This window comes from Oryza sativa, chromosome 6 (assembly GCF_034140825.1).
Source record: "Oryza sativa Japonica Group chromosome 6, ASM3414082v1".
NCBI classification, from domain to species: domain Eukaryota; kingdom Viridiplantae; phylum Streptophyta; class Magnoliopsida; order Poales; family Poaceae; genus Oryza; species Oryza sativa.
In genome coordinates this window covers 18,618,012-18,689,449 of record NC_089040.1, presented here as the reverse complement: position 1 = coordinate 18,689,449, position 71,438 = coordinate 18,618,012, and the positions used below count along the sequence as shown (strand labels likewise).

The window sequence follows — 71,438 nt, the reverse complement described above, 5'->3', positions numbered from 1 at the left end:
ACACTAGATGTGAACAACATGGAAGCAGTACCAATCAGAACGTATGGTAATCATCGTGTATCGAACTAACTTCTTGATAAATGTGGTAGCTTTTGACCACAGGAACAAGATGGCCAAGGCACCAATCATCACATGGGAAAGCAGAGTCAAGAGATGGTAATCAAGCACTTCAAACAAGATCCATATGACAGTTGCACCACCAATCACTACAGCGGATGTCTTCTTGTCTTTCCATAATAGTACATCAGCAGCTGCAAAGAAATGCACCAAAACACATAACAAAATATAGGTTAGAAAGGAACAGCCGCGCATTTATGACACAGAAATTTCTCTTACTCCAGTATCCTCTCTGCCAGTAGGGCTATTGCATGTACAGAAGAAATATTGTCAACCCTGCAGACATGTCAATTGTCCTTTGCAGAATAAGCTAACTAAATGTTTCCAATACAGGAAAACCAACCCTCTTCAGACCTACTAGGAAGTAATTATGTTCATAAGACATAAATTCAGCTTTGAGTTAGCAGATGCTACAGAACCTTACATTCTGCATAGAATGACCAACACTGGCAACAATTTAAGTTCTTCATAAAAGGAAATTTCAGTCACAGAAGAATTTAGAATTAACCATAGGACAGACGAATAAGCAAACCAAAAACAGGACATTGTTTTCTAAAGAGCAATTAGGCCTGCTTCATACACAATAACTGGATTCCTTGTTACTTTGAAGCATGAACATATCATTCCCTCATTTTCAACCTTTAGTTCCGTTCATCCTTTGTACACTAGCGGATACAATCCAGTTGCCTAAGTACAGAGTACAGGATTCACACACTGTACAGTAAGCAAGAACTCTACTAACAAGCTTTACTTTGTATGTACTTTTGTACAAATATTGTTTCTACTTAGGTTTTCCTACTAAAACTTGTGTGGCCAATCCAACCAGTTCGCACGCCCAGAGATAAAACCAACCAACTTCATTACAAAATCTACTATAAAGCAACAATTTGTAAATTTCCAATCTTGTAATAGGGCCTTGCATATCGAACATTATTTGGATCCTACCATGCATTTTAAAACTCATCTGTATTTAAAATGACTGCTTTTCATTGTTCTCTTAGTCTACGCCAGCTGTTCTAAACATTCAGAAGTATTCCTTTCTAATTGCAACAACAACAAACAAAACATGTCAAAACATAAGTGGGTAATAGATCCTTGAACTTTCCAAGTTTAAGAGGCGTACCATTCAACAAGTTCAAGACATGTGCCACACTGCTGACATTGAATGTGTACATTTTAAGTATTATTGTACATCACTTTCCATGATGGTACTGCCTACCCTCATACCTAACCATGAAATCCCTGAACTTGAGAACCACACTTTTTCCATTTCAGAATCAAAGGAACACAGACAAGTGGGATAACACTCTGCTAAATTACAAAGCATTGCTATATATGGCATACAATCACCAAAATTTCTTAGATAAAAGAGAAAAAGGACGCACTTCAGTGTGGAGTAAATAATGTTACGACTCTTCATGAATCTATTTTGAGGTGCAGAAAAAAGGAACCAAACAATTGGAGTGTGGACTCAGTTTTATAAAGGTGGTACTGCCTACAGGATTCATTACAATCTTTCCGGTGGAAATATAACATCCATAGGGACACTGGACAAAAAGATGTCGATTCCAAGAAAGACGGTGGCCTTTCTTTTTCATACTTACCATCATCATTACATCTAATTTGTCAAACATGAAACCATATGTTTATAGCTCGAATTGAATATATATTCATTTTTGGGTAAGAAAGTCCTAGGGAAAAGGCAGCTAGCCACATTATTTTTGTATGACAAAATATTACCAAACTTTCTTAGTATAACTTGAGCATGAAGTCCATTACCCTTAAGACGAATTTCTTTATTAGGAGGTTCCACAGATGATTCCTACCACATGGAAAAAGAATTGACAGAATCTCTCTCATAGTACAGGAACGAATCACTCTATTCACCATGGAAGGTAACAAGCAAATAATCTCCGCTGGTCCATAAATTCAGTATATATGTTGGATGTACAGGTTGCCAATAGTCCAGACAATCCAAGTAAGGAACTCAGAAGCCACTACGAATTTAACAAACTAGAGGTAAGCGCTTTCTTGGGGTAAAAGATGTCTATCAAACTTGCTGTTTCAGCAAACCTAGTACATGTAAACAGACGACGGGGTAAACGTTTTTATCGTTGACGCAATCTGCTGTCACTAATATAAATATGAATGGAAGCAGAAGCATAGCCAGGACAACGAAGAAGCCAAAGCAACTGCAAATACTGGAAGATCTATGTAAATAACAATTTTTTTACTAATCATGTCCTTCACATATATAGTAAGTAAGAAATTAAACAAAGCAAGTAAATTCCTCTTGCTGGGGAAACCTGACGGAAATCACTTTATTACACAAAAACTTTTTTTTCTTTGCCAATCAATCCAGCAAACAATAAACGATATCAGGAATACTAATAAGCTGATGATGAAAAGTATCAGAAAGAAAAAGAAAACTTCCCAAAAGGAGAAAAGATACACTGGAGAGAAGAGGGGAAAAGAAAAAAAAAAGAAGGGGGGGAGTAGAAATTTCCTTACTTTTACCGCCCCCAAGAGCCTTGTGCACGGAGGTGTCCTCCCCGAGCAGCCTGAACCCCCGGCTCCTCACCGCCGGCGCCGGCTCCGGTGGTGGCGACGACACCTTCTCCGGCGAGGCGGCGGCGGTGTCGGCGGGCAGCTCGACCGGCTGCGGCGCGTCCGAGGCACCCTCGGCGGGGTCGACCGCCGGGGTTGGCGGCGGCGCGGGGACGGTCTCCTCGGCGGCCGGATCGGCCATGGGCGGCAGCAAAAGCAGAAGCTGGAGAGCAAGGCGAAGCTACCAGAGAGAAAGGCGAGAGCTTTTTGCTGTGTGTGAGGTGAGCTCGTAAGGCGCGCGCACTATGGGGTGTTGGTGTTGTGTGGGGATTGCGATTTTGACGCCTCGGTTTGGAGAAGATGTGGATGGAGATATCTCTAGAATGCGGCGCGAAAGCGACGGCCGTTAACGGCGCTCATGATGGAGTAGTTGCTACGTGCACCCCGAGCATAGTGGGATTAGTACATGACATGGTTAGATTTAGAGCGCCGTCCTAGCACCTGTTTAACAGTTTTAAATCTGCCTAAAATGAGCTGGGTGTAAACTCTCACAAAATAAAATAAAAAGGTAGAGTTGGGTTTAGACTGTTCCGTAACTTCACTGCAGACCTAACTTCTAGAGCTAAATTTAGGAGTTGGAGCTATACCAAAAACAATCCCTTAGTGCTGAAAAGCATAAGCTAAAGCTAAAATTTGGATTTTCAAATTTAATTTTGAAGTTAAATTTAAAATACTTTTAACATAGTTTTTTTAACATTGGTTTTTAAATTGCTAAGAACACATAAATTACTTTCTTATCACTAATAAGCCATTACGACTTATAATAATTCTTCTGCAACCGATGAAACCCTTATCTCTTTTGCGGATTTTGTGATGCAGAAATATATGTTTGGTTTCCTCAACAATATATTTGATGATGATGATTTGTTTCTAGAGTTTAAGTAGGTTTTAATGGTATTTTTCTCTCTATGTTCTTGGACAATGATTTTGAGTAAGCACCAACGAAAGATTCGTAATTGGAGGAAGACAACATATCAAAGACAATATACAAATGATACATGATTATGGAGAATATATTTCGGTCCCAAACCTACTATAATATAATACTTATGTATCATATATTCCTATAGTCGAGCTAGATTTGTGATATTCATACTGTAACAACCAAATTTCATGCTTTGATCCGTTGCATGCACCCCACGATATCCAGCTGCAGGTTCATTCCTCTCCCTAGTCCCTCCAAGCTTGTTACAATTCATCTTAACTTGGTTACCATGTCTATTTTTATTGGCTTTGGCAATTGATAAGCACCTAGTTGAGACCTAATTATCTTAGTATGTTCTATGTGTGCCGATACTAACTCTATATGGTTTAAAAATGTGTGTGGTCTATTAGGCTCACAACATGGAAGCGAGCCCGGTGGTAGGTCCCTTTTGCTCCTACTTGCCGGTTCCTAGTTCGAACCACATCAGAGAATCCCTCTTTTTCAGGTTTTTTCTTACTTATCCTCCTTGAATTTTTTTCTGTTAATTTCTTTTTCAAACAATCACATTTTGTTTGTAGATTTATTTTATGTTTATTTTTTTGCAAGGGATAATTTTACGTTCAATTTGGAATAAACAAATTTGAAAACATCAATTAAAATGCTAAAATCAATAAATTACTTAGCTAAATTATTACAATTTTGTATTTTTAAACTTGTGTAGTATAATTTAGGTTCTCGAATTTGTTCCTACCAAGTTTAAAAATAAAATAGTTTTAGAAAGCAGATGAGGAAGTTCAAAGACCGTGTGCCACGTCGAATATGACCTCAGTGCCAACTAAATGTTTTAGCTCATGTCGTCAGTGTTGGTGCTAAGGTCACGGTTTTTTTTTCTGAAATTAGTTTTTTTGCACGATTCATTCTTAACTAAAAGTTTTATAAAAGGGTCAATTTGTAAAAAAAAAGTAAGGGCCTATTTGGTTTGGAACCAATTTTTGCCCTACCAAAATTTTGGTAGTGCCAAAACCTTGGCAAGTTTTGGCACTACCAAATTGGATAGTATTGAATTTAAACTATTGTGGACAAAATTTGGTAGCAAACCAAACATACACTTACTAATATTAAAGTTACCAAAATTTTAGTAGGGCGATAAGTTGGTATCAAACCAAACAAGCCCTAAAAATTTTAGCATCAAACCAAACATCTTAGGCATAAATTGGGTTCAATCCAAACAACCATTATATACCCTTTCTCTTATAAAGTCACTTTTATCAATTGGCAGTAGGGTGTTCCCTTCTCTCACATTCCAGTACGCACACACGCGTGCGTACTCGTAGCCACATCGTCCCCGTGAAGTATCAAGGATCAAACGGAGGGAGGGAGAGAGGAATCCCGTCGGCAGACGGAGATGCGTCAGCTATCCTAGTGCTGTGGGCCTGGGCCCTTCGTAATCACCGGGCCCCACACACTGCCGACGTGGCGACCGGCGAGCCCAGACACGCGGACCCCATGGCTCGCTGGAAAGCTCCAGGGGGACACGTGCCACTGCAGCGCGGGCCCCACATACCCCCACGACAATTCCAATTTCGATCCAAACAGCTCGCCGCCGCCGCCGCTTCGGTGTGGAACCTACGTGTGGCCAACCAAACCGACCCAAGAGCACCAGTACTAGACTAGACTAGAACTATGGGAATGTAGCAGGAGTAATCTGGGTTAGTGAATTTAGATAATATTGTTATTGAAAACAAGCCTGAAGTATATGCTTTTGGTCAAGGTAATTAAATTATAGGAGTATTAAACTGGTCTACTCGCTGGTTGGATTGGATAGGATATGCATCACAGTTGAGACCCACCAGAAGATTCATCGCAACCATGAGCCAATGCTTTTTGTTTAACCGGTGGTGTAGTGTAGTACTTTTACTTTTGGGCCTTTGCCTCCAAGAGCTTCATCAGCTGACAGAGTGACAGTTGACACAAGTGATCACCGTAGAGAAAGAAAACGATCATCAAGAGATTGACATGGAAGCGGGGCTACACTGATGTACCACTGTACAGGGTTGAAAGTGACCCACTGCCCACCACTAGTAATATATCTGGCCCAGCTCCAGCTCCAGCTCCAATATCAATGCACACACATCGCTTCATCAGCATGCATATATATGCACTTCTGCAGTACTAATGTACTATCATGTTCTACATACAGGAAACAGATGTGGTCTTTTTTTCCTATCATGATAGGAGTTGAAGTTCTTTTTTTTCCTATCTGAAGTTATGATAGCAGAGGACATAGGAGTATGTGTTTGCTGTTACATTCTTGTACTACATGCGATGTGAATCATATCATGCAGTCTCTCTCACAACTAGTGGCCAATCGATCTCAAGTTGTATTCGCTTTATCTTTTTTTTTTTACTGCAATAAGGATGGACAAAGTCTGGAAGTCCAAAGAGAAGGCCCAAATGACCAATCTCCAAGAAGGCCAACTACACGCAGCCCAACTGGAAGATGGGCCTCTGTTTGGCCCAATGTTTGTAGGTATGAGCTGAGACCCAATAGCCTTCACAGTTCCGCATGTTATTGCTAAGGAATAAGTCTGCTTGCCGTTCCTATCTTTACGTCAAGTTTTATTGACATCCCTAAACCACAATACCAGAAATCTTCACCCTCATCTTGCCAAAACTGTTCAAGACATGTCCTCTACAACTGGTTTCGTTGACATAACATCCTAGTCGGAAAAACATAAAACACATACGGGCCCACATGTAAGTGAGAAGAAAAAAAAATGTGAAGCCCACATATTAGCACCCAGTTCTTTCACTTCTCTTTCTCCCCAACCACGCACGCTAGGTAGATGGAGGAGGTGGCTCAGTGGCGCTGGGTGGAGTGGGCGGGATCCTGCTTTGGTGGAAGCCGGCACCACGGAGAGGTCACCTAGCTCAACAATGAGAGGGTACGCCCACCTCGTCCGTCGCCACGTACTGGAGAACGGAGGTCGGTGACGCGAACAGGTTGAATGAGTTATCGCTGATGCGGTCGTCTTCTGGTTGTGGCTTTGTTGGCGCCAACATCGGAGCACTGGCTAGGGTTGGGGGAGAAGACAAGGGCGAGGCAGTGGTCCCGCTTGTGGTCGTCATGTTCAGGGTGGTGTGCCACTGAGGGCGGAGTTTCATCTGTGACAAGCAAGGACGGGGCTTGGCCTTGGAGGGGGGGTCTAGGAGTCGGAGAGGAAGTTGGTGACGGTGTAGGAACCCCTAATATAGAGCGCAGCATCGTCGTACACCGGTACACGACAACAGCCTCCTCGGCAGTATCAAAGATGCTAAGTCATAGCTTCTTCTAAAGGCTCGGGTCGCCGATCTCCACCGAGAACCTACCTCACAACCACCATGGTACACTGCAGAACCGCTGGCTCACCACTATATCCCTCCCTGCCACCACACGAGCGCCATCATTGGAACCAGCTGCCTCGGATGCTTTTGCACCTGTGACTGCACTTGTGCCAATGACGGCCAGGCGGCCCCGACGTCGATGTCGATGAGCTACCGGACGCTTCGCTGGGAGCGCTCGTCCTCGAAGGAGTCCATGTTCGTGGTGTCGACGTCCACGAAGTAGACTAGGACATGCTTGGGCCAGGGCCACCATTCTGAAGAGCCACGGACTGCTCTCACTCCATCCAGCGCAAGCCAGTTGTCTACTCCGTCGACCTCGCGTGCGTGGTTAGGGAAAAAGGGGCTGTGTTCGGCAGCGCTACATCGCAGCTGCAGCCGCTGCTATGCAGATCCATAATAATTGAATCAACAATAGAAACACGGTTCAAACTGCTGCAATCCAGCCGCAGTATCTAGCCTCCGAACAGAGCCAAGAAAGAAGTGGATGCTGACATGCGGGCCCCTGTATTTCTTCTCACCTACATGTGGGGCCCACATGTTTTTATTTTCTTTTTCCAGCTAGGATGCCACGTCAGCGAAACCAGCTATCGATACTATATTGTGACTTGTCTTAAATGGTTTTGGTAAGAAGAGGGGTGAAGATGTCTGGCATTGCAGTTTAGGATGTCAATTAAACTCGATGTAAAGATGTGGGGGGGGGGGGGGTGATAAGTGGAGTTATTTCCTATTGCCAAAATTAATTAGCCCATTTTGATGTCCGGTGGCCCAACAAGAGTAAAATGGATTGTTGTATGGCTTCTGCAATATGGTGCTGGATTGGTGGAGGCCATAGGCATTTCCTTATTTTGTTTTCGGCCGAACTAATTTGTACTTGCACTGTTGCATTGATCCTCAATCCCCTAATTACTTTGGGCTTCAGATTTTCCATTGCCTTTTAAGTTTCAAGCAGGCTCATAAGAAATTTGTAGACATTCACAAAATAAATACATATTCTTGTATATCTTATTTGGCCAATTTGCATATTAAGGTACTATGCAAACTTTTCAACTTATTTTTCCTTGGCTTGATATTTTAGAATAATCTGCACATGACTTCAAACTTTAGGACTGTGAGCCATACCCAATGGCTTTATTTTTGTTGCAACTAAAATGATCAATGGCCGGCCTCACGAGGCCACGAGTATGACAAGTTTTGTCAAAAGCTTTAGTCAAATGCCAAGTTGCCACAAAGTTTAAAACTAAATAGGCTCTTTCTTGTGACTAAAAAATGCTGCAGCAGGAGCAGTTAAGTAAGGTGCATGGCACATCGATATCACAAGTACACACGGAGCGTACGACGCACACAGCACAGGCCAAATTCCGTAATCACGTGACGTACGTGGAATTCTAATTAAATTAGTTATCATGCACGGTGAGACCGATATGTTGATTATCTCATTAATTAAGCAGCCAATATTTGTAGAGGCATAATTAATTTGTAGTTTATATGGCAATTGGGGATTAACATAGCATTCTACTATGGTGGCTGCTCTTAATTAAATTCTCCAGTGTCCTGATGAGACGACATATATGAATATATGATCGATCACTCGCCAAGACGCCAAATCTAAAGTATGTTCATTATTAAACCAACATACTGTAACAGGCATATTTCAGCAACGATTAGCTATATTTGCCCTTTATTAAGGTTTTCTGCCATCTTAGATTTGCCCGCTCCCATCAATGCCAGTTTCTTAAATATATGATACTTATGAGACGCTTACCAATACTAATTTATTAGAAAATCCAGCACTGATGTTATTAATGTTGGTTCTTTTAAACAACCAGCTCTAATATGTGAGACATCAGTGTTGTGTTATTAAAATAAACCGGCATGTATCAAGCAAGCCAGGTGAATTTCAAGCTGACAACCCTACGTGATATATTTCTTTGCTTTACTTATATAATTATCCTCGATCTCTTCGCTCTAACTTCTACAATTCCCATTCTCTTCTCATTCTCAATCACTCTCTCTTCTATCCCTTGATCTCTTCTACTTCTCTATCTCCATCGAGAAGGCTAGCAGCCAGCGAACAGCACGTAGGCACCGATGCTGGCATCACGGGGACCTACGGCCAGCCTCGCAAGCGCCGGTTGGAGCAAATAGCCTCACGGGCACTGGCAACCAGGCTAGCACATGCCGATGGTAGTGGCCATCCTTGCGAGCACCCGCGGCCAGGCTCGCGGGCACGGGTAGCAACGACTGTCCTTGTCGGCATCGGCGGTAGTAGCCTCTCCCTCAGTGGTGAGGCCCGTGAGCCCATTTGTGATTTCCTTGTCTGTCACGCCCAGAAAATCGGGGTGTTACATTGTCCTTCCTCTCTCCTTCATCATGGGTCACTGGATCTGACTAGCTAGAGGATGGGGGACACCAGATCCAGCTGCCTAGAGGACTAGGGCCTCTGATCTCACCGCCCTGCATTCCTCCACCGTTTGACTCTCTCCTCTATGTCCACCCTCCTCCTTGCGGCTCTTCATGCACGGGTGATAGAGGTGGCCACTAGCCCTGAGGACTACTGCACCAACGGCGCCTTCTCTGAGGATGATCACCGCTACAACCTGCACTTTTGCTTGGAATGGTTAGTAGATTCTTGATTTTTTTTTATATCTAGGATGATCTTGCATGCGATCTGTCGATATTTGTTGATGCATCATGTTGGACTTGATGATTTTTTGATGAACATGTTGATGATCTGTTGGTGATGTGATATATACTGGTGATGTTGATCTTGATCTAGATATGCCCCTTTTTCTATTTGTTTATGTTGACTAAGGTATCTTAGGAAATCTGAGGGTATGGGTGGATGCTTGAAGAATTGGCTCGATGAATCGACTGATTCATCAAACCGACTATTCTTTTGGGTTGTGGGAACAATCCATGCCAGTTCTCAATCCGGCAATAATGACATCCCCTCATTACTGCCGAAAGTTTAGTTCTGTTCCTATTTCTGCCACTGATGAGAGGTTACGAGTCGACACTAAAGTCATTTTCTATAGTAGTGTTATAGCTAGAGCATTATATTAGAGCCACAATACATAATAAGGGTGTATGTTCGATAGTTGAGTCTACCTTCTAAATTACCTACACCATCAAATTAAAGACTATTTCCATACAACCATTAACCCAAAAATTAAATTTGTTCATACTACAATATTTTTATTTAGGGGTCCTGTATAAGGAAAGTCTCATTTAAGGTCTTCTTACATGCGTGCCTATTGCAAGTACAACATTCACAATAGGGAGTGTCCTCATGGTGTTGGTCTCATGAGAAAAATCAGCTTATATCCACACACACACAAAAAAAATCATGCCACACAATGAGAAGTAGCTTCTAGAGGTACCTTCAAGTTTATAGATTAGCCATATACATCCTTTACTTTTATTTTAACACCAGCCATTTATATATATAACTCTGGTCATCATAAGCACTATCCTCCTTTTGACTTTAATCAGCACTTCTCTTTTTTGTCGCTATTGCTCCATGTTTCTCCTTTTCACCCTGCGCCACAATTTCTCCTCATTGCCATGATACCGCATGATGCTGCCATTCGGCTGCCATGGCGGCACCATCGTTTTGCTTGGGCTATTGGCTAAGATCACAAGATCTAGTTAGCAGTATCCAAGGTCACCTGGTCGAGCATAGAGTTTCCTGTCGTTAGCGTCTTGGATCAATTAGGTCAGGCCAATCTCCTTCATTGATCGCTCTCTTCCATTGACATTGCTCCAGGTACGCTTTCTCCTCTTCGCCCCCGCTCCACGACACCCCATGATGCCATCATATGGTAGCCATGGCAACACCGTCGTTTCGTTCAGGCTGTCGACGGCATCCAAGATCACCAGATCAAGCATCGACAGCATCCAATGCCATCGGATCTAAGCTCGACGGCCATGACAATGGTTGACTTCAGCTGGGCATGAGGCTTTTCTATGGTACCCTACGTGATCATCCTTCCCCTTTCCCTTTCTCTCTCAATTGATAGTTCTCTCCCCCAAGTTGCATGTGTTCTCTACATGTCACTCTGACACATGCGAAATCATACTCATTCTCTTTCCTCTCTCCTCCACCCTACATGTTTGAATGCGACGTGCGTGGATCCTTGATGCCACTCAACCCGGTGGAGCATTGTAAATGTCCTTACTTAGAGCTGCATGTGCCTTATTGATAAATTAGTTAAGAGAATCAAAATAAGACCCATTTTGCCAATCAGCATATAGAGAGATGTACAGGATCGGCGTACGACGCTCATCATAAAATAGCATCAATATATTTATATGGTTGACCTGGCATATCGTGCGATTCTAGTGGTATATGCATGGGATCTTATGTTTGATGAACTGTATAATGAAGCTAATTAATTAGCTAGCACCCGTAACTCTGTAAGGGATAATATGGATGCTTGGACGGATGCATGGGCATATGGATGAAGCGGTGTACTATGCAGAATCACAATGATCACTTTATGCATGGCACATGTATGCTATTTTCCCAGCTTTTTAAAACTGTTGATACACATATACATGTAGATAGCTAGCTAGAAAGTAGAAACCCCCCAACTCATCAAAATTGGATCGATCAATGCTTACACGAGGCTTAATTTGGCACCGTGCTCGAGAGCCAGGTCGGCTAGCTGTATGTGTACAAGTCACAAAAAAAGAACACGAAGTTAGAATAAGGAATATGTACATACTACCTGATCACGATCCCGTTTCTGCATGTGCCCACGGACGCATGCATTATCTGCACCTTGCATGATTGTATATCATCATGTACAAGTGTATGTATATACACGCACATCATACTCATCTATCATATATACGTATATGCTGTATATACTCACATTATTATTGCGCATTTTCAGGAAGAAACAAATTAATAATCAAGCAGTAGATACGTACGTTATAAGTTAGCTAGATAAACAGTAGGCACACCTATATATATGCATGAAAAGAAATGGAAAAACACCAAAGCATACGACATGGATGTGGCATACATAATGCATCGATCCTGCTGGCTGCAAACGTTTGCAAACCGATCGATTGATCGATCCAGCGAGAAATTAAGAAGAAATATCTCCTCGATCATCTTGCTGGTCGGCAGCATTGGGCAAGAGGGACAGTCAGTGAGTGTACCACTGAGAGTATACTAGCTGCCACAGCGCACACAGTACGCCCGTGACACTACGCTCCGTACCTGGCACCAGCAACAAGCAAGAGCAAAGCTAGGGACCAAAAGTTTTTTTTTCTTTCTTTTCTTTTAATTTAAAGATCAGGCTAGCAAGGGACCAAAGTACAGAGTGGTCGCTAGGGGCCCTGAACTGCAGCAGAGTTAAACAAAAAGTGAGTGGGGATTTTTATCATCATCGGCACTTCAAGCAAGCAGCTGCTTGCTTTTGATCTGCCTTTCCTTACCATGTCCCGTGACGACGCATGCTTGGAGATTTTTTTGGTTACGCAACACGCTATGCGGTCACAGACACTGCATGCTACCCATGGATCTCTCTATATATACATATATATATTCATTTGATATCGGTGACAACTCTGATGAATGATTATTCCATATTTCTTTCAATCCCAAAATAAATATAATATAAGTACATACTACGATTACATAATGTATGTATATAGTGTCCAGGTTCATAGTTTTAAAATATATGTATTAGGTTACATTTACAGCTATATTGAGATGGAGGAAGTACAGTATATATCTAATGCGGAGTTGCTGACCATGCTGTGAAAAGGAACAAGAGTGACCGATCAGAGCTTAGCTCGGTGGGTGGTTGTCGATGTGTGTGCATGCATATGCATATTTGGACAGATGGATAGATGGGTCAATGGAGGGGGGCCCCCGTCTGGATCTCATCCAGGATTTGTGGCCTGGAGATGCCCTCCCGCTATTTCTGATGGGGATGCCTCCGCCACACATGATTATCATATTCTCCTACTATGTGCTAATCATCCCTACGCCTAGATTCATGAATAACTTTTGGACTCCTATTTGATTAAGGGCTTCTTTCAAAACCATAAGGATTTAATAGGAACGGAATTGCAAAATAGATGATTACAAACAAATAAAAAAGGTTGTTTGAATAGACCATAGGAAAAACACATGAATTGTCTCAGGAATTGAATGAGGCAGATAAACTTGAAGAAAAATTTTCAAAACGTTAAAGCTTTTATTAACTTTCCTCCGAAAACTCTATAGTGTTGTTCATTCATAGGAATTTTAAAGAAAAAAAGGTTGAATTCAATCCTTTGAAACAATGGTACTCCTAGAAATTTTTCCTAGGCTTAAAATCCTCTAAGTTCCTATGTTTCTCCTACAAATTAAATGAAACTAAATTGTGCTCCAAAATCCGTGGATACAGCTGATTTACCATCTTGGTATCCCTTGGAGTTCACTATTACGCCATAAACAATCCCTGGTACACTACTAGAGTGATGGTGGTGATGATAATGAAGGCATGATAACATAGGGAGTAAGCTTAAAATGAAGGAGCTTTGGAATAATACATACATCTAGGTGCTTTTGTTTGCTTGATTTAACCAGACTAATAGTGTCATTGTTTCGCCTACATCTGATTGTAAGTCGTAACACATAGAAAAAATAATTTTTAGGTAAAATTTTTATATATGTGCTCTAATGACTTAAAAGTTAATCCTAGAAAATAAACTTTGATAAAACAAACAAAATTAACTCTAACATTAAGTTTGGAATACTGGATAGCAAACGATGGAACCAGTGTGCTTGTTTAATTAGTTGACTGATCGTGGTCAATTTGCATTATCAATGATGCAAATGCTGCTTTTGGTGGGGCTGCATTATCAATTATATTAGAGACTCACTTATTGCATTTTACCATATGCATCTTGCTTAAGTGTGACGCAAAAATATATATGTGGTGGTCCAATAGACCTAAAAATGAATAAAAGAAAAATGTACCCTGCCCTGACACGAGTAGATCAGAAAAAGGCCGTTTTTCCTTCTAGAAAGTGAGATATATGTACGCACATATTCATATATGCATATATTTCTTTTTGTTTGTGTTTCTGAATGGCCTACATATGATGATGACTTCATGTGGCTGTTATATTCTAGTTCAAACATATACATCACATGCCTGGTGTGCAGTTCCAAATGTATTCTGGCTGAGGTTTACGTCTATACATCTAGTATATGTATGTCACTGAAAGGTACACCGTATCACAATTATGGCTTTAGTGCAAGATTCTAATTGTGAAGTTTGATGCATATAATTAGTACATAGAAACATTCTTACTGTGTAATACATAGAGAGACAGAGAAGGGATCAAAGCATTATTCCTCCTGTTTGATCAATAGTTCATACCCCACTGCATCTTCATATTATTGCAGTGGGACTATGGGAGAAGGCATGAAACCAACCAGATCGCGAAGACAAATAACTTAGGGAGTTCCATTTCATATGGAGGCCGGAAAATAAACAGAAATAAAGCACTTAACTACATATTAAAACTAAGTTTCATATCTAAATGAACATATATAAATCAATATTGACCATAGGTTTGTGCTCATAGATTTTTAGGATAATATATTTATACCTCTATTATCTATTATAAACTATTTAGCGAAAATTTTAAACTAATATCATGTGTATACATTGAACTTACCCTACTCCCTCCATCCCAAAATAAACTAACCTCAACCTCATACTGGATGTGACACATCCTAGTACGATAAATATAGACACGAGGTTGATTTAATTAGGGACAGAGAAAGTATGTCTCTATATTCGATCCACGTGCAAGGGTTGATGACACTACGTTATAATTAAGATACGATATATATGTTGCAAAGTAACAATATGAAAAGTTTGCAATTAAGGAAGCTATAATTAGCACAATACAACTCAAAGTTCGCAAAGTGATCTGTAATGAGAAAGTGCGTGTCAATCTCTCCCTCCTTCCATATATACCTTTATATATTCGATTATCCTTCCATTTCATCTGATTAATTTTGTCTCACTCCACCCTCCTCACTATACCCTCTCCATACTGCCATTGAGCAGTAGTAGCACACACTCTCCTCCAAAAGACCAACCAAACCCTAAATTATCAAATGCCTAGCTAATAATCCACACCAACTTGTGGCCTTTGAGTTTGTGCCCTAGCCGATCACAATTCACAACCACAAGCTACACTACAATTACCTTCAACGTCCTCTCACATCTCTCCCTCCCTCCCTCGCCGCCTCCGGCCACGCCACAATGTCCACCACCACCACCACCACCGTCACAGAACCCGACAATGCCGAAGCCTCGCCATCGCCGTCGCCGTCGCCGTCGACGCCGCCCAAGAAGGTGATCATGTACGAGCTCGCCGCGCGGAACATCTACTACGCCAAGCCGGCCGCCGCCGCGGTGGCCACGACGACGGTGGCGTCGCTGGCGCGGCTCCTGAGGCCCTGCGGCGCGGCGCAGCCGCCGTCGCCGGAGTACATCCTCCGGGACGTGTCGCTGACGGCGCGGCCCGGGGAGATCCTCGCCGTCGTCGGCCCCAGCGGCGCCGGCAAGTCCACCCTGCTCGACATCCTCGCCGCGCGGACGGCGCCGACGCACGGGAGGCTGCTCCTCAACGCGGCGCCGCTCCGACCGTCCTCGTTCCGGCGGCTGTCCGCCCACGTGCCGCAGATGGACGTCGCGCTGCCGTTGCTCACCGTCGCAGAGACGTTCGCCTTCGCGGCGTCGCTGCTGTACCCGGCGGCGGCGGAGGCGTCGGCCGCGGTCGCCGCCCTCCTCGCGGACCTCCGGCTGGGCCACGCGGCGCACACCCGCGTCTCCGCCACGCGGCTGTCCGGCGGCGAGCGGCGTCGCGTGTCCATCGGGCTCGCCCTCCTCCGGGACCCCGGGGTCCTCCTCCTCGACGAGCCCACCTCCGGCCTCGACTCCTCCTCCGCGCACGTCGTCGTCGGCTGCCTGCGCGCCGTCGCGGCCGCGCGCGGCACGACGGTGGTGCTCTCCATCCACCAGCCCAGCTCGCGCCTCCTCTCCGCCGTGGACTCCCTCCTCCTCCTCTCCCGTGGCGCCGTCGTGCACCACGGCTCCGTCGACTCCCTCGACGCCGCGCTCCTCTCCCACGGCCTCGCCGTGCCGGCGCAGCTCAACCCGCTGGAGTTTGCCCTCGAGGTACTCGACCAGATGCCCCACCCGTCCGCCTCCTCCCCTGAGCCCAAGACGACGGAGGAGCTCGCCGCCGTGACGTCCTCCAAGTCGTCGTCGTCGTCAACCTCGCCGTGCTCGAGGATACACGAGGTGGTGGTCCTGTACAAGCGGGCATGGAAGGTGGTGTACCGAAGCAAGCAACTGCTGCTGACCAACTTCCTGGAGTCGGTGGTGGTGGGGACGCTGCTGGGGAGCATCTACATCAACGCCGGCGACGGCGAGGGCGGCGCGCACAAGCGGCTGGGGCTGTTCGCCTTCACGCTGACGTTCCTCCTGACGTCCACGACGGAGACGCTGCCGACGTTCGTGTCGGAGCGGCCGATCGTGCTGGCGGAGACGGCGTCGGGGCTGTACAGGCTGTCGTCGCACGCGGCGGCGGCGACGCTGGTGTTCCTCCCGTACCTCCTGGCGGTGGCGCTCCTCTACTCCGCCTGCGTCTACTTCCTCGTCGGCCTCTGCGCGTCGGCGGCGGCGTTCGCGGCGTTCGTGATGGTGGTGTGGGCGGTGGTGCTGACGGCGAACTCCTTCGTGCTGTTCGTGAGCTCGTTCGCGCCGGACTACATCGCCGGGATGTCGCTGGTGTCGGTGTCCCTCGCCGGCTTCTTCCTCTTCTCCGGCTACTTCCTGTCCAGGGGGAGCATGCCGCCGTACTGGGTGTTCATGCACTACGTCTCCCCGTACAAGTACGCCCTCGACGCCCTCCTCGCCAACGAGTACACCTGCGCCGCCACCCGCTGCTTCGGCGTCGCCGGCCCCGCCGCCGGCGACTGCTCCGAGACCGGCGCCGACGTGCTGGCGGAGAAGGGGCTCACGGCCAAGGAGCGGTGGACCGGGGTGCAGGTGCTCTTCGGCTTCTTCCTCCTCTACAGAGTTCTCTACTGGGTGGTGCTCAGCCGCCGAGCCGCCAGGGCCAAGAGGTGACCCATCCATCGTCACCTCCAGCTCAGGCGACGGCGAGCGGCCGCACCGTACGTACGTACGTGTGAACGCGTGCATGGAGACGAAGTGGGGCCCATGCATGCGCATGCAAGTCAAGGTATGACGTCAACAATGGCGTAGACAAGGTGGTGATCGAGTTAATTAACTGGTAATTAAGCTGCTGCTGCTGCTATACTGATAAGTGATGATGTGTATATTTTATGAACATAAAAAAACGAGCCTTTTATATGTGTAATGATGAGTGGTTGATAGTGCGATCTTGACTTGAAAATCACGATCGAATTACTTCTAGATGAGTTTTTGGCCGTCGATCTCGTTCATTGATTGATTTGATCGGTCAGGATATAGAAACAAGTACGTATTGAATATATCACTGGAAATAGTGTTGTTTGATTTTTGCCCATGCAATGAGTTTGTTGCTAATTCTTTGGTTTTGTTTACCTATATTTCGCTGGTTCGATCAACATGAACAAGTTGCTAATCCATGTTAGTTTTGATCACTTAAAAATGGTCTCCCCTTGTAGTTTGGAAATTTGTTTTGATGTTGATCCTATTATATTCTTCTGTCGCATCAACAGTGGCAAAAAAATATATCATGTTTCTGGTGGAAAATAAAATAAATTATAGGCTTATAGCGTTGATTCCAAATTGTTACAATGTGTGGATTGATCAGATCATACCAGAGCCTATATATTTGTAAAAGAAATACTGTAGTGTTTTTTTTTTATCGATGAGCATATATCAGTTCTTTCGTACAGTCCTTGTCCTTTTTAGTTGACTTTTCCGGACCTTCTTGTCCTTCGGTGTACTTAAAGCCTCTCTAAACCTTTTTGTTCTCTCATTTTACCCCTTGAACCAGTGTAAAATGATCCATTTTATTCCCTAATGATAGTGTTTGATTTTTCAGTTCTGTTTCTGAAACAGAACGCACAATGATAGGGTTAAAATTTGTAGAGCCATATGTGACGAGATAACGTACAATGTTATAAAATTCTTAAAATTAATTTTGCACTACAATTAATTTGCACGGAGTTTAAAAGTTTGATGTTATTTGTTATAGCAGCCATCGGTGCTAATTTGAACTTATATGTAACTAATGATTAAAAAAAGGTTGAGATATAGGGTGAAATGCATCTACAATTTGTCCATATATGCCAATATAGTGCGTACATACAGTATTAATTAGCAGCTAGCTTAACAAAGATAATTAATGCAGGTCGGAGAGGAGGTTGAAGCATACTAATCATGCTAGCATATAATTTGATAGTCATGTGAATGAGAGTGTATGTATAGTTTCGTCGTCGGTTATATGATGAAACATACGGCCCTCACGTCGTCACGGGTCGCCTGCGCTCTTGTCTCTTCTCTTCTGTCTCGTGGTGTCGTTTCTCTCCCCTCGTGAACTCGTCTTGTCCTGTGACAGTTAAATGTTCCAATGCATGCATGTGGCCACGTATGCTCGCCTGCACTTGTAAGTTGTATATGTATATATCATGCACACACAACTGCATGCACAAGTGTATAGCTATACACCCATAAATATTCCGGCTTATTCACTTGATGCCATTTTTAACCATATCAATTTTTTTAGAGTTTTTTAGAAAATATCTACATTTAGTTTGTTATCAAATTTAGTCAATACATAAGAAATCTTACCAGAATTTTAGCAATATTGTCATCTTAACAAAATTTTGATATTACCAAAACTTGGTAAAATTTATTTGGTCTATAATTATAATCTCATGAAGTATCACGGCTATGCACGCCAAACCAAACCAAGTACATTCCATGAAGTATCACGGCTAAAAAACATTTTTCCATACGACCACAAACCCTATTTTTTTATGTGGTTGGGACAACCATTTACCTGAAAAGGTATATGAGAATAGCGATTTTTCAATGCGGCTCGCGCAGCGCATGCGAATATCAAATTTTTATACTGGTGCTTATGTGAGCTGCATGTAAAATAAAATTCCAAAAAGAAATAAAATTCCCAAAATTGAAAAACCGAAACTCTAGCTAGCCGAGGTCGGAGGCGGTGGATCCTCCTGCCGCCGCTGCCACTCCCGAGGTCGGAGCCGGTGGATCCGCCTGCCACCGCCGCCGCTCCCGTGGTCAGGTGGCGGCGGATCCACCCTCCCATGCTGCAGCCACCGCTCTTGACATCGGGGGGCGCCAGATCCGCCCGCCGCCCACCGCCACCTCTCACGCCGGTCCAAGGTGGCCCGCCGCCCGCCACCGAGTGCCGGAGGTAGCCACCGTTGCCGTTGCCTCCTACCGGCCGCACCCGCTGCCTTCCGCTGGCCGCACCTGCTGTCCACCCGCCGGTTGCTGAGAGAGAGAGAAGAGGAGGACCGAGAAGATAAGATTGGACTTTGAAAATTTTATAGTGTTAAGAGGGATAAAAATGTAAGTCAAACTTTTATGTGGATCCTTAAGAGGTCCACCTGTGAAAATATATCTTTGGATGCGGCCTTTTAACAGGTCCACATGCAAAAATATGCTTATTTTCACATGCGGCTACTTTAAGAGGTCTGCAAAAATCGATTTTTTGTATGCGGACCTCTTAACGGGGCCGTACGCGAAAATGAAGGTCGATTTTTGCAGACATGGCTAGTTACGTTCCGTCTGCGACCAAGCAGGGATCTTATCTAGAAAAAATCGATTTTTAAGTAGTGTATATGCATGTACAGGTATAAAAGATAAAATCATGCATGGTTCGATCGAGTAGGTATGTAGCTGTGATGTGATGTAGTATGTGATTTATGTAGCGAAATCAAGAAATATCTTATCATCTCGATCGCTCAGGTCGGCATTCGATCGGCAAGAGGCACAAGATTACTAGTGCCAGAACAGTGCCTACGCCCGTGACACGCACAAGAGATCGCTGGCAGCAAGAAATAGCAAGAGACCAAAGTAAATTAAGAGCTAGCTAGCTAGCCCCAGCTTTTGATACGCATATATACATATGCATGCGCCCAGCCATCCCGGCCGGGCTGCAGCTACCAGTGTCCCGTGACGATCGGCGCGCGAGATTTTTATTAGTGCTCCGCCAACACCGCATTGCAGTAGTCGCGCCAGTCGATCACACACACTGCAGATGCTACCTGCCAATCGATCTAACTGAGAGAGTACTACGGAAACAAGAGTTCTTTTCTCCAACAAGAGTTGGATGAACATTAAGATTTTTAGCAGCTTTTTAAACTGATAAACGGTGTGTTTTAAGCCGAAAACTTTCTATAGGAAAATTGCTCTAAAAATATCATATTGATATATTTTTTAAGTCTATAATAGTTAAAACTCAATCATACGTTAATACCATCTCGTTTTGTGTAAAAAACTTAATCTTCATCTTCATGGGAAAAGAACACCACTATATAACTCTGCATCCTCTCCACACTATAAATACAGTCTATAGGGTGTGTTTAGTTGAGGAAATGAAATTTTTTGGGTGTCACATCGGACGTTTGACCGGATGTCGGAAGGGGTTTTCAGACACGAATAAAAAAACTAATTTCATAACTCGCCTGAAAAACCGCGAGATGAAAACTAATTTCATTAGACTCAAAAGATTCATCTCACGGTTTCCTCCCTAACTGTGTAATTAGTTTTTTCATTTATCTACTTCTAATGCTTCATTCATGTGTCCAAAGATTCGATATGATGTTTTTGGAAAAAAAAATTGGAGAACTAAACGGGGCCTATATACAAAAGATCCAGTACAGAATAAGTACACAGGCCTAGTTGCAGTGTATTGTCAAGTACCATCCAATGCCATGCCGTGAAATCTCTGAAAACGAAGAGAGTGAGGATTTTGAGCCACTGTCTAGCACAAGCTAGCAGCTAGGAGTAGAAGCTACTCAGCTCGGTGCATGCAGTGGGTGCTTATTTGACAATTTCAATAGAGCTTGCATTGCATGGATATATGGTCTCGTGGATGGATCATGGATTAGATGCATGCATGGGGGTCAACACAACCAATACATGGCGGCGCCCCTGGCTGCATCTCTTCCAAGATTTATGGCCTGGAGATGCCATCCACCACATGTTTTGATGGTTCATTCATGCTCGGTGCATGTAAAGTTTAGTGTTTGGATCCTTGCATTATATAGGTATAGGCGTATAGCGTTGGCTGATTAGCAAATCTTAGATGGTGTTTACTTTGTTTACAAGCCATGCTACTCGTCTAGAAAGCATCAACGGTTGGTGAAGAATCAATAGGTACATCTACATGACTTCATACGTCAAGATTGATCAAATTTTAATCACTATGATCCTTCCGTTTCCGTTTTTTAATACATGACACCGCTGACTTTTAACATGATATCTGATTATTAATCTTATTTAAAAAAATAAATATTATTTATTTTATCATGACTTGTTTTATCATAAAAGAAACCATAATCTAAACTTATACGTTTACATATTTATACTAATTTTAAATATAAAACAAATGATAAAACATTATGAGAAAAATTAACAATGTTATACATTAAAAAACATAGAGTATTATACATATGAGTACCAATTGCAACAGAAATTTACTGAGGCCAAAGCTATTACTGAGTAGGGTTGCCATTTGGTTTGTTCAGTTTTGGATTATTATTTGAAAAAAAACAAATTGATTCCTAGCAAACTACAACCATATCAAATACAATTTGGTTCCGTTACCCGTTAATACCTCAACAACACTGACCCTGGAACTGGGGATAATCCACTTTGACTTCCTCAAATATAGGTATAATCTAATATGTATCCCTCAACCGCAATATAAAATATTTTTGATCCTCTCAACTATTAAAACCGAAGTAAAATTACTCCCTCCATGGTTTTGTGGGTGGATTTCGCTAAGGCTCATTGACCTATTCCAATCGACTGAGTCAGTATGTGAGGCCCGCATATCATCCCCCCCTCTCTCTCCCTCATCCCATATCTTCTGGCTTTGGCGGAGCACGGGTGGGTCTTTCGGCATCGACTAGCTGGTCAAGGGTGACAAGGCCACTGCCTTCATCCATGGTGAGGGTTGTGGCGTCCGGTAGGAAGGAGGATGAAGAAGCAGGCGGTTCCGGTGCCTGTTACTGTGAGCCTCCGTAAGGAGACCGAGGTCACAGCCGCCTCTCCCGTGGGAAGGCCAACATCGTTCTCCGCAAGGCTAGCGGTGGCGTACTCTCCTCCTCTTTGGCCGCTCCACCTCGAGTCCACGCCATGGCCTTCCTCCTTGGTTCTGATGTCCAAGCCATCGACTGCCATTCGTGATTCCGCTGCGCCTCGGGGTGGGAGAGGGATATGAAGAGTGCTCACCATTAACCGTTCCCTATCATTGTCCCACTGCGCCGCTGCTGTGGAGAAGAGGAACGAGAAAAGCCTGCCATGGAAGGAAGGGCTGAAGGGGGAAGAGGAAGAGGGAGAGAGGGAGGAGGAAGAAGGGAAATAGAGAGAGGATATGACATGTGGGCTCTATATGCTGACTCAGCCGGTTAGACTAGGTTAACGAGCCATGTAAACAAAAAAATCACCCTCAAAACTATTAAGAAGTCATTTTCCACCAGTTTTAATAGGCGAGGATTAAGATATCTGCGGCTTTGGGATACGAATTTATATTAGAGCTATAAGGGAGTAATAATGGACTTACTGCCAAGAACAACGCTTGCGTCGGGTGAAACTCGCACGAGGCTACGGCCCAGTCCAAGGTTACGGTCGACGGAGCTGGGCCGCAACTTCGGCCCACCCATGTCGTGCGTAAACTTGAGGTGTCAGACAACTAGTACGAATAAGAATATCATCAGGCGGAAACACAACATCAGCGAAGTAAAATCGTATTCCACGAACCATGTAGAATTTGAGTGAGAGAAAAGAACTAAAATATTATCATCTGAAGGGATGAAAATATAGAGTGCTTGGACAGCACAAATAGGCGTATGCTCTGACAGCGGACTGGTACATTCCAGCTCAGCTCAACATCAACATAAAATCTATCCAGCTAAAGCCCGAGTAGTTCATTGACTAGTTGCCACCTTGTGATCTGGTATACCAGAAGCTAGTTTCGTGAATTATCAAATCTTATAGCAGGAACTCGATTTTGTCACCAGCAGACATCCAGACAGTGCTTCCTTAAATCCATGGGGATGCTTCAGGTGGTCAGGTCCTCAAGAACTCCAGACCCGAGCAACCTTCTAAAGTTCAGAACTTCAGATAAGAAATGCCAAAACAAATGGGTAGGATTTTTTATATTCATGCATACAAACTTATCCTCATCCGAGTTAGTGTCCACATACAAAAGGAGCACCAATATGAAGTGGTACATTACAATTTTTGTAAGACTAAATTTTCTTTTTTATCAATAATGAAATTGAAATCCTCTCAGAAAGAATTTTACAAATGCGAATGTTCAATTAGCTTTTTTATTATTAGGCAATTGTGTACCAGAGTGTACCACATGCCCTAGCCTATATTCGCTGTGCTGATCATGCATATACATTGGTCTCAGGTTCTGTCGGTTATCTCCAACAGTTTAGATACTAACTGAAATAACCACATATTGATTTTAAAGTTTTCAATATATATCATAGACAAGATCCCTCTCGAGCCAATCAGTTCCTCTCAAGCCTATCAGTTCCTCAGTGAACCATTCCTCAAATCCTTACATGTTTGCTTCACCAAGCAATTTTAGATGAAATTGAATTCCTCTCAAAAAACATACTATGAGAACTAATACTAATACAGGGACCCGGTATGGCGTTCGTCACCGACGCGCGGCACCTGCCGTGGTGCGCCAGCGACAGCATCTACTTCACCGACGACGAGCGGGTCTACCCCGGCCAAGACGTGCCCGTGCACTGTCACAACCTGCGCGGCTGCGCCCCCGGAAGCTGTACTCCGTCCACAATGCCGGGCCCAAGGTGGAATTGCACAGGAATTGCAGATTTTACATCTCATTTCTGGAGTGGATTTCCTATAAACTTTATCAAATTGTGTCAAATTTTGTCCTATTTATTTTGTCAAATTTCTTCAAATTTAAGTCAAATTTGCAAAATAATTCAAAATTTTCAAATTTATGGCAAATCTGTCGAACTTGTCTTCAATGTGAAATATATGTAAAATTTATTACAAATATGTCAAAATATTTGAATATATACATGATATGAAATAATAGTGTCAAACAAACAAGATATAAAAGGGTCAAATAAGCAAGGGCAAAAGAGACTATTTACCCCTAACTTAACACCGTTAATTCACCACGGATGTTCGTTTTTGAAAAGGAGGGTCAAATAAGCAACCTACAAAAAGTAGGGTCAAATTGGTAGTTAGACTTCAAAACAGGGTCAAATAAGCAATTGCCCCTTTGTAGGGATAAAAGCATTAGATGGCAATGAAAATTTCTAAATAGTAAAGCATAGAAACTTCAACATGCGGTTAATTTTTTTCCATATTGTAGAATATATTGAGGACCTGAGGCTCCAAAACTGTCGATATGTTCCAAGTATACATCATAGCCCACTAATGAAAACATCAAGGTCTACAAGTTATTTGTAGCATTCTACAGCAAGCAGAAGTTTTAAGAGTAATAAAATTGATGCCTCAATGGCTAAGTTCAGACTATCAATCAAATTACAGCTAAAGACAGGATGAGGGTTTAACTCACAGAACACTGCTGATTTGGATAGAGAAATTAATTGAGTCAAAATAAGTTCTGTTCCCTCATTTCAAGATCAGGTTAACCCAATGAAAAAGTGAAACAAAGCAAACCCATAAGCCATATGTGCTAAGTCAGATATCCTCTTTATATGTAATGTTATTTTGTTAACATAGTCAACTCAGAACTATACCAAACAAAATATCAGGATAGACATAACCTCCGCACCTGGCTGAACTAAATTAATTGAACTGGTTTATCTTTAAATCTTTAACACTCTTAGTAACAAACAAGATGCTTCCAACATATAAAAATCCATCATTCTTCAGCAATTCTACACACATATGCCACCCTCCTAAGTTGCTTTCTACTTGCGGGAGTTGTTATACGCTGTACATACTAAACAACCTTGAAATAAGTTAGGTTCCCATGGAAGTAATTCAGTGCATTCATCCAAAATAACATTTGAGTGATACTTGTGCAATTTCAAACGCAAAACATGTATAAACACATACTATGCCAAACATTCCAAATTAAAATTTATTGCAAATATTTATTGACCTGAATGCGATAAAGCTCAAAATACTCTCTATCAGAACATGCAAAGAAGAAATTGAATAACAAGATAGCAAAAGATATACTCGCTCCTCTTTCAGTTTTATAATCAAGTACCATAAAAATGACCCTATTATTCCCCATCATCTGGTAAATGTAGTAATTGCAATTGGATGAGTGTTAAGGTAGTTCATAGCCAAAAAATGACCTCAATAACAAGGCCTAACAACTCAAGGAACAGGATAAATATACCACAATGGCTTCCCATATATGCCAATATGGAAAAAGTGATATTTCCTCATTTATCAAGGAATGAGTAAATATTTCCTCTCAATACAATAGTTTCTATTATGTAAAATTTTCAGTTTGGACTTCGGAACATTAGCATTTTAACTTGGATGTCATTCTTGTAAGACAAAACTAAAGTAACAGGAAATAGGTGCACTAAAAGTTACACTTCCAGTTTTTGATTATGTATCAAGTGCCAATTATTCCAGTTAGGAATAACAGCTTTGAACTTATATCTTATCTGCTGGCTAGAATAAACTGAGTAACCGACTAAGGATTCTAGCAAAAACTGGAATAATTGTGCAATTGGAACATGGGGGGCAGTTTACAGCTCACATAGATAATTTCCTAATTGGAAAGATTTAACTCAACGATTCCAATGAAAAGAACTTGCTGCCAATATCTCACTATATTATAATTTTTTACAGTACAGGGATAAATGACTTATCAGTTTTATGATAAGGATAACATACAATGAGTTTTATTGAAATCACCAGGGAGGGGTGGAACCCTGTCTTGTCGATGGAGATCGTGATCCCAAGCTTGGGTCTCTTGAAAACCTTGTCTTTGGAGTGGTTGCAGATGGGGTTGTACCTCTGTAGCTCGCTCGGAGCGACTCATCAATGGTACGAGAGGACTTTGCAATGGCATTCCTAACAAACTTCTGTGCTGCAGGAGAGAAGGTCCTTGGGCTTGCACTTCCTCCCCTCACAGGCGATGGTAGCGGTGGCTTGTGGAACATTTTAGTGCGCTCCTTTATCTTCCTTGCTGCATCCCTTGACAGCAGATGTGCCTTTACATCCCGAGCAGGCGGAGGTGGGATCTTGAAATGCGCCCTATCACTTCCCCCAGAACCACCCGGTGTCTCCTCTGGGTCCAGTCTCAGTGGTGTTCCATCAATCTCACCCCATGTCATGAACGGTGACTCATCCACGCCAGGTGCTGGCGATGGCGTTCTCACAAAACTATACCCATTGTTTGCATTCTTCCCTGACTCAACGTAGAATGGGTTTGGAGTCTTCCTTAGATCCTCCAAATCGTACTTCTTCGCTTTATCAGGATCATGGTATGCCATACCTCCGGGAGTGGAACCTGCAACTGGCGCATAAAGTATAGCAGCTGCCTCCTCCTCCTTTGCACCATCATCAACAGAAGACTTCCCATGGAACCTGGTGTTCGACCTGTCGATCTCCTTGGTCATCCCCTTGAGCCGCTCGGCGCGCTCCTCATCAGTAAGCGGGGCCTCCCCACGGTCAGCCGGGTAGTACATGAGCAGGTTCTTGGCCGTGAACTTGGCACCCTCCAAGGTGCTCAGCGGCTGCCCCGACGTGCCGTACCCATCGGTTATCCTGTCGCGCTTGGCGTCCTCCAACTGGGGCGCCTTCGCCACCTCACCAGGCTCCAGCAGGTGGGCATAGCGCTCGCGGCGGCGGTGGTTCACCTTCTCGAGGATGCGGGAGAAGGACTCGTTGTCCTCGCTGGTGAAGCGGCGGAAGAAGTCGTCGAGCGAGAGCGCGGCCTCGACGTCGTCGTCGACGTCGGCGCCCTCGTCGCCGGCGACGGAGGGGGCGACGGAGGGGGTGGCGAGGAAGGACGGGGAGCGGAGCGCGGTGGAGGTGGCCGGCGTCGGGGTGGGCACGGGGCCGCCCTGGCGCTGGCGCTGGGCGCGGCGGCGGCGCTCGAGGATCTTGAGCTGCGCGTCGCGGAGGACGAGCGGGTCGCGGGAGCGCAGGGCCTGGAGCCAGTCGAGGCGGTCGCGGAGGCGCGGGAGGTCCGGGAAGAAGTCCCGCTCGATGATCCGCTCGACGGCCGCGACGTAGGTGTCCTCGTCGAGCACCTCCGGGCGGCGGCGCTTGGAGGAGGTGGTGGTAGTGGCGGCGGCGGCGAGGGCCGATGCGGAGGCGGAGGCGGAGGCGGACGAGGGCGTCGGGGAGGAGGGGCGAGGCGTGGACGGCGCCGGGGACGGGGAGAGGTGGCGCGGGGAGTGGCCCGGCGAGCGGAGCATCGCGGCGGCGGCGGCGGTGGCGGTGGCGGCGGGCGAGGCTAGGGTTAGGGATTTGGGGATCGGGGATTCGGGGATGCGAAGTTTGGTTCGGCGTTTGGGTGAATCTGGTTGGTTTGTGATTGGGTCGGTTCGGAGGTCGGAGCTGTTTCCAGCTCTGTGAAACCGTCTGCAAAGGTAATAAACGACGCGTGGAAACCGAGTGGGCGGAGGAGTCGGCAACCACGACCCAATCGTCAAATCCGAGTCAACACTTTCTGAGTTGAGATTTTACTGTTTTCATGAACGTCAAAACGGATGACTCCAAGCTACAAAGGACAACGTAATTTTTGTTTAGTTTGTGTTATGTTTTATCAAGAGTAAAATACAGTAGCGGCCCTTAAACTTGTGGGTGGATGTTATCCAGGTCCATTAACTTGCAAATCGTGTAATCAGGCCACTAAACTTGCTAAATGTACCATCGCCGGTCCAAAATGCCGTTTGACCGCGGTCGCGCCGACGTGGCATGCCACGTGCACAGCTGAGCTGGCCCGCACCATGCCTTTTCTCACGCGCACCGTGTGTGACACCGGCCACACTTGTTTTTTTTCATCGAGGCCCCTCTGTTTTTCTCATTTTCTTTCAACATCCACTGCTGCTTCGTCTTCCCCAGAGTGCTCTAGTGCAGAGTGCAGCGGAGATCGTGAGGAGAGTGATCGCCGGAGAAATAGGGTTCCAGCGAAAGCGCAAAGAGGCGAGATTGGCTGTTGCGGCCTCCCACCGGCTATAATCGCGGGGAGGCGGCATGATTTTCCGCCTGGAAGGGGAAGGGCCTCCGTTGTACAGTGAGTGTAACTTCAATTTCATCCATTAATCTGCAAGGTTAGCATGTATTGATTGATGTTGGTAGATAGATACAAAGGAATATGGCGTTTGATTATGCAAAAAGATGTTATTTTTTCCATTAGGATGATTATCCTGACATTGTTCTCGAGTAGGCTAGAACATAAGAGTAATACCACTAATTAGGATTGCAATGCAGGTCCTGATGATGGTAAATTCACCGCTGAGGTACACCATGGTGGTTTTTTTGTTGGTCAGGGTAGCAACAGGGCATATGTAGATCAAACGATAAATTGGATTGACCACTGTGAAGCAAGAACATGGGATATTGTTTGTTTGGATGAATTTTTAGCTATGCTTGGGTATGATATGACTCCAGATTTTAAGGCTTATTGGTTGCTCCCTGGAAAGACTCTTGAAGATGGCCTTAGGGTTATATCTACTAGGGCTGACTTTGAAGTGATGAAATCAGTTGTGCACAAGGTTAAGAATTTTATTATCTACTTTGATCAGGGTGACACAATTGCAGGTGTAGATTGGGATGATGTAGTAGCTAATCCTATTAGTGAATTGCCTAAGGTGCTTAGTCCTAGGAAGATGTCAACTGCTGATAGGAAGGTGCCAAACAAACAAGATGACAGTGACAGTGATGGTAGCTTAGAAGATGACCCAGATTTTGTGGATAGTGACTATGATATATCAGATGCAGATGATGACTTGTATGTTGACAATGTTGATGTGGGTGTTGAAGACTTATCTGACTGCAAGGCAAAGTTTCGGAAGAAAGCTAAGGGCAGTCAGTTGAAGGGGAAAGAAATAGTAGTTAGAAATTCTGATGGGGAGGAAGTTTCCACTGATGATGAAGATTTGCAGCTCCTAGATTTAGATGATGATGGTGAAGTGAGATTAAAGTTTAAGGCTTTCATGGCAGAGGATGTTAAGAACCCAATTTTTAAGGTTGGCATGGTGTTTCCTTCAGTAGAAGTACTTAGAAGGGCCATAACAGAGTACAGTTTGAAGGCTAGAGTGGACATCAAGATACCTAGGAATGAGCAAAAAAGACTTAGGGCCCACTGTGTTGAGGGTTGCCCATGGAACTTATATGCATCATTTGATAGCAGGTCCAAGTCAATGATGGTGAAGACATATCTTGGGGAGCATAAATGTCAGAAGGAATGGGTGCTGAAAGGTGTACTGCTAAATGGCTATCTGAGAAGTACATTGAAACTTTTAGAGCAAATGATAAGATGACACTTGGAGGGTTTGCAAAGTTAGTCCAATTAGAATGGAATCTGACTCCATCTAGAAGCAAGCTAGCCAGGGCAAGGAGATTGGCCTTCAAGGACATATATGGTGATGAGATTCAGAAATATAATCAGTTGTGGAACTATGGGGCTGAGCTAAGAAGGTCTAATCTAGGCAGTTGCTTCTTTTTGAACTTGGTAGACAGTTGTTTCAGCACATATTACATGTCCTTTGATGCATGTAAGAGAGGGTTTTTGAGTGGATGTAGGCCTTTGATATGTTTGGATGGTTGCCACATCAAGACTAAATTTAGTGGACAGATCCTAACAGCAGTAGGTATTGACCCTAATGATTGCATATATCCAATAGCAATAGCTGTGGTTGAGACAGAGTCATTGAGGTCTTGGAGATGGTTTCTACAGACCCTAAAGGAAGACCTGGGCATTGACAATACCTACCCATGGACAATAATGACTGATAAGCAAAAGGTATACCTGTTCTTTATTTTTGTCTTATAGGTTACATAACAAGTTTTGTTCTTATAATCTGACATATTTCAAATTGTTCTTATGTTTGTTTTTACATGACACAGGGTCTTATACCAGCTGTCCAACAGATTTTCCCTGATTCAGAACACAGATTCTGTGTTAGACATCTGTACTCCAATTTTCAGGTACATTTCAAAGGTGAGAATCTGAAAAACCAGTTATGGGCATGTGCTAGATCAAGTTCAGAGGTTGAGTGGAATGCCAACATGGAAGAAATGAAATCTCTTAATCAGGATGCATATGAGTGGCTTCAAAAGATGCCTCCTAAAACTTGGGTCAGAGCTTATTTTAGTGAATTCCCTAAGTGTGATATCTTATTGAACAATAATTGTGAAGTATTCAACAAGTACATCTTAGAAGCTAGGGAATTGCCAATCCTGAGTATGTTTGAAAAGATCAAAAGCCAACTAATGAGTAGGCATTATAGTAAGCAGAAAGAAGTGGCAGAGCAATGGCATGGGCCTATATGCCCCAAGATCAGGAAGAAAGTACTGAAAAATGCAGATATGGCAAACACATGTTATGTTTTGCCAGCCGGGAAAGGGATTTTTCAGGTGGAAGATAGGAATTTCAAGTACATTGTTGACCTTAGTGCTAAACATTGTGACTACCGGAGATGGGATCTGACAGGCATCCCTTGTAACCATGCTATCTCATGCTTAAGGAGTGAGAGAATTAGTGCTGAGTCAGTTCTTCCACCCTGCTATAGTTTAGAAGCATTCTCCAGAGCATATGCATTTAACATTTGGCCCTGCAATGATATGACTAAGTGGGCTCAGGTGAATGGGCCAGAAGTGAAGCCTCCAATATATGAGAAAAAGGTTGGCAGACCACCTAAGTCTAGGAGGAAAGCACCACATGAGGTACAGGGAAAAAATGGGCCTAAAATGTCCAAGCATGGTGTGGAGATGCACTGCTCTTACTGCAAAGAGCCTGGACATAACAAGAAAGGGTGCCCACTGAGAAAGGCTGGACTCAGACCCAAACTGAAGACAAGTAGGATCCCAGCTGCAAGTTCTACAGAAGAGTGGCATGAATCTGAGCAAGAACCAGCAGAGGTAATGAAACAATACTCTATCTTATCACTCTATTATCACTACCCTATTATAACTCTATCTTAATTACCTTTGTAAACTTGTAGGTGCTGACCCAATCTCAGTCTGCATATGACCAATTACTATCACAAGTTCCTAATCCTATGGTTGCACAGATGTTTGAGGAATCATCACAAGTGAGTCAAATGGAAACTACACATGGTCCTCTCCCAGATAACCAGTACATCTTTCAAACCAGCCAGCTGTAGTATCTACCCCTATGACCACAGCAACAAAAGAGGGAAAATCTAGGGCCAACAAAAGGAAGTGTACAACTGAAGGAGTTTCAGGAGTTGCTGCTACTACTTCAAAGAACAGAGCTCCCAGGAAGAAAGCTACTGCTACAAACAAGTGATATGTGTTAGACCATATGTTTGATGGTCCTTTAGTGCCAAACATGTGTTCACTGAATGTAGTACTAGAAATACTACTAAATGCCAGAAATTTGGTATTGTGATGAATATGGGAAATTACTGCCTGTAATGCATGATGCGTGTTTGCTATTTCCAGATGACGTTTTACAGGACATTTCATAAGCTAGAACAAAATAACAGTTGTCTGCTGAAAAAAAATTAGAGATGTCGATTTTCAGAACAAAATCTCATATTTCAGCTTCACATAATAGCATTTAGCATACATTTTTCATACATGGTTCAGATTCAGCATACACAAAAGGTCACTCAAGTGCCTTATTAGCTGACACAAAACACACCAGCACCAATACATCCATATCCATCAAACTTTGGTATCTACCTAAGAAGCAATAGTGCAAATATGACTGCTACAAAACCAACAATAACTAACAACATAAATCGTCTACTCTCTTCTAACATCTTGATTCTATAGGCCATTTCAGCAAATGAGCCACATTCCTCTTTTTGTCCCATGCTCTTTGCTTCATAGACATTGCGTTCAGTGACAAGTCCATCAATCACAGCTCTTGAGTTGGCAAGGGATGCTCTAATTTCAGAGTTCTCTGTCTTCACTTCACGAACAGTGCTGACTAAATCATTCAAAACCTGCTTCAAATACGGCGTTGTCCCTGGTTCATACCATTGCCATAATTTGCATCCACCATTCTGCACATTCAAAATGAATAAACCAACTGACTTCAACAAACTACTCTCTAGGTACCGAATGGGAGATGGAAAGGTTTTACCTTGCCTGGATATTTCCGTCACCGACTGTGTTGTGCTCCTACTGGAGCTCGAGCCTGCCATCGCCTCCGTCGCCGAAGCCCGCCGAGACCTACTCCGCCGAAGAAGCCTGCCACGACATACTCCGTCGCCGAACCCTGCCGAGACCTGCTCCGCCGCCGAACCTGCCGCGACCTGCTCCGCCGCCAAACCTTGCCCTCAATCGCATCCCTAGTCGCCGCTCAGATTTTAGGCGCTCCGGGGAAGAAGAAGCAGTGGTGGAAACCAAATGAGAAAAAGAGAAGGACCTGGATGAAAAACGACAAGGCGTGGGCGGTGTGTCACGCACGGTGCGGGCCAGCTCAGCTATGCACGTGGCATGCCACGTCGGCGCGACCGCGGTCAAACGGCATTTTGGACCGGCGATGGTACATTTAGCAAGTTTAGTGGCCTAATTACACGATTTGCAAGTTAGTGGACCTGGATGACATCCGCCCGCAAGTTTAAGGGCCGCTACTGTATTTTACTCTTTTATTAATAAGAGATTGGGTCTGTTTGCTGCAACTTTTTCACAGCTGCGCAGCTGCAGCTGAAACAGCGACAATATTATTTCTACACACTGATACTGTTGATGTAGTTGCAGCTACTGCAGCAACAAGTTGCACCGAACAGGGCCATTTTTTCTCAACGATACATACATACATATATGAATTGGGTAGTTTTTTTATGGGTTGTCATGGAACCACCCTTGCATTGGCAAGTGGGGAGAGATGAGTAAGAAAATGAGAGTCGCTGATATGTGAGTTCTATCTGCTGGCTTAGTGAGTGCGCCACAGTCAACCTGCCATGTTAGAAAAAAAGTTTTCCAAACCACTAAAGGGGTCGATTTGCATTGGTTTTTAATATGGGGGAGACATTATATCCAGTTTTGTGGTTGAGGAGACCATTCAATCAGGAGAGGTACACAAAATAGACTTATTCCTTTTGAAATAGTCAAAGTACCTTTTTCCCCCTTCACGCCCTATTGGTGCCTAAAAGTACACGGGCCGGGCCACGATTCTAGTGGTAAAATTTTCAGGGAATAAGTCTATTTTACCTCCCTGATCTCTTGTCCCTATTTGAGTTGCTTTCGTCAACCGTAAAGCCGGGTATAACGTCTCCCCCATCTTTAAAAATCGGTGCAAATCACCTCCTTTGGCTGTTTCCAGAAGCGTTTTTATCCTACATGTCGCTCATGGGACCCACCTGTCAGTGAAAAAATAAAAAAATAACAACCCTACGTGTTAAGTCATTCCCATTCATTTTCCTCACAATACTCTCCTCTCTCTCCCATTCTCTCTCTCTCCAAGAAGAACAAAAAGCAATCTCACCGTATTTGCAGCAATATATTTTCTCGTTTGGCTTGACCAATTTGTTGCCATGGGTTCAGTTCTTTGCTCGCCAATCCGCATCGCATTATAAATCGAGACCATGGGAGAGGAGTCACCGGATTTCTCTTCACCCCTTTTTCAGCCGCAGCTGGGATGGCAAGGTTTGTGACCTCTTTCAATTTAGGCGAAGGTCATCTTCCCTAGAAGCAGGGTGCGTCAAGCCATCGAGGAGCAGCCTAGCTCGCGTGTGCGAGAAGCATCGCAGTGGTACGTTGAGCGAGACGCGAACAGGAGCGGCGGGGTCATGGACTCCGGCGGTGGAGACGGCATCGACGCGACACTTCACGTGCACGAGCCGCTTGTACAGCAGGTGAAGCTACGCTGCTATGATAGTGCGATCTCGGCACCATGTTGGCATGGTCAACGCCAACAACAGCGCCGACGCCGCGAACATGTACGGGGTTGGTCTGCAGCTGCCGCAACCTTGGCAGGGTGCTCCGCCACATCCGTGAGGGCGTCGCGCGCCATGCTAGCATGGTCGACCTCAACAAGGCACGAGGTTTGTCTGCGGCTGCCGCGACCTCAACAAGGCACTCCACCACATCCGCGAGGGCGCCACACGCCATGATCCGTACCAACGGTATGTTGGCTTCCTCAGCCGTCCGGCATTTTATGCTCCGTCATGGGCGGCAAAGGCGCCCTCCGAAACATGGACTTGGTGAGGCTTCTGGCACTTGAGCGATGCATGCGACTGCGTACGCTTCGGGTGTCGCGTGCTGATGGTGAAGCCGCTCACACAGTCGGCGGAACCCAACACTCCTGCTTCCTCAAGCTCCTTCGTCTTCCCACGCCACCGCAGCTTCCTCAAGCTTCTGCTCCCTCCATGACCTTGTGGAGTCCCACGTCTCAGAGGACGAGGACGGAGCTGGGACGCCGCCATCACGGACTCCCCGAGCTCCTACGTCCTTCCTCCGCGGGTAGTCGATGAGAGAGATCAAAAAGAGAAGAGAAGAGTGTATGACATGTGTGTCCCACCTGACACATCAGCAAAAACCACTCCCCAAACCACCCAAGGAGTTGATTTATACCGGCTTTGTAAGATGGGAGAGATGTTATATCTAGTTTTGCAATTTAGGGAGACAATTTATCGAGGGGCAAGAAACGAGGGATGTCAAATAAACTTATTCCAATTTCCAAAAGGACAGGGCCGGCTCGTAGGCTGTGAGGAGCTCTGCAGGTAATGAAATTGAAATGCCAGTCTCCACCATATAAAGATTCGAAATTCTCGCGGCGCCCCCAATCGGCCGTCCAGGACCAAAACCCTAACAGCGCGCGCGATCCCAAATTCCCCAAACCCCAATGCGCAGGTGAAATTTTCTTTCCCTTGGGATATAGTAATATTTGTGTTACTGATTCGATTGGTTCGGTGCTCGCCGGGGCCTTGGCAGCGAGGCGTTGCTGCCGGCACCACAAACCGGCGGGGCTATGGGTCGCCGTGGCGGTGCTGGTGGCCGGGACTATTTGGCTCTTCTCCTCCTCCCTCAGCCTCATCGGCATCCAGGTGCGCTCGCCTCGCCTGCCTTACCAGCGCTTGCTTCCGTACTGATTTCGGTGTGTTGTTTGCCCTGGATGGATGGCGTGTAGGAGGTAAAGTAGATGCCATTTGGCATGGTTGTGCTTTTCCTGTTCATGCTGCACAACAACTTATTTTTGATTTAAAACACGCTGCTCGTTAGTACTCCATTCGCCAGCCGCCAGCGCCCCACGCCTGTCCACCGTGACGGGCGGCGGCGGCCTTCCCCTACCCTTTCTTCTTCCTTTTCCCCCTCTCCTCTTTTTCTCCGTGTTCTGTTCCACCCAGATGCAGTTTTGATCGGGAGGTTGGAGGCTTGGCTCGATGGTCGCCGCTAGAGTAGTTCTCTTTCTCAGTCTCCTGACTTTCTTTTCTTGTTTTTGTTTTCTTCTTTAATTAGTTATGACGAGGTTATTAGGATTAATGTTTGGCTATATATGTATATTCAGTCGGGGATATACATGCCGGATTTCTATCCATTTCTAAATATATAAACATTATATTTGGTAGATATGTGTCATTCTCATAAATGAATGCACATCCACCTTAGTAATAAGGTGAACACATGGGACACGAGCCATCTGCATCATAAAGATATAAACTAGTTGATAATCCTAAGCGTTGCATGCAGGCCTAGCAGCAATAACGATAGGAATAACACACGAAATGGCTAAAAACAAGGTACGATTATTAGCTTGTAGAGCATAACGAAATCTTAACTACTTAAAAAAATTAAATTAGTAACTTTCCCATAGTAAAAAAAAAAAAACATTTCGTCCGTCAAGTCCATCAGAGCGGCGCCCTCTGTCCCCGCAGGCACGATTACCACATCACGTACGCCGGCCAAAGTAAAAAAAAAAAAATCAAAGATCAGAGATCGATACAACATCCTAATCGTGTACTGCGGGCAAATCACAAAATCAAAGATCGCACATCCCGTTGTTCCATACTTCCATGCGGGAGTGGCAATGACAGTGAACAATAGGAGCTGAAAGATTTGACAGTCCTGACTTTTCTAATACCATGGATGTATATGAAGAGAATTTAGAGGAAATAATTGCAGTTAGTGAGGATGATTTGCATAGATATTATTCCAGCATATTTCCTGTCCATTGCAATGGAACTTTTTAAAAAACATTATAACAATCTATTTTTGCCATTACTTTCTACCCATCTCCTCTCTTAATTTCTGCAAGTTTTTTTTGTTATTATTATTATTATTATTTTTTTTTTGGGGGGGGTATGGCAGATTTATTACTCACTCCCATCAAGTGATTTTTTTTAAAGTACAAAAAATCAAGTCAGCGCGGCTCTGTTTATCATATCGTGGCACATAATATTTGATGGGTAAAGAATATATAGTGATTAAAAGAAATAACTGAATTTCCTGAGATAGAAGTTTGGTGCATCACTGATCACTTACATTTTCACTTTGAGTTTGTTTGACGAATAGATCGCCAGAAAAAGAATGGGCGGGGTTGGGAACGCCCTGTGGCGACACGGACAAATTACTCTTTGCAGCGACAACAACCATAACAATAGGGGATGAAACAAAAGCAAGCTTTTGGGAATCGGCATGGCTGCATGGGAGAAGATTGAAGGACATAGCACCTCTGATCTACTTGGCCTCCAAGAAAAAGAACAACACACTGCAACATGCCTCGACTGCAAACCAATGGCTACTTGACCTGGATCTGCCCACAAACGTAGGTTGGACAACGGATTTGATCAGCCAACTCATCAGTGTCTGGAGTGCAGTGCATACTGTCCAACTCGTTGAGCAGGAGAAGGACAAGATAGTATGGAAGTTCACTAGCCATGGTGAATATATGACGACGTCGGCCTACAAGGCGCAACTCCTAGGTACAACAACGACTAATTTCAACTATCTGATATGGAAGCCGTGGGCTCCACGCAAGTGCAAGACCTTCGTCTGGCTGATCATCCAAAATAGAGTATGGACCTCCGACCGATTGGCAACCAGGGGCTGGTAGAACGACTCCTTCTGTCCCCTATGTCAGCAGACCTATGAGACAGCTCTACATCTCCTCACAGGATGTAGGTATACTAGGAAAATTTGGGCGGAGATAGGTGAATGGACAGCATGCAGTCAAATGAACCCCGCCCAGTGGCAGCCAGCTTCATCTGTTTTAGAATGGTGGGAGGCCACTGCCAACTTGAAGGAAGCTCCAAAGAAAGCAATCCGCACGCTAACTCTCCTGGTCAATTGAGAAATCTGGAATGAAAGAAACCGTAGAATCTTTCAGCATAAGGAGCTATCATTGGGGAGCCTGCTGGCTAAAATCAAAGAGAAGGCCAAAACGTGGTTGTTGGCTGGTGCGAGGCATCTTGGTAGCTGGCTAGCTTTTTAATTTCTTAGCTTGCCTAGATTGAAGGTCCGAGCTGTGTTTCCTTTCATACTTGTAAAGTTTTCTCTATTCTCTATTCAATGAAATTGGCAGCTTGTTGATTTGTTAAAAAAAAAAAGTTATACTCAATGCATCTAAGCGGACTGTATATATACGATGCTTATTTAAATTTCTGCCAAATCATATCTTCTACTGACATCAGTGCTACTATTCAAGGATGTTGATGTAAATAAGTTGTGGAGAACTGCATATTCAAATGGTTGGAGAGCATCTTCTGCACCACGTACCTATTGGCCTCGTAAGTTCCTCTCTGTATCCTCCCAGAAGTTGCTGGTCCTGTCTTATGCCATTCAGGGTGATGGCAAAATGAACTCTGAAATGCGTTCTCTCTGCTTGCAGCCCCACCATCTGAATCTGAGAGCAATGGGTACTTGCGTGTCCGGTGCAATGGCGGCTTGAGCAAACAGCATAGTGCAGTATGATCAATACGAAAAACTTTGTCTCTAACGCAGCATGCTTCAGCATACAAATTTTATTTATTCATGGTAACATAGCTGAGAAATTTTGGATTATGCTGTCTTTATTTTGTAGATATGTGATGCTGTTGTTGTTGCACGAATCATGAATGCTACGCTAGTGCTGCCAGAGTTAGCCACAAGTTCATTCTGGCATGATGAGAGGTATGTAAGTCTGAAATGGTCTATCTTTTAATTAGGAAAATCGTTGCTGCATGTATAATTACCATAAACCCTGTGTTCTTTATGACTCCTGCCTCAACAGTATTTTTTCTTTCTACAAAGTAAAAGCAGTTTCCCCCCAAAATTCACTACAGAACTTCTCTTAGCAAATATTTTGCAGTTTGCATTAATTGATTAGTTTCATAAAGCTTTTTACGCCTATTATTGGGCATTGGATTACCATCAGGTATTGACATAATCCAAGTGTTTCATATAGTCATGTTGATTAACTTTGTACAAGTATTTGAGGCAGGTGGTAGTAGATAATTAGTAGTCAGGTTAATGGATATTACTCCGTCCATCCCAAAATATAGCTACTTCTAGAGTTCAAATGAGGTGTTTGTAGTGATGAAATGTCCAAATTGCCCCTCATCTCCACAACCCCACACAACTCCCACTAAACGGGATAATCAATGAAGGGTATTCTAGTCTTTTTACCTGTCTACTTATTCTCTATAAAAACTCCAAAAGTAGCTATATTTTGAGATAGGGGGTAGCACACTAATAGAATGCTGAAAAACTGTCTATAAATTAATTTATTCAAATTTGCGTGTTAGACCTTTTTTTTGGAAAGATTACTTCATTGTACTCTTGGATGATCTTTTACAGCTAAAATCCTGCCTGAAAGTTTGGTCCGTATGACAAATTGTGAACATAAGATGTAAAAGCTGTACATGTTTTGTTAAAAGATTATACTGTTGACAATCCTTACTATAAAAACTGAACCTGTTTTGTTAAAAGATTATATTATTCACACACTTGTAATTGCTTTTAAATCTTTACTTGTCTTTGGTTAACACCATCAGGAAGATGTTACTGTTTAAAATTACTATTTAGAGCTACACAAACCCAATATTAAAAGTTAAAACATCTGAACTTATTGCTTTAGTATATAATGTATGCTGCATTGCTTGTAAGATACTCCCTCCATTCACAAATGATGTTTCTCGGAAATGACCAGCGTATTAGTTACTCCCTCCTAGTGTCTTTTTGTTTCTCCATGTGAAGTATATGTTTCGGTGCAGGAATGCGCATGCGACCGTTTGCATGCAGGGCATCACTGCATCCCTTCACGCCTGAATCACACGTCCACCGAAGCAACAGTTTTGTTTCTTCAATGCACTGATTAAATGGATTAGGGGTCAATTTTCTCCTCCTTGGTTTTTGTACAAACATCTAATGCGCTATCGATTCAGAATGGAAGGACTTCTTTTTGTGCAAACATCTAATGCGCTGATCAATTCAGAATGGGAGTAGTTTATTTGGTAACTATGATGAGGTCCTGTTTTCTACATTTGCATGCAGTTCACTTATTCTATGGCTTTGTAATTACCTTGTTCAACTTTATTTATGTTGAATCATCCGCTTGATGGTACTTGGAACACTCCCATCGTTTACCCTCATAAGCCGGCCAAAATTTGAAGTTCTATAACTTATTTTGAAGTGCTTTTAGGGGTTTTTTTATCGTAGTTTGTTTTCCAGCATTTACTTTTAAATTTCTAAGAACATATATATGTAATTGTTTTTACAAATTATTTTTTGGGTTGCTGATAAGCCGTAACGGCCTATAATCAGCATGAGCCAAACGATGACTGTGAGTTTACTTATTTTTTACACTTATATGCTCCCAGTGGTTTTCTAGATATATATGATGTTCGGCACTTCATCAAGACATTGAAATATGATGTTCAGATTGTTATGAGCATTCCAAAAATCAGTGCAAAGGGAAATACCAAGAATCTCAGAGCCCATCAGGTGAATAGCACACTAAATTCAGTTATACTATAGCCACCTTTTCCACCTTTGAAGAATCAATTTTTCTACGTGCAATACTTATTGGGAAACGTTTCATCCTTACAGATTCTACCACCTAGATATGCACCAGTTACTTGGTACAGAACAGTTGCTATGGAGAAGATAAAGAAGCATGGGGCTATATATTTGACTCCATTTTCACACCGTTTGGCAGAAGAAATCGATGATCCAGAGCTCCAGAGATTGAGATGCAGGGTGAATTATCATGCACTACGATTTAAGCCAAATATCATGAAAACAAGCAGTGAGATAGTTAATAAGCTCCACTCAGAAGGCCATTTCATGTCAATTCATCCTTGGTTTGAGCTGGATATCGTTGCCAGGTATGACTGATTAAACCACTGTGTGATTGCTTAATGCTGAATCGTATCCTCCCCAAAATTCTTTATCTTTAGTCTAGTCTTATGAAAGTTTTCACAAGGGCAACATGACTTATGTGGAAATTGTAACATTTATTCATTCATAGATATCAAATTATTAAGATGAAGTCATAAACATTATCCATGAACATTATGCGTTATGGCCATTTTCAGTCCTTGATACTCTAGAGTTTTGGAAAACTGTACTCTTATTTAATTGAGTAATTTTGACTATTGTTGATAACCTTTACATGAAAATTTTATATATGCAGTTTTAATGTTGCTGGACACACACCTTACTTTCAAAATGAAAACTGCAGGCACTACGACTTACTTACAGCTGAATAGAAAATTCTGTTGAAGCATCAGGGAAAAAGTTATCCAGGAAAGAGATTTGTCTACAAGGAAAGAAGGCTCATTGGAAAGTTCCCTTTAATTCCAGAAGAGGTACTTAATCTTCTTGTTCCTGATAATTTGTTGACTGCTACTATACAATTTAATTTGTGTGCCCAGAATAAAAGTTAACTGTGCTGAATGGGGGTGCAGATTTAGGCTCAGTACCTAGTCCTGTAAGTATATGCTAGTACATTTTTTGCAGCTGAGCTCCATGGATACATTTTTGTATTTGCATTACATTTTTGTTTTAAATGACCAACAATTGGTTACAAACAATGATTATAAGGAGCAAAGCTGAAATGTGTATAGAAATATGGGAGTCACGCCTGTCTACCTTTTTGGTGCTCTGAACCACACAAAACCAGATTACTAGAGAACTTCTGCCCTTGGACTAAGCTGGACATTTGTGGTTATTTAGTTTGAGGTCCAAAAATAGAGACCTTGTTCCTGTAATGGAAGTAACCTAATGTTCTATCATTTTACATTGTAGGTGGGTCTTCTTCTACGTGCTATGGGATTTGACAACACAACAAGGATCTACCTTGCTCCTAGCAAGCTCTTTGCTGGGGATCGCCTCATGATCACGAAGCCATTCGAGGCCATGTTTCCACATCTAGAAAACCACAGTACGGTTGGACCTGGAACTGGAATGCTGGAAGAAAATACCCAAGGGCTAGCGTGGTCGGCAGTGGATTACATGGTCTGTCTCCTGTCGGACATTTTCATACCCACATATGATGGGCCAAGCAACTTCGCGCACAACCTCATGGGTCATCGCTTGTACCACGGTTTCCAAACGACGATCGCACCAGACAGGAAGGCACTTGCTAGGATATTCATTGACAGGGAGGAAGGCCGTGCATCTGGCTATGAGGAGAGGGTCAGGCAGCTCATGTTCAATGCCCATTTTGGCGGTCCGCGGAAGCGCATCCATCCAGAGTCTTTCTACACAAACTCATGGCCAGAGTGCTTCTGCCAGACAGAAGCAAGGAGCAATGCAGACCAGTGCCCACCCGACGATATGGATGGTGTTATTGAGAGTCAGTTCCAGAGTGAAGAAGATATAGAAGTGAAATTCATTAATAAGACTGACTCCACCAGCCAAACTGAATGGTTGGTGATATAACTAGGAAACTAATAGGATAATACCTCCGTCCTAAAATACTTGTCGTTTTGATTTTTTGTTTGTAAAGTTTGATCATTCTTCTTATTCAAAAAATCATGGAATTATTATTTATTTTGTTTGTGACTTGCTTTATTATCAAAAGTATTTTAAGTATGACTTATCATTTTTAATATTTACACTAACTTTTTAAATAAGATGAATGGTCAAATATTACAATAAAAAAGTCAAAGCGACCATTAATTTAGGACGGAGGTTGTATATATATTATTGCTCAAGGACAGATTGTTCATCACTCCTGGCTATGATGTTTTTGGAGGAAGGGTTGATGCCTTGATGGGTTTGAGATCTCTGCATGAGATTCTGTTAATTTTGAGATTTAGCTTTCGGGGTTGTGAATGGGTTTGGAGAGAGTTTTACTATGCCCAGAAAAAATAATATAAAATAAAATATGTGCTGCGTGCAAAATAAAATAAAGTCAAAGAAGTCATATATTTTATTATAATTCTTTGGGTGAGGGATAGAGTGATATGTGCGATAATGGTTGGACAAAAGTGAAATATAGTGTTGTGTTCGGGTTTAGCATATAACAATTTGGCGGTGGATTAGTAATTAACGAGAATCCACGGCACATCGGGGAATCGGGCGTGTAACTGCCTTGGGATAACTGTATGCCGTATGACAAATGCAGAAAGACAAAATTATAAGCAGTAGTGAATCCATGATAAAATATAGTAGGCTCAGACCTCAAAATACTAACTTAATTAATAGTACCTTTACGATAGTTATTCAACACAAAAAGAAACAATGAAGCACCTTTGCTAATGCGAAGTGAGTGATTGCATGAGCCATCTGAAACTAGTAAGTGAACAGAGTCACCTATACATATACAACTAGTGAAATCAGTGACAAATGAAAGGTAAAAGAACATTAACTAAAATGTTAATAATATCTTCTAAATACCTGCAATTCAATTATGGGGCAATGATGTGCTGATTTGTGCTCTCATGAGTTCAAAGGGTGTCACTTGAATTATTTGTAAAACAACACATAATTGTTTCAATTTGCGTATTTTATATGCATACGTTGCACACGATAACTCAAATCAATAAGCAAGAGTGAACAGGGTGAGAAATAATGAATATTTACCTAGTAGGTTTCAATCTTTAACTAAACTCCCAAAAAAATCGAGCAAAACCTCATGAGAAATAATGAATATTTACCTGATCGGGCAAGAACGAGAGGCGCCACTCTATTCTCGTGAGGGCTGTATATATGTAGTTAGCTCATAGGTGCCGTTTCTACAGCTAAAAACCGACACTTGCCTCTAACAGGTACCAACAGTTAGTACAGGGGTGAAGGCAGAAATGTGCCGGCTCTTAACTATGAACCGACACCTACCTCTTTGACCACAAAGGTGCTGGTTCTAGGGTGGGCCTCGTACCAACTAATCCGATGGGATGGCAAAGAAAAGATACCGGATTTTAGAGAAAAACCGACACATTTCTCCGACAAGAGTAATTGGTGCCAATTTTACGGTTTTGGCGAGCTGCCCCGCGCGCGCCCCGTTGGGGGGGGGGGGGAAGACACTACAGGTGCCGGTTATATCTACTCTGGTATCTATTTAATGTTTTGTAGTAGTGTTAGTACTCTGTTCAGTTAATCGGGAACCAACATTTCATATGTAGGACTGCGTGTATGCATTTTCATGATATTGCTAGCTCCTCGCGAATTATTGCTAAAACGTTTGCTTCTAAAAAATACTAGGGCAAATATATATGAGATATCAGAAAAGCAATGGTTGTACTCCCAACAATATAAGTATTTATAGGTTATTTAGTAGAGATTAATATTGAGGATAAAAGATTTTGAGCCCTCGTTAAATTCGGGATTGTTGGGGGTTGAAGGGTGATGGGACGTAAGATATAGTTGGATGAAGGGCTAATTTTTCGTTGCCTGAAATGCGTCAAGCAAAGCGTCCAGAGGATGCATGATCCAGTAGTTCGATCAGCGCGGTTCTCCAACCAGATTCAGAATGATTTCAATACGAGAACTGCTATATTAGTACGCTTGTTAATACTCCCTCCGTTTCACAATGTAAGCTATTTTCTATATTCATATTAATGCTATATATATATATATACACACACACATTGTGAAACGGAGGAAGTAGTGTACTAGCAAGTAGGCCATGTGCCCAGTTGCTCACGCCCGTCCGCATCCCAGGCTCGCGTGTGGTGTGGTCATCCATCACGACGGCACAACCTAACTACTAGTTGAAATAATCACCAAACTAAATTTAAGAGTAAACTAGAGATCAGCCAAATTTAAAACAATCAATCGCCATGTAGAGATTAAAATTTGAAATATCTAGTTATTCTTTTGGTTCAACACGCATTTACATTCCACATTTCTAAACTTGAACGTACCATCTACAAGAATCCATTTACCATTTTCTTCAAATATGGGAGGAGAAAATAAGTTGATTTGGAACATGCATTTTGAACATGAATTTTCGAATATATTTTAATCAGCATAATTATTTCTACTTTCTTTGAGATTATTCGCTTAATGACCGTATTTGTTTCGTTCATACCATCAATGCGTTTTACTATTATTACGCTTGGCTACTAGGCTATTATTTCTCTCCCACCTCTCAGGTAGTAATAGGTATATTGGCCATCAGATCTAGTGGAGTTACCAGCCAACATTAATCTGGGAGCACTGTAAAATTAATTTCTCAACAACAAATCATCACTTTTTTCATAAAAAAAAACAAACCATCACTTGTTTTCTTGGCACATTAACAAATCATCACTCTTACATGCATGTTGCCATCTGTACGTGAGACGCAAAGTACCAGCAGAAGTAGAACAGTAACAACCATATCTACCAATCTCGCATCATTTCTCTCGTCGGCAAGCTACAAATGTTTGGTGCGCGTGGCGAGACCTTGCAGAGACCACGGACTCCCAATGCCTCCATTTCCTAATGGACCTACATGGACTACATGCAAAACTAGCATTCTTGTCTCACCACTCATTCTGCGGTCTCTCTTCAGTTTTGTTTTGCGAATATGATTACCACTTGACGCACACAAGGGATTTGGTGTGTGTATATATATAATTAGATTTATTGGTGTTGTATAAAAAAAGAAAAAAAAAGAAAAATGGCTTAATTTATTTAGGAAATCATATAGATTGTATCCAAACCATTTGATACATATACCTAATAAAAAGGAAAAAGTACGAATTACCCTCCTGAACTATTGGGTGAGTACGAATTATCCCCCTAAACATGAAAACCGGACATTTTGCACCCTCAACTATCGATACCGGATGAAAAACCCCTCTCGAGCAGCTTTGCAAGCGGTTTTGGTCTACGTGGCGGTCTAGTCAGCAATTCATTTTTTTAATCAACGGGCCCCACCTGTCAGTCTCCAAAACTATTATCCCATAGACTACCGCATGCTTTGGACGCGTAGCGCTTCGTCTTGCGCAGGCCATGGCGCCACCGCATGCGGCCGATCGCGGACCTATGATGTCAATAATGGCAGCACCCTGCCCGTTCGCCTGTGAGCGTGGCACTGGCACAACACATGACATTGGAGCTACAGATCTTTTGGCGCGAGTCGTGCACCAAGTCTGAGCTTCTAGAATGAGCCTTGTCCTTCTCTTGCTGCATGATTAACCTTGTACCGTTGCCAAAGCTGCAGTGATGACGAGATTGACGAGAGCTCGGAGACAAAGATTGACGAAGCGGCCACTCGACGAACGGCGTGGTCGAGACCATCAACCTCACGGACGCGTCCCATCGTCCCTCGCGGAGAAGGCCTCGCGGTGACCGATGACGCGGCGCGCAACGTGTGCCGGGTGGAGTGCAACGTCGCGCGCCATCGTCGGCTTCGGCTGCGGCGGGGGCGTGGCGGCCGCGGTGCTCGCCGGGGGCCGGCCACAAGGTGGTGGTCATCGAGAAGGGCAACTACTTCACGCCGCCAGGACTACACATCCTTCGAGGGCCCGTCGATGAACCAGCTCTACGAGTTCGGTGGGTCCGTTCGTCACCACGATGAACGGCGGCGGGCTGCTCCTGGCCGGATCCAGTACGGTCGACGGCGGCTCAGCGGTGAACTGGTCGGCCTGCCTCAACAAGACGCCCGAGTTCGTGCTCAGGGAGTGGGCGACCAGACCACGCACGGGTTCCCGCTGTTCGCCAGCTCCGACTACGCCGCCGCCATGGACAAGGTGTTCGAGCGGCTCGGCGTGACGTCGGGGTGTACGGAGGAAGGGCTCCAGAACAAGGTCCTCCGCAAGGGGGTGTGAGAAGCTGCACTTCCAAAACATGCGGTAGTATATGGGATACTAGTTTTGGAGACTGACTGGTGGCCCCATCGTTTTTTAAATAAAAAAATTGCTGACTGGACTGCCACGTAGACCAAAACCGCTTGCAAAGCTGCTCGGGGGGTTTTTCATCCGGTATCGATAGTTGAGGGTGAAAAATATCCGGTTTTTATGTTTAGGGGGTAATTCGTACTCACCCAATAGTTCAGGGGGCTTTCGATAATTTTTTCGTCCGTTGTCTCTATTCATCCTAATTCCACCGGTAAGTTTCCATCGTAGCAACGTAGTTCCCAAATTCCAAATTTCCAAACCACCCTGAAAGAAAAGAACTCTAATCCACCTAAATAAAATCAGCAACTCCAATCCACCCAATAAAATCAGAACTCCCCACCCCCAAAAAAAATATTTCAGCAAAGCTCATTTAGATTCTGGCTAATTACTTACCAGTTTGGAGCCCTAAGTCACTGGCTGCCCCACACGGCATCAGCGTCGTAGCGTGGGGTTCGCCGGGACGCACACATCCCCGCGGTCCTTGCCGCGGCGCCACCCCGCTGGACTGTTGTCACAGCCACCATTGTCGGGACCTCAGTTGTTGGAGTCTGCTGGCGTCAACTTCAGCCCACATGTGTACCTCTGAGCTCCTCCACCGGCTTCCACGCCAGTTTCCTTTAGTCGAGCGCCGCTGTCGCATCAGGATCCGCGCCACAGCAGCTCGACTTCCTTTAGATTTGCCATCCTTTGTTTTCTTGTTCACATACATACTTATTGCATGACTTGCTGAGTATTCTATATACTTACCTTGCAATAATCTTCAGCCTCAATTAAAGAAGGATTCTGAAGGAGAAGACCTTCGGTTTAGATTCAAATTGAGCTGTTTATGGGAGTGGAGTTGAAGCTTGGCTAGATTTTCTTTTTCGCTGCAGTTTTCTTTGTGGTGAGGACTAAGTGACTCTTTTGTAAGTATTTATCACAATAGTTTATTTGGTAATGTATATTCGAATTGTTGATTTGTATATCTCGGTTGATTTATGGACGAGGGATTAATGCACAAACTAATTTGAAAATTACTAGTGAATTTCTAGATGTGATAGATTACATGTATAAATTAAATTATTTATGTCAATATTGGATTGGACTTATCTTGAAATTCAAATTTTAGAAAATGGGAGCCATAATCGTGGCAGTCATTTAACATAGAGACTGTGCTGCATACTGGTACTAAAGCTTTACTCCCATATAATAAGTGATGGATCGACCGACCGCGTTTCAAGGTTCAAGTTTATATCACCTTGCTGTTACGGTTGTGTACAGTATTTTTGGTTAGGAAGCATGTACTTTCGTATGTCAAACTTACACCAAGTTCAAATAGTAATAACCTACCACAATACTATCTTCCTATATAGTTAATACCCACTAAGGAGCATTTACTCCTATAAAGCAAGACATGTTAGAGAAGTCACCTCATCAACAATTTTAAGTAATTAGATCATATTAGTACAAAGATAATAATCGTTGGATTAAAAAGCTACTTATTTATCCAATTCAATTATTTATTAGTTATCCATTCACCTCCCTTTGCTCCATCTCACAATTGCATATAGCACTATTACATATTTTGTGCACAACACCATATTTTCCGAATACAACTCAAATTATTGTTTAATATGTGTGTTTTATTTTATAATGCATAATAAGATAGCATATAATTATTTGATATCATTACCTGAATCTATTTTTAGAAAAAACTTGAGTGAAGTAGAGAGATGCAAATTGTCTAACTATAACGATACCCATATTATACATGAAAATAATATTTATATATTATAACAACACACAATGACACTTGGAAAAAGAAAATATAAATTGTAATAATATAAGGCATATACAAATCTACATCATCGTATATTTTTAAAACTATGATTTTGTTTGAAGATAAAACTATAAAACCTGCGGCAAAGACGCGGGGTGCCAACTAGTTACTTCTATAAATAAGCATGTGTGAGGCCATATATATCATCCGGAACGATAGATTAGATGTTGATGGTTTCCTATTCATTCTAATTGCTTGTTGTACTGCATGCATTTGCTGACATTATTTTTTCTTCAAATAAATTCCCAAAACGACGCGGGGGGCTAATACTTAGCATGATATATTACTGTTCCTCAAAGTTTCATCTGCTACATATATGGTTTTTATAAAACAAGAGAAAGTTTTTTGTCTGCTCTATCACCAGATACTGACTTTGCAATCATGTGTTCACAATGTTGCCCTCTAAAAATTAATCAAAATGTAAATTTGGGTCTCACTGTAAGTCATACTTGAGAAGTGCTTCATTGACTTCTACATATCTGTAAATAGAAACACGTTTACTAGGACCACAGGTTGATGTTACATAGTCTAGGATGATGAAAATGACCTTGTTCATTTCTATTGTCTATCTCGCAAACACAAGCATGATCCCCGCTTCTAAAGGCTTGGCTACAATTTACAATTTTTTTGCGAATACATTTTTTTTTGAAGCAAATGACGGCATGAAATCTGCCGGATATATTAGGAGTTTTTTGCGAATACATAAGATGTGTATAATTGCATCTATAGAGAAGTAAGGCATCCAAACACGCCAAAGATCAGCACGAAGTATAGGATCAAATTAACAACACCAAAACCGACCACAAGGGCCGTTACACAACCAAAAATAACTAAAATAAATGGCCCTAGCTGGGGACCATAATTAGGGAGAGCCTCTTTGTCCCGGGCGGCTTCCTCACTTGTCAACATCAAGTTAGTTGATAAACTTAGAGATTCATTGAAGACACGATCGTTCTAATGTTTTCAAATAGACCAGGCTCCAAGGATGATCAAGTTGTTGAGACCCTTCCTGATAACTCCACCATCCAAACCATTGATTCGTCTCCACCATTCATCAAAGTTGACATCCAAGGTTGCGGTGCAAGAGCCCCAAGACTGAATGTAGTAGAATGGAGAACCAAAGTTGTCTAGCAAATATTGCTTGTCCCGTTCCATATTATCAGACGTTTTGGCTTCTTCATTTTTTTCTAGATTTACTAACATCTATATGAATTTGGATACATTACATCGATTAATGTATGAACTTATTCGAAATCCTAACATCTTGTAATGCGAAACAAAAACAGAGGGAGTAGTATTTTTAACTAAATTTTATCGAGATGTACCAAATTTTACTTTAAAAGATGTGGTACATCCCCATATATACCGAATCAATAAAGACTGTAAAATCATTATTTTTTTCTTGCGATAATGATTTCAGGGTTCGATGAAGTTTTATGTTTTTCTAAGCATTGTATTCTATGTAAAATCAAAGTGTGTTTGATTTTTATTCTGTGATGACCAATTGGCATCAGAGATTATTGATTTTGATATTTGGAGTTTATCGGCAAAGTGGTTTTGGAGATGATTGGATTTGCAGGTGATGAACAGGGATAGTTGATTGTCGGGTCTGATCAGACCGGGCATTGGTTGCCTGTCAGACCGCTCGAAACACGCCGGTCTGACCGGCCGACTCTGTGTCGGTTTTGGTTTCGGATTGTTTCATTGGATATCCGTGGATAATTCATGTTTACGACTTGTAGATGGATACTATGCGTATGTAATTCTGTTGTTTGCTATCAATGAGTCAAGTTGGAGATAGCTTGTGCTCAGAATATGGTTTCTTGTATGATTCATGTGTATAAAGATCAATGCATGTAGTTGGTGAAGATTCCATATGGCATACAATAGAGGTATTGTGTGCGTACGGGATGCGGAGTTGAATTTGGAAGGAGTCCAAATTTGATACAATTGGAGTTTTTAAAGTTGGTTTCTTGTACGGGAATGTTTCCTAGTGGATTAGCACTTCTAGTACAAGTTTGGTTCGTAACTTTAGGTTGCCTACCTCGGGTATATATAGAAAGGGAGGGTGTTGTCTCCCGGTATTGCTTTAGAGAGCATTGAGTTGAGAGAATAGTTAGGGTTTCGAGTTTAGTCAAGATTTTCGTGAGGAGTGCTGTTGTTGCACTTTATAAACAAAGAGAGAAGTAATAAAGTTGTCATATACTTTGAGATTTCTTCGATTTGTATGTTCGGGTTTGGCGGTTCAACCGACAGGATACCGGCGGTCAGACCGGTGGGATAGCAGCGGTTAGACCAGCGGTAGGATCAGGCGACTGCGGCTACTTCGGGGTGGTTAGACCGGGCAATCTACTCTGGTCAGACCGACAGCATTGGCACGGTCAGACCGGCAGATTAACTGCGGTCAGACCGATCGACATCGATTCGAGGGTAACTTTTAATTCTGCTAAAAGTTTTCGTTTTTGGATAATACAACCATTCAACCCCTACTCTGGTTGGCTTAGTTCTTACTGCTCGATCCTACATTGTATTGTACCATCTATTTTTCATGTTTATTTATATACAAATCGCATTCATGAATCAATTCATTTACATCAGAAGATAATATATTCTGCTGGTGTGTTCTCCTAAAATTAAATAAAGGAGAAAGCATTAATTAAGTTCAAAGACTGTGTATATATGCTGCCCGGCCGGATGTGAAATTTCACAAAGCCACCCTTCTGTGCGCTAAGATGTGCTTCTATGCATAGGAGTGACTGAATCAGAGCTGGCAGGGCAACGTTGGGTTGGCCTTGCTAAGCATATCGAGTAATCAATCATCCCTCGGACTCTATCTGTAGGCTATGGCGCGCGGCAGTGGTTGGCAAAGAATTTTGTGGCCACTGCTTTCTCTTGCACTATCGAGATATGCAGAGATGAGGCGATGAGCTGCACAGGGATTTTCCTTCAGTGGACAGCACGGACTCCTGATGCCTCCCAGTCACATTGTAGCATGAAGCTTCCTAATTGCACGTCGTGCCTGCAATAGCGTTCCCACACTACTCCCACTCCCCTAGGGTTATAAGAGTAGAAGAGATAAGACACTTTTACTTGGCTCGATTAATCCGTGCATTAATTTCCATAGGACAGATGGGACTTAGGCGGTGTTTGGATCCAGGGACTTAACTTTAGTCTCTGTATTTAGACACTAATTTAGAGTATTAAATATAGACTACCTACAAAACTAATTACATAAATGAAAGCTAATTTGTGAGACAAAATTTTTAAGCCTAATTAATCCATAATTAGAGAATGTTTACTGTAGCATCACATAGACTAATCATGGATAAATTAGACTTAATAGATTCGTCTCGCGAATTAGTCCAAGGCTATAGATGGGTTTTATTAATAGTCTACGTTTAATATTTATAATTAGTGTCCAAACATCCGATGTGATAGAGACTTGAAAGTTTTAGTCCCATCTAAATAGGGTCTTATTGTTGTTGGACTTGGTTATCAAGACTAATGCACAATTATTTATTAGTTTCGCTACCAGGAGCAAGATTGTGCTGTGCATACATAAGAATTTGGGGCGCCGGCGGTGCTAAACACGAAAATGAACAGCAGTTTGCATCCTAATGTAGTTATTTGATTTTCTTTACTAAGCAGAAAATTAGAATCTTTAGTCCTAAAATGTGTGTTCAAATTATCATCCTAAGCTATAATTTTTTGAAGCTCACATTGTTATCATGGAAGAGCCTATCGAAACCAAAGAAAAATAAGCATGTTCCACTCAAATTAGTAGAGTAACAATGGGCGAACATGTAAAAGAAATGGAATAAGAGATCAAAAAATATGTTACAACGTCTTGCATTGAATTAAAACACGGAATGTTTAGGGCCACGCTGTGCCGTCGCCCACCTCGCAATGGGTCATTGTAGTATAGCCAAGTTATTGATTTTGTTAGCTATCTCTTATGCCCTAAGGATAACCTGTGGAAACTATTGCAGCTAGATATCAACCTCATTAGTGAATGAATTTGCTATTAGCGACATGTGCGGCAGTAATAATAGTGTAGGATCCTAAAAGGGCTTTTTCCACCTTAAAAGCTACTTCCTCCCTTTCATAATATAAGACTTTCTAGCATTGATCATATTCATATAGATGATAATGAATCTAGACACACATACTCCCTCCTTCTATAAATGTTTGACGCCGTTGACTTTTTTAAATATATTTGACCGTTCGTCTTATTCAAAAACTTTTGTAAAATGTGTAAAACTATATGTATACATAAACGTATATTTAACAATAAATCAAATGATTCGAAAAGAATTAATAATTACTTAAATTTTTTGAATAAGACGAACGGTCAAACATTTTTAAAAAGTCAACGGCGTCAAACATTTTGGGATGGAGGGAGTATATGCTTATATTCATTAACATCTATATGTATTTGGGCAATACTAGAAAGACTTACATTATGAAACGGAGGAAGTAGCCAATAAGGTAAGGGGTCCACCACTTATATATTAGGTCATTTGCCTTTACACGATTAATGTGAAACTATTCAACAATCTCTCCCTTTACACATTTGTCTCTCAGCTGTTCACCAATCTCCCCATCTACAATATTGGTGTCCCTCAGCCATTCACCGTTCATAGTATCCCATGGTCCCGTAGGTATACAGACCCCGCAGGCACCCACGGTCCATCAGACCTTCACACACTTTGTCCCTCGGACCATATATGTTGAACTTGTCAAGTTATGATACTAATTGTAGTTATAGGATCGTAAATAATATTTCCCATCTAAAAGCTAGCCAATAAGGTGATGGGTTTTCCCACTTATATATTAGGTGCACTGTCATTCCACGACAATATGTTATTATTCAACAAATTGAAGTTTTCTATTAGTAAACAAATTGAAGTTTTCTATTAGTATGTCAAACTTACTAACTGCAGTTACTTCTTTAAATAAGCACATGTGTGAGACCGTGTCATACATAAGTGGAGTCAATAGATTTGATGTTGATAGTTCCTATTAATTCTAATTACTTGCTATCCTGCTGGCATTTGCTAACATTATTTTTTCTTCAAATAAATTCCCATCAAGGTGGTTGATAAACTCAGAGATACTACATTGAACCTTTGAAGATAAAATCATTCCCACGTTTCGAAATAGACCAAGCCCCAAGGATGATCAAGCTGTTCATGTTGAATATATAAGCACATAATGATTTAATTTATTTCATAAATAAATTATGACATTGCATATATAAACTAGCATAATCATATATACGATTTACACATATAAACTAGACAATAAACCATGAACAGGTCGAATATGCGAAAAATATTGAATGTGTACCGAGGGTTTTAAAAAACCAGCTACTTAGCAGGAAGGACTCGTGGTACTGTGCGTTGACAACGGCGCGCAACACTTCAGCGAAGAGGAAGACGAGCCGTTATGTACGAATCGGGAGCAGTTGCACAAAACGCTTCCCAAAAAACTTAATGCCGCCTTCTCCTGGTGCAGGACGTCGAAGGTGAAGGTTTCGGCGAGCGGGATGGAGTAGACTAGAGATATCAGGACGCTTGACCAGGGCGCCTGCATGACGACCTCCACTCCGCCTAACCAGATTATTCGGAGTGTTTGCGTAACCGGATTATTTGGAGTGTTTCCAAAAAAATCCAATGTGTACGTCGTGAACACGCACTGCCTCGCCACGCTAGGTGAAGCGAAGCGAGCGAGCGCGCACGTGTGTTCCCGTTGTTCTTTCTACCTCACATGTCTCAAGTTGCTAGGAGAGCATCATCCCTTATAATGAGGTCTCTCTCTCTTAGAATAGGCTTCTAAACTACTCATGCATACTCTCTCATAAGGTGGGGCTTTTATAATTTTCTAAAAAAATAATCTTTAAATGGGCTAAGACCCATCTATTAATTCCAATGGTTCAAACCCTTCCTGATAATTCCACCACCCAAACCATTGGTTCGGCTCCACCATTCATCAAAAGATGACATCCAGGCATTGCGGTACAAGAACCCCAAGACCAACATGCTGTAAAAGGGAGAACCAAAATTGTCTTGCAAACATTATCATTTTAATGTAAATTTAACCAAGAAGTACCAAAGTTTAAGAAAATGTGGTCCCCATACCTACTCAACAAAGACTGTAAAATCATTGTTTCGTCTTATGAAAATGATTTCGCGGTTAGCAAGAGTTTGGTTTTCTTAAACACTGTATTCTAGCATATATAATTTCCATGGTCATTTTTATACAAATGGCTTGCATCAGGGCACTTCATTTACATCAGAAGATACTATATATATTCTGCTCGTGTGTTTTTCAATCCTAATATCCATTTCTTTGTTATGAGATTGGTGCCAACAAATAAGAAAAAAAAGGAGGAACCATTAATTAAGTTCATAGACTGTGTAAGCTGCTATTTCACATAGGCACCTCTCTGTGCGCTAAGTCGGGTGGCCTTGCTGAGCATATCGAGTAATCATCTCTATGGTTGGCAAAGAATTTTGAGGCCACTGCTTTCTCTCGCTCTGTTGAAATACGCGTAGATGATGCGATGAACTGCAGAAGAATTCTCAGTTGGTTGGACAGCACAGAGTCCTGATGCCTCCCTGTCCCATTGTAGCATCGAGCTTTCTACATTCATTTGCAATAGCATTCACAAACTATCCCCACACCTCTAGTGTTATATATAGGAGTAGAAGAGATGAGACACCTTATTTACTTAGCTCGATTAATAATCCATGCATTAATTTCCCCAGGAAAGATGGACTTATTATTATTGGACTTATTTATTATTGGACTTATACATGGCTTTCAACAGTATTCATAACTATTTATTAGTTTCCGACCATTGCTTCCAACTATGCATGTTTGGTAGGTGATGAAAGGGAACATATTTCGTGCACACAAACTTCCGGTACATATTTCGTGCATACCAACTAATAATTTTTACTAAAAATTCTTTAAGAAAGATTGTGCAACTTCTAATAGTTTTACACTTATGTACAACTCTCAGAATTTTAACAGATATATATACTCTTAAAACTGTCATAATTTTTCTTTTTTTAATGGCTAAACTATAATGGATATGAAGCTGATACTTTAGAAAGATTTGCAATACTATTGAAAGTACATGTAATTTTTTTAAAAAAATTTTAGCAAAAATTATTAGTTGGTGTGCACAGAGTGTGCAGTAAGCTTATGCACAAGATATATTCCCCGTGAAGAAAATGAACTACTCATAGCTAGCTAGGTGAGGTTCAAATAATTTTATCGGTACTTACGAATTAGAATATATATCAACAAAAATCAGAATTGGTAGATATGTTTAAGTTATAAAGTACACAAGACCAAATTGCTGAGCATGGTTCAAGATCCAACTATGATACATCCTTCAAATGTCAATCTGAATGAAATTCAGGATTGATGCATGAATGCAACACTTGTTCATTTTGACCGGTGTTCTATGATTGTAAATGACAACCTGCAAAATGTTTGCACTGGTGGATAGGATTGTATGACTCCCTCTCGGTGCCAGGCTCAACTAGAGGACAGAAATTGCAGATTTGAGATGGACTAGCAAGGGTGCCGCATTGACAGGGGAAGCACGGCGGTATGATCTACCCTGGGATGTTTGTGGACAACGGGGCCATTATTGATGCTTTTTTAGGTCAACACAAGATCACCTCTAACTATTTGAGGTGTAATCAACGGGGTCGTCAAAATCGATAGATCGAAACCGGCTAGCGGAACCGATTTCGAGATTAATTCACTTTCGCGGAATCACACGACTAATTTACAAGTAAATTAGCAAAGAAGATAAATATCGTACTTACGTGACAATGAACGACTAGTTTCCGAGCAAACTAGCAAAGGATATTCTTCTCGCTTTCGTGGAGAAGCACGATCAGTTTTCAGTGCAAAACGGTAAAGATTAACTAAATTCTATGGTTGTCAGAACTCAGCCATGAAAATAAAATAGAAAATAACAAGAAAGTAAAAAAAAAAGGAAATAGTAGATTGATAATTTGTTCGAGGGTGTTCTAATGTGCCCTCATCAGTAGTAGATTGATAATTTGTTTGAGGGTGTTCTAATGTGCCCTCATCAGTATATATACCGGTTATCGATCTACAGCAGACACTGCAACAAAAACCTCGTATAGAGGCACTTTTGTAAAGGCGTTTTGCAAATTGCTTCTAAAATTAGAAGTTTTATAGTGTAGAGACACTTTATAGAGGCACTTTAAAAATTGCCTAGAAAACTTTTACTCTAGAGACATTTTTAGATCAGTTTGTTAGATTTTATCTCGTAGAGGCATTCTTTTGACACTATAAAATACGTCTAATATGTAAAGGCATTTTGTTGATACATTTTAAACTATGTAGAGACACTTTTTAGAATGATAATGTGTACTAAATGACTAAATATAAGTAACTAAAGGAACAAACATACAAGTAATGACATGGAGTTGAGTTGGTTAGTGTATTCATGATCTCTTTCGTTAAATCATTTTAATCTTCAATACACTAACCAACTCAACTCCATGTCATTACTTGTATGTTTGTTCCTTTAGTTACTTATATTTAGTCATTTAGGAAAGAGATCATGAGTTCAAGACTTGTCAAAAGCAAAGAAACTATTTTATTTTCTTTTTTGGACTGGTTTTATATTTTTGCGGTACAATTTAATGTCTCTAGAAAATGCATCTACCATCTTATAGACATTTTATAAAATGTCTTTTCGTTTGTAGAGACAATTCACCATAAACACTTATTAGATATTTTTTAAAATGCCTCTACATTGTTGTAAAGGCATTTGATAAATGCCTCTACAGTACCAGAAAAATGTCTCTACAAAGTATTTTTCTTGTAGTGAGACCTAATCGGTCCCACACGATTTTATAGAAAGAAACAAACCGAAAGAAATCATGTCTAACTTCCTCGCCGCCGTACGCATCAACTAATTAGCCTCATGAGACGGAAACCAACGCCGAAGCTCCGGGTCTCATACAGCCAATCCTCATACACGGCTGTGCCCTGGCAATGCGAAATCATCCGGCACGTGTGGCTCCTGCTTTTGCTTTTTCAGATCAGCACCAGCATGCCTCTACTGCAACGATACACATTTCTCCTCATTAGGCCATTAACAGTGCGCCAAAAAAATATAGTGTTCCTCTTTGCCACCTAGACAAAAGAAACATCCAAGAACTAAGATAGCTACGTACTCTACAATGCATGCTACTACTTAGTACATACTAGTACTACTATAACATAGTGGGTCCCACCACTGTATCCCATCTCTGCATATTAGTACTACTCTCTGCTTCTTTCCCCTCACTGACGACGTGTCCCGCCACTGTTTCCCATCTCTGCATACTAGTACTCCTCCTCTTTGCTTCTTTCCACCTCACTGACGACGCGTCACTCCATTATGGACCCCACCTGCATAATTGATGAGGAACCGGGAGCTCAAGTTGGCTCCGAGCGCTTGAGCAGGCCACACAGTTTGTCTACGTGGCTAGGAATATTCTTTTTTTTTGCTACGAGGCTGAACGCCACGTCCTTGCACTGGAATGCCCTTACAAGCCATTCACTATCCGGCCGTCCTCGCTGTCTTCCATACAGGAGACCATGCAGAACCCAACAGCAGCTCAGGTCGATCGGCTACTCCCTCCGTCCTAAAATATAGCTATTTCTAGCATAGTGTCTTGTTCTAAAATGAAGCTATTTCTTCACCTACCTCCTCCTCTTAACCAATCACAACCATTCTTCTTCACCTACTTTCTCTTTTCAACCAATCACACACTTTCTCCAATCATTCTCATCTACTTTCTTAATATCCGTGTCAACCTCAAAAATGGCTTCATTTTGAGACGGAGGAAGTATCAAACAAACACGACAAGGCTTTGATTTCCATGATTTCCGAACTGACAGAGTCAGCTTCCCAGCCATTTGCACGCATACAACATCTTCTCCCTGTACACATTAATTTGCACACATTATCTCTATAATGCAGTGCAAATTCCTGTGCACATATTTTCCAAACCTCTCTTAAGCAAACCACTTAATAATTTCAGCAAGCTCTATTTTAAATAATTTGGCCTGTCCAGATATACTAACGAAAAGCCAAATTATAATACAAACACCCCGATGGATACTGAGCCCCCGTCACCGCCCCCGTGCAAATGAAAATCCCCCGCTCCCCGTCCCCGTCCCCGCCGTCGGAGGCAGCCTTCCTTCCTTCCCTGCCCCCACCGGGTTACCGGGGCTCCAACGGGGCATACACCCGAGAGGCCGAGAAGGAAGAAGCAAGGTGCTCATCAAATTTCAGGTTGGGGATAGAGAACAAAGATATTCATTCACAAAAATTCTAACCATGCACACTAGATGACGGATCTTTTCTTCTCTTTTGAAAGACGCATATACAGATATTCAAAATAAAGAAATTAACTAATTCATTCCCAAGAGCAGGAGCAAGCTGCAGAATCAAACAAATGAAAGAAATTGGAAGATGCAAAAGCATGTGGCTGCTGTGCAGCCCTCAACGCCGCGCTGAATCACGCAGATGTTGCAGAGAAATATCCACGAGATCAGTTGGAACAGAAGCGGACAGCAGTATCAACATATTCGTCGAAGAAGGATGGCGCCATTGTGGCTTCTCTTTCCTGCGAGACCCGCATCTCGCCATAGAAATTAAGCTACAGCGAGTGGGCTCAGTTGGATAATCCCCCAGGAGGCATGCGAACCAACAACCTCCCTGGCTACATGCGGCTAGGGCGCAGGTGCCTCTGAGACATCAGGAGTGTTATCTCCGTAGACAATGCGGGCACTGGTGGTGGTGTCCCCTTGGTAATTTGGCATTCTCCCTAACCAATGAATTGGCGAGCTAGCTGTAGGCATGCGTGTGCACGAACATCGGACTGCCGTAGAGTGGGTGTGTGTTTGTGTCCTCCGCATTGTCATTGGTGACAAAGTTGTCTTGTGTGCTTTTTAAGATCAAGAAATCAAGTGGGGGAGAGAGATGTCAATGTGGCATATGCCGATTCGTACTTGGGACAACTTCGGCAAGTCAAGAAATTGTGAGCTTCAACTTATATAGGGAAGAGAGTGTGCGAGGGTCGGAGGGTATATATATTAATAACCTCTCTAAATCCTGTGGGATTGCTAAAGAATTAGTGGGCCACACCAGCGATGTTTTTGCAAAAAAGATCTCCGAGTTTCCAGTTAATTATGCTCCGGTATCCGCTACCCCACCGTCCGATCTCGTGCTGCGGTTGATCTGGCCGTACACGTGTCCCGCCATGGTGGCCCTTTCACACCCGTGGGATCGTTGGATCGCGAACGCATGACAAAGATTTTGCTATAGGGCAGCCAGATGCCAGCCATGACATTTTGTCTACACAATATTTTAATATATGGACAAACGTTATTTGGTATTTGTTACTGAAAAAAAGGAAGTTTTATTTGTTTTTTTACAACAGCAGCTGCCTGGTTCTTGTAGTGGCTTACATCGAATATTTCGTTAAGAATTTATTCTATACCACTTAGTTTATTCGAGCTTAACAATTTGCCATCAACATTGTCGATTTCTATGATATATATACCGATGACTTTATCAATTGTTCTACAATACACCATTAGGCTAGGCCTTCTTTTTAAAAATACCCAAAATATCCTTATGGACAAACAAGGGACCGATCGAGAGAAGTAGCCCGAGCCGCTCCCAGTCATCGTTGCCTTCACCGAGAGACGAAGACCGAGCACCGACTGAGCACCACCGCCGCCCGATGGATTTAGAGCTCCCATACGTATCACCGCTGCCTCTCTCGTGTCGCCGAGCCACCGTCCTCGCAGCCGTCATCGTCCCCCTACTGCTGAGCCCCACCATCGAATCAAGCCACTGCCGAGCCGTGCTCCTCTCCCGATCCTCCACCATACTGTGCCTCCCCTTCCTCCACCGCATCGTCATCCCCTCCCCCTTCCTTTGTCTTTGCTGGCCACCAACCCCCCTCCCCTTGGGCCAGATCTAGGAGAGGGAGGGTACTAGGGGAGGGGAGTGGAGGAGCAGCTGAATTTCGATGCTGCGCTCTCGAGGACCACACCCCCGACCGGCAGCGTCATCGTCGTGGCGGTTGCCATCTTGTCGTCATCGCAGCTGGTCACGGTTGTCATCATAGGAGGCCACAGGCCGCTACCATCCCAAGGCCCGCCAGATGTGGGTGTGCGTGGTCGACGACACACGGTGGCTACAGCAGAAGGGAGTGGAGCGGAGGAGGATGTCTAGGCCAAGCGTGTGGATGAAGTGAGGAAAAGTGCGGACGAGGTGAGGGTTGTGAAGATATAAAGGGAGCTGTGTGTGGCTGGGAGGGCCGGTTTTTAATGATTTCTTTTTCTTTTTGCCAGGTGGTGCTCCTAACATACTATATGCGAAAATTGATTTTTGCAGGCAGCATGTTAAGAGGTCCGCTGCTGAAAATCAGCGTATTTTTGTATGTGGTTCTCTTCTAAGATTCGCTTGTAAAAAATAATACTATTGGGCTAGAATTTTGGGACCTCTCGATATTTTCGCAAGCAGAAAATTTTAGATTCGCCTTAAAAAATAAAACATAGGTGTTATAGAAGATTGTTTTTTTAGTAGTGCGAGCAGGTTGCCAGAAAGACCTGCATCTTGTAGGGTGCTCTGTATATTCTCTTCGGCTTGATTTATTTTGTTTTGGTTGTTCCGTTTGATTCATCCCCACCATTCGACAACTTCATTGTAAAATGTTTCCGCGGACAGGAGCGTCATCTCCTTTATCTTTTCCTCTAGTGTTGCTGCTAACTTGTGCCCAGGGAAAGATGAACTTTCCCATTTCAATGTGGAGGCTTTTGATTTCCCATTTCAATGTCTAAACTTTCGATTTATCTAAAAAGAGAAGGTGAGAAAACATGCAAAACGTCGGGGCAAATATGTAAGGATATGCATGCCCTTTTATCTCGGAGTTAACACCGGTAAAATGACTTACATGATGCAATTGTCCCTTTCGTTTCAGTTACAGAGCTTACAGGACGCGCAGGAAAGCTCTTGCCTCAGTGCTTAATAATTTTAAGATAGGACCATGCAAAGTCCAGAAAAAGAACAGACTAGAGGTTAGAAAAATAGAATCTTGAAGCTAGTGAACTACAACTAAATTAATTAAGATGTTGACGCTTGTGGTCACTCAGACTCTTGTATATGTTAGCATGCTATCCATATATATTTTCTCTCATGTTTCAGAACAAAGATGTCCCCCTAGCTGATAAGACGTAGTACAAGAATAAATTCAGTTTAAATGTAGGCCATCTGCACATCACAAGGCCCAGTTTTCTGACATCGGTTCAAGGAATTGAAGGCTCATGAATCAAAATTCTATCGAGGGGCCGTCATTAGCTAGTGTTTTGAACCGCTCTGTTACATAAAATGTTTTAGTCTTGTCTAACTTGTTGATTAGCTATGGTATGGGTATACTATATAGCATTGTTCACAGAAGTAAACGAATTTATGAACTTCCATGCTTGCCAATCTTATTGGCCACCAATGGTTCGGTTAATGTATTCCAGACCTATCAAAAATGCAAAATATGTCAGCATGTGGCCATACAAGCCATGAAAAAAAATACTCTTAATCACCCCTAAAAGTGGCATTGGGTGCTTACTTTCAAGTTGCCCTTCTGCCCTCCCACAGCCAACAAGAAGGGATTGTCTTTTGAAAATGATATTGAGAAAATAGCACCCTGAAATTGCAATGAAGTGTTGAAAGACCATTTTACTTCTGAAAAAGACACAGGTTGCTTTTATGAGAGATCTTACAACTTTCGGATTCAGCGAAGCAATGACAGACGGCTGGTTGCTTGATATATCCCAGAGCTTCACCTGTATAAAGATAGTGAGATATCAGCAACAGGCAGAGCAAGGAGCTAGCTGAAATAATGCAATGAAATTCAATATATTTCACCGTTTTATCGGCTGAAGCAGTTGCCAGAAACTGCAAGAAAATAGTCGAGCATCAGCATTCGGGTGTTAGGAAATAGGTTCCACGTTTAGGACACACGGGGCATACGTAGATGTAACATACATTGGGGACAGATGGACAAAATGAAATGGATAAAACGGCCATTTCATGGGCATGCAGAGTAAACATGGGCACCGTTCCATTTTGATGCGATGAAGTTATCCGCTTATCGAATGTCTGAACCATGCCATTTTCAAGACTAACTTGTAACACACAGTAATCTGTAAATCCAAATGTAAAAAGGAGAATAGTGAAATACATTGAACAACATCCACGCAGCATCCACAATACAGAGGTTCCAGATCAGAGTTCCACTATGGTATGTATGGATACGATATTTGCAATTTGCATATGTGACACGTGAGTCACTATTTCAGTAAACATATATAACTTGCATCTTACTACCTCCCTTTTATATATATATATATATATGACGCCGTTAACTTTTATCAAAACGTTTGTGGATTCTTCTTATTCAAAAATTTAGTGTAAATATGTAAAAATATAATCTAAGGATAAAGTTTCTTGGATGAGAAAACAAGTCACGACAAAATAAATAACATTTATAAGAAGTTATTGAATAAGACGAATAGTCAAATGTCAGGTGAAAAGTTAATGACGTCATATATAAAAAATAAGGGAGGAAGTATATAATTTGCATATGTGCCACGTGAGCCCACATATTCATTCAGATTAGATATTTACAACCTAGAAAGAACAGCATAGTAGGATAAAAATAGACAAAATCTTGAATTTTGCAACTCACTGCAAAAGAGTGTTCATTGTGTGGATTCTAAGCCACATCTTCCACATCAGCTTCAACACACCATCTAATAAAATTCTGTTCACAGTTTTTCACATCCTTCTGTAAATAGGAAATGCAAACGACATTAGTTTTACAATTCGATCAACTCAGAGCACATAAGGTGGTATTTGGATCTAGGGACTTAACTTTAGTCCCTGTCTTTAGATACTAATTTAGAGTATTAAATATAGACTACTTACAAAACTAATTATATAAATGAAAGCTAATTCGCGAGATAAATTTTTTAAGCCTAATTAATCCATAATTAGAGAATGTTTACTGTAGCATCACATAGGCTAATAATGGATTAATTAGGCTCAATAGATTCGTCTCGCGAATTAGTCCAAGATTATGGATGGGTTTTATTAATAGTCTACGTTTAATATTTATAATTAGTATCCAAATATTCGATGTGATAGGGATTTAAAAGTTTTAGTCCCATCTATACAAGGCCTAAAGACCAGGGTTCCATCACCACTGTGAGCCGTTCTTGTTGCCTGACATTGTTTATTGAATAATGCCGTGACAATTTCCCAATCGTTGATTAAAAACTGACAATAAAATCGTAACAGCTTTATCTTTCAAAAGTAGGATATATATGATTTCAGTTGTTGTTTATCATATGAAATTAACAAGAGGCAAACAAAAGAAGATGAGAATGAGTTTATAAAAAAATCCAGCATGATTGAACTCAACGTGAACAAGCACAAACACCTACTCTGGTATCATCAGCGAATAAAATTCAGAAGAGAATACAGCATAACAAATGGGCTTGATACATTACCATTGCAACTGATTTATCAAAAAAGAACCGCTAAGAATGACTTCAGGTGAGCGCTGGCTCCAAGCAACTGCTTGAACCTACGACGGGAAGAAGATAAAAAATCAAGCATGGTGGATCCTCTTTTCATCATGTATTCTAGATTGACAGAGAACACAGAAATCAGAAAAAGAAAAGAAGAACTATCGGTGTAATTACCTTTGCATCGTGATGTTCTAATGTTGTTACACATTTACCAGCTGCAACATCCCAAATTTTGACTGTTTTGTCTGCGCTAGCGCTGGCTAGAATATTCCTGACATTCAAAGTGACTTGTTAACAGGGTTTCAAATTTCGGAATGCCCCAAAATTTCGGAGGGGAGCAAAAGAACCGAAATTTCGGATTTTTTTCGTACGAAATATTTTGAAATTTTGACTGATTTTGAATGAATTTGAATAAAATTTGACCAAATTTACAAAAAATTGCAAAAAACCGAAAGTTTCGGACGAAATATGAGCATTTCGGTGGGGGGGGGGGGGCAAAATTTCCGAAATTTTTCGTTCCGAAATTTCAAACACTGCTTGTTAATCACCAGGCCGGATGGGAATAGATAATGTATTACTGAACCCATTCTTAATGGTTCTTTTGATAAATCAGAGATAAAACCCACGTATACTCCTTGTTCCAATCAATACCAATTAAGTACAGAGTCTCTGGCTTCCAGTCTTGTATCTTTTCATCTGCATGTGAAAAACGTAGTCGAGATACTACAACAGAAAATTGTTGTCTCCATTCTCATCTATGTATTCGAAACAATAGCAAAAGCACATAAATGAAACAAAAAGAAGATGGGATAGATTAGTTTGCTAGTTAACTGCACTCATTCACTACGAAGAATTATAACAGAAAAGGAGGCAAAGAAAGAGTGTAATTAGCACCACCACTACTCAATTCCATGTAGAGCAGTATTGGGAGTCTAGTAGCATTACCTTTTTGTGTTTCCCCACTGTGTTCTTCAAAATTCCTCCCAAAACATTATGAGGTTTGAACCCATTAACCTGTTTAATGTTGTTTTAAATATCATAAACTAAAAAGAAGCAATTCAGGGAACTAAATAAATAGTAGCGACGTGCGTCTCTAGGAAAAAAAAAACTATATCCATGTCCCATATTTCAATTTCTGGACGCATGGTACCAACAGCCATGAAATTTCTTGTCATTTATCCCAAAAAATTAGCAAAGTAAGAAACAAGAATAAGTCACAACATAGTGATCGATTGTTACCTTTCTGACCGTCCATAAGACCACAGTCCGACCATGGAACGCATAATGGGATGCCCAAAAGAACAATCTCATCATAAGGGTACAGATATGGATGTCCATCCTCCATTTCTTCAAGTATCGACACCTGCCACCAGATGAATCGACTTTAAATGAGTGCATATAGTTGCCAAGCGTGAGAAGAATTAACTTATGGTACGTTGGCACTTGGCACAAGGAAAACATGTAAATCAATTAGTAGTAGCATCATGTGTATTTACAGGTCTATCTAGTGTGAACTAGTTAGTATAATTCTTCTGGGGCATTTGCAAATTTGCCACTGTTTTTTTTCAATTTTGTAAGGATACCACTCAAATGACAGTTCTAGTGATGTTTTTATAATTTTCTAGCTGCGGCCTTGCAATAACGATTCAACTGAAAAATTTGCGATTGCCCCACTTCTTATTGGTAGCTGCTATACTCGCCTTTAGGTAATTGTTGTAATCCTTGCTGTGTGCAGTGACGATCATCGAATCAGTAGGTTTGACAGTCTTATCTTCAATCTCTCATCATCCTCGTCCTCATCCTAGTCATGTCAAAAAATTCCATCACTCTGTCACAACTTGAAGAAAAAAGCATGACATGCATGCAATTTTTTTTAAGGCAGTAAGAGTAAAATATGATCACCAGGCCATTGTTCTTGTTCTTAAGATAAGGATCCATGTCGTTACTTGGATAGTACAAGTCGCTTGACCCAGAGCAGAGATCCTTAATTACTAAATGAATTAGCAGAGCAGTATCATACAGCAGGTGACGAAAATTATGCAAAGGCCACTTGAAATCCAAATTGAATATTGTGCCCAGTTCGATTGAATTTTATTGATTCAATCGATCGGAAAATCCAGGAACGAGGACAGTGTCAGACTTGTATACCTCCATCCTCGTCGTCGTAATTCTCCATGTCAAGCTCGCGGAGGCCATCAGCAATGTAATCAACACTACAATCATCGCTCTGCAGAGCCACCTCGTCCTCCTCCTGAGCTCCGTCAATGTCGTCCATGCCATCATCGTCAGTATCAATTTCTTCACTGCAAATATCATATCAACCAACCAATCAATCGATCAACCATCAGTAGCTAGGAAAACAAACGAACTAAAACTACAGGAAAGAAAAATTAAGGCGGTCCTGACCGGCGGCGCCTCTCCGAAGCGGCGGCGGCGCCGATGGCCGCGTGGATCTCCTCTCGCGTGGGCGGCGCCGCGACGAGCGGGACGGTCTTGACCGCCCCCCGGGGGATCCAGCAGATGGCCGAGATCATCTCGCGATCTCCAACTGATGAGATGATCAGTTGGTTGGTTTCTAGCAGGAGCAGATGGTTTTCCACTTGGGTTCACGCAACAAATTGTAGCTGGTGGCGGGCTATCTAGTAGTCTGCGTCCGGAGATCGCGGTGGCGACGGGAGATCGGGGGAGTACGTCACGTCGGCGACGACGAGGAGTGGCGGTGGGCCGGCCTGCTCCAAGTTATGCGAGAATGTTGGTTGGTTCGTCTGGTTTTGGGATGGCCTCGCTAGGTCCATGACGATTGCACTTTGGGAGCAGTAACATAATGATGTGGGGGTTGCTAGTGGGCCGGTGATCGCTTCCCTGCCCACCCGTCCCTCCCCCTAATACTTGTCTTTCATCTCTTTTTTTGCTTTTCTATTACATCACAAATTTCAAAAATAAATTAGAAAAAAAATCTAATACTCTCATTCATTCATGTACATAGACTTTATACCGTAAACTTTGCACACATAAACTTTGTGTATAGAAATATTATATATATATAATATTTGAATCCAAATTCGAATTTGAATTGGGTATATAAACTTTTGACTTATAAACATTCGCTCTATAAACTTTAGGTGGATAAACTTTAGATGTGTAAACTTTAGGTGTATAAACTTACTAAAAGAGGAAAATATAAAATATTTGAATTCGAATTTCAATTTGAATCGGGTCTATAAACTTTTGCCTTATAAACATTCGCTTTATAAACTTTAGGTGGATAAACTTTAGATGTGTAAACTTTAGGTTTATAAATTTACTAAAAGAGGAAAAGAAAAAAGAAACAATTGCTGGCAGCGATCGATCGCCCGTTAGCCTTTCCGTAATAATGTTCTTTATCATCACTATCATGCTTATTTGTTTTTTTGTTTGGAAACACACTATCGTGCTTATTTATGTCTATGCATATGTCACATCCATTGGCACTCTGATGTGATAGCATTTCTTCTAAGCTATGGTTTTGGTTCTGACTTCTGATGGTATATATGACATTTCGAAGTCCCCCATTGATCAATCTCTCAAATTGGCTGTGTATGTGGTGTCTTCATGATCCTTTGGATCAAGCTATTGCAAGTGGATGTTCGATGCTTTCTCGGCGCAGATCCGTGCAGTGCTTAATGTTTTGAACGACCTATCAAGCCATCATGCAGTTCATGACGGGTTGCAATTTATGGTCTAAACTCATGATCCCAAGTAAGGCATTTTGTATAAAGTTTGAGAACTAATAATAATTCCAACAGCTAGATTCAAAGATGCTTACACAATGCTATACTTCTAAAAAATCTTGGGTCGTGATATATTTTGGGATCCTCTGAAATTAATGAAAATTTATAGCATTTTCATAAAGATTAGTTTAAATAACATAAAATTCTTGTGATGTTCCTCTGTTCCAAAGGTCCTTACTAGAGCAACTCTTTCAAAGCCATCTCGAAACAAAAGCGATCCATGGTGGTTATTGTAGCGTTGGATAGCTGTTTCGGAGCGTCAGATTTCACTTGGAGACCATAACCACTATGCTGGACTGTGCAGGAAGTTGTCCATGACGAATGTGTTTTCCTGGAGCCGCTCATTCCATCCAAATCCTCTAGCGAGCAAGAGCGGATGCCAAGTTCGCTGGCAGCCATGGCCATGCATGATCGACCATCAACCAAAACCAGTGTGACATTGTCATTTTGAGCAGGAAACGAAACTAATCGATTTTCTTAGACGAGCACCAAGAAGTATATATATGACTGTTGTTCTCACACCAAAGGAGCACAGTGAGGTAGCTTGTCAAAATCAGGGGGCGAGTGGAAGAACTGGACAGAAGGCATCAGGTGGCTACGTGTTTTTATGCACGGGTGCCCGGGTGAAATATGTCACTACAACTAATACTATGAATCAGAAGTACATATAATGCTGCACAATTCTTACTTGTGATTAAATAAATGTACCTTTCACGTGGTTTAGCCGCTTCTTATAGAAATGAGGGTTTCCAAGTCAGTAACTCCCTATCTTCACGTATCTTTATTAGAACAATTGGGCTAAGCCCGATTTATTCTATTAAATCTCAAAGGCCCATAATAATTAACTCAAAATTGTAATTGAATAGGTTTGAATTTATAGTTTTGTTATTTGTAGTAATATTAAAAATAGGTCTTAAATAAGAAATATCTGACTCATCCTGCAACTAAACAAAATGGTGAATGCAATGGCCATCGTTAATTCTCAGGTTTTCTGTTCATCATCCCAGCCGCTATTTCCTCCTCTCTATGTATTCAACCATAACACTCTTCGCGGCTGCTTGAGGCACTTCCCTCTCTTTCAATTCTATTTATCCACCACTTGTACGTGAATTGGTAGGAAATTTAACTATTTTTACATACTTCATAAATGTTTTAGAAGGAAGGCTAGTACTTCCTAATTAATCCTTCCAGATCCTCGTGAAACCTCCTAATCCATCCCATCTACTTACACAAACATCCTTTCACTGCATCGTTCATTTTATGGCTGAGATTCTACCTTCCTTGATTGCTCTTCCATCGGACGACCACAATAACTATGAGATGATCATTATCTTTTAAAAAAATAACTACGACATGATGTGGCTCATCCTAATGAAGTTTTGAGATTCACTTTTCACTTATAAAGATTGGCATGTATGAGCTACAATCAAGGGCAACATATTGTTTTGCTATTCTCACCGTTGTAAGTGTACTACTTGGCCTCACGTTGGATATAATGTCAAACAGTACCCACCGATCCTACACGATGTTGGTGGCATCTGAGCTCGACCTGCACTATTTGGCCTGGGTGCCGATCGGCACTTTCCATTCCGATAAAAAAAATGACCAAGGCCCTGACATGGTCACTTGTCATATATTTGAGTTCACTGAGGTCAAGGTGATATATTGAAAATTTCAACGAACAAAACAACCTTGGAGAAAATACAAGGAGCATTGGTTAGGTTACTGGACAGAGGGAAAATATGTAGTGCAAACCACATATGTAGTGGAAATTTTAAAACTACCGTTGGATCGAGATCTGGACGTTCGAGATTCGTCCACGTCACTATGAGTTAAAATTTAACTCCCAGTAAAATTTTAACTCATGAGTGAATCTGCGAGTTAAATTTTAACTCATGGTGACATGGACGAATCTCGAACGTCCATTTCTCGATCCAACGGTAATTTTCAAGTTTTCCATTATATATGTGGTTTGCACTAAATATTTTCCCTAGACAGAGAAAGCAAATCTGTTGCGTGGCTCCTACATATATTGCACGGTGAGTAAATGAGATAATTAAAGCTATATAAATCAGAACTACATTACAACGATCTCACGTCAGTCAATTACCATTCGATCGAGTTCTCTTGTTCATGGCCATCAGATATACGGTCTAAACACAAGTTGGGTTTCTACGACAAGAAAACCTTCGTAAAAACTTTCAACTTCTTCCAAGACCAGGGGCGTGCCTAAGTTATACTACCCGGTGTTACAGGACACCGGGTAGATTATTCAAATCCTATATAAATTACACTATATTAATTAATATATTAGTCAATAATTAGATAATTAGTATGTATTGGACCCCCGGTAACTTTTGTTCTGGGTTCGCCACTGGACCAATACGATGTTAGGAATTTCTTACCGTTTGAAGGTACTCAGTGCTTAATATGTTGTTGAATTCTATCAGTCTAAAAAAATCAAAACGAATGCCCGCGTGCACCCATTGTCACATCTTTCATTCTGTCTGGTTCCCGCATATCCTCTCGATCGTCAACAGCTCGCATGGTCACATAATGCCTCGTCGGTACTGGCAGCGGCAGTCGGCAGTACGGTTCAGTGTTCACTAGTCGTCGCACCGGCCGGAACACACACCGAATTCTTTAGTAACTGCAGCCTCCAAGAGTGGTGATGGCTCCATGGCTGTGTATGTATATAGCTTCCTCAGAATTTGTGGGTTGGTCTGTCATCCCAGAACGTTAGGTGTAACTGGCATAGGAGATAGCATATTGTATTGTTGTGAATGAACTTGATCCATGTATTTCCTGGCACAAACCAGTGATGAGGTCAAGTGTGTGCCCTTCCATGCATGTTTCAACCTAAAATGCAGCCACCCCAAACCAAGAGAGCACTTTCCTGGTGACTCCCATTCCCAAAGGTGTGGAGGGTGTATGCATTAAGCGTCTATGAACTTCACTTGTTGTGGAATGATATAGCATGTTCTATTTGTTGTAAAGGTGACAGTGGAAGGAGAGAACACAAGGGGCTCAAAGCATTTCTTTTACCGGGTATGAACTAATATATCAGCATAGAGTGGTACATGTTAGATCAGCCCAAGGCACAGAGCAGTAATGCTGCATAATGGCTCTGAGTTGTTGATCTATTGGTAGGTAGTATTTATTTTACACTAGCGTTGTATTATTAAATATAAATTTTAAGACGTCAATTTTTACACTGACGTTGTAGCATGATTGGAAGTTTTTTTTTTTTTGAGTGAATTGCACTTTAGGGCAGGTTTTATTACCCAAGTTGTAAATTGGACCAGCTATCAGCAGATCTTTTCACTTTTGACCGGGTTTTATTACCGAACTTTGCATTTTTAACTAGTGGCCCACACGTCAGCATCAAATAGTGTTATGTAAAATCAAATGTGTTTTTGATTATTATTCTGTGATGAACAATTGGGCATTGGAGATTATTGGTTTTGTTATTTGGAATTTATTCACGAAGTGGTTTTGGAGACGATTGGATTTACAGGTGAATCGCAGGTT

General features: G+C 42.2%; 7 protein-coding genes and 2 pseudogenes across 10 annotated transcripts in view; 5 read left to right on the top strand and 4 right to left on the bottom strand.

Annotated features, from left to right (window-relative positions):
• Positions 1-2,971, bottom strand: part of LOC4341121 (reticulon-like protein B2) — a 3,857-nt gene extending 886 nt beyond the window's left edge. Inside the window, exons 1-2 of the mRNA XM_015788296.3 lie at positions 2,629-2,971; positions 71-251 (exon numbers count right to left, since the gene is read on the bottom strand). Coding sequence (XP_015643782.1) covers positions 71-251; positions 2,629-2,866 — 419 coding nt within the window. The 5' untranslated portion in view covers positions 2,867-2,971. The remainder of the gene's footprint in view (positions 1-70; positions 252-2,628) is intronic.
• A 3,356-nt stretch (positions 2,972-6,327) lies between these two features.
• Positions 6,328-7,961, bottom strand: LOC112939365 (ethylene-responsive transcription factor CRF3-like; annotated as a pseudogene).
• A 7,103-nt stretch (positions 7,962-15,064) lies between these two features.
• LOC4341120 (ABC transporter G family member 4) lies at positions 15,065-17,612 on the top strand. The gene has a single exon (XM_015786381.3). It carries the CDS (start codon positions 15,319-15,321, stop codon positions 17,191-17,193), a length of 1,875 nt encoding a protein of 624 aa, XP_015641867.1. The 5' UTR covers positions 15,065-15,318; the 3' UTR covers positions 17,194-17,612.
• A 6,137-nt stretch (positions 17,613-23,749) lies between these two features.
• LOC4341119 (uncharacterized) lies at positions 23,750-27,842 on the bottom strand. 4 transcript variants are annotated; one of them, XR_001547087.3, is made up of 3 exons: positions 26,161-27,842; positions 24,423-24,488; positions 23,750-24,170 (listed from the first exon to the last, which is right to left on the bottom strand). XR_001547087.3 is itself a non-coding variant. In XM_015788960.3 (2 exons), the coding sequence occupies exon 1, from the start codon at positions 27,690-27,692 to the stop codon at positions 26,178-26,180; it is 1,515 nt and encodes a 504-aa protein (XP_015644446.1). In that variant the 5' UTR covers positions 27,693-27,842; the 3' UTR covers positions 23,750-24,170; positions 26,161-26,177. The 4 variants fall into 4 exon arrangements, 2 of the variants coding, with proteins under 2 accessions (XP_015644446.1, XP_066168013.1); XR_001547088.3 differs by having other exon boundaries at positions 23,750-24,163; XM_015788960.3 differs by lacking the exon at positions 24,423-24,488.
• Positions 27,843-28,880: 1,038 nt separating this feature from the next.
• LOC112939364 (uncharacterized) lies at positions 28,881-29,762 on the top strand. Its single transcript, XM_026026425.1, has one exon. It carries the CDS (start codon positions 28,881-28,883, stop codon positions 29,760-29,762), a length of 882 nt encoding a protein of 293 aa, XP_025882210.1.
• Positions 29,763-30,354: 592 nt separating this feature from the next.
• On the top strand, positions 30,355-31,859 carry LOC136351235 (uncharacterized). Its single transcript, XM_066311342.1, has 2 exons — positions 30,355-31,362; positions 31,446-31,859. Exons 1-2 carry the CDS (start codon positions 30,511-30,513, stop codon positions 31,605-31,607), a joined length of 1,014 nt encoding a protein of 337 aa, XP_066167439.1. The 5' UTR covers positions 30,355-30,510; the 3' UTR covers positions 31,608-31,859.
• A 6,155-nt stretch (positions 31,860-38,014) lies between these two features.
• Positions 38,015-40,239, top strand: LOC136351212 (O-fucosyltransferase 1-like; the record flags this gene model as incomplete). Its single annotated transcript, XM_066311737.1, has 4 exons — positions 38,015-38,144; positions 38,246-38,322; positions 38,438-38,526; positions 39,609-40,239. Coding segments are annotated over 4 exons (351 nt in total), but the record flags the coding sequence as incomplete, so codon positions are not given.
• LOC4341118 (O-fucosyltransferase 1-like) lies at positions 40,172-42,646 on the top strand (annotated as a pseudogene).
• A 19,064-nt stretch (positions 42,647-61,710) lies between these two features.
• Positions 61,711-64,500, bottom strand: LOC9269703 (uncharacterized). The gene is made up of 8 exons (XM_026026120.2): positions 64,312-64,500; positions 64,117-64,193; positions 63,294-63,392; positions 62,591-62,748; positions 62,471-62,500; positions 62,326-62,388; positions 62,172-62,249; positions 61,711-62,078 (listed from the first exon to the last, which is right to left on the bottom strand). Exons 4-8 carry the CDS (start codon positions 62,711-62,713, stop codon positions 62,016-62,018), a joined length of 357 nt encoding a protein of 118 aa, XP_025881905.2. The 5' UTR covers positions 62,714-62,748; positions 63,294-63,392; positions 64,117-64,193; positions 64,312-64,500; the 3' UTR covers positions 61,711-62,015.
• Between the last annotated feature and the right edge of the window lie 6,938 nt (positions 64,501-71,438).

Bases quoted from the DNA above. Each gene is read 5' to 3' on its own strand.
- LOC4341120 (XM_015786381.3), top strand. From the start codon at position 15,319: ATGTCCACCACCACCACCACCACCGTCACAGAACCCGACAATGCCGAA.
- LOC4341119 (XM_015788960.3), bottom strand. From the start codon at position 27,692: ATGCTCCGCTCGCCGGGCCACTCCCCGCGCCACCTCTCCCCGTCCCCG.
- LOC112939364 (XM_026026425.1), top strand. From the start codon at position 28,881: ATGACTCCAGATTTTAAGGCTTATTGGTTGCTCCCTGGAAAGACTCTT.
- LOC136351235 (XM_066311342.1), top strand. From the start codon at position 30,511: ATGGAAGAAATGAAATCTCTTAATCAGGATGCATATGAGTGGCTTCAA. The intron at 31,363-31,445 runs GTAATGAAACAA...GTAAACTTGTAG, and splicing joins CTGAGCAAGAACCAGCAGAG to GTGCTGACCCAATCTCAGTC.
- LOC9269703 (XM_026026120.2), bottom strand. From the start codon at position 62,713: ATGGTTCAGACATTCGATAAGCGGATAACTTCATCGCATCAAAATGGA. The intron at 62,501-62,590 runs GTATGTTACATC...ATTTTCTTGCAG, and splicing joins TTTGTCCATCTGTCCCCAAT to TTTCTGGCAACTGCTTCAGC. The intron at 62,250-62,325 runs GTAAGATCTCTC...TTGCAATTTCAG, and splicing joins CTTCGCTGAATCCGAAAGTT to GGTGCTATTTTCTCAATATC.